At 46.9% G+C, this 70,636-nt stretch overlaps 1 protein-coding gene across 2 annotated transcripts; it reads left to right on the top strand.

Moving 5' to 3' along the window:
- The first annotated feature begins 13,539 nt into the window (after window positions 1-13,539).
- On the top strand, window positions 13,540-48,270 carry GLRX3 (glutaredoxin 3). 2 transcript variants are annotated; one of them, XM_037011432.2, is made up of 11 exons: window positions 13,540-13,695; window positions 20,849-20,957; window positions 32,060-32,134; window positions 32,816-33,017; window positions 38,261-38,433; window positions 38,670-38,731; window positions 40,416-40,473; window positions 42,175-42,227; window positions 44,773-44,812; window positions 44,903-44,995; window positions 47,997-48,270. In XM_037011432.2, exons 1-11 carry the CDS (start codon window positions 13,619-13,621, stop codon window positions 48,045-48,047), a joined length of 993 nt encoding a protein of 330 aa, XP_036867327.1. In that variant the 5' UTR covers window positions 13,540-13,618; the 3' UTR covers window positions 48,048-48,270. The 2 variants fall into 2 exon arrangements, with proteins under 2 accessions (XP_036867327.1, XP_036867328.1); XM_037011433.2 differs by lacking the exons at window positions 40,416-40,473; window positions 42,175-42,227.
- The last annotated feature ends 22,366 nt before the right edge of the window (window positions 48,271-70,636 follow it).

Below are 70,636 nucleotides of genomic sequence, written 5' to 3'. Positions count from 1 at the left end.
CTGTCAGAGGTGGCCTGCGCTTGCCTTTCTTCGAGTGGGTCACTCTCTCTGTCCCACCAGATAAGTAGGGAAGGGCTGCTGAGAGCTCTGTTTTGAGCTTGCAAGTTTCCATTGCCTGAGTGATCCAGACAGAACTGGAGCCCTACGGTCAGTCATGCTCCTTAGCAACCTGCCTGAAAATCTTTCGCCTTTGGGGAGCTCTCAGAACGTGATCTCAGTCCACCCAGTGCTCTGCGGCGCGCCCAAGCGACCCCTGGGCGCCAGGTGACCCTGGCTTTAGGAGTTGGCAGGGGACATGACCAAGTTCAGCAGGAGTCCAGGAAGCTTCCCTTTCCTCCCTGTTTTCCCTTCCTCTCAGGAGAAACAGTCCTTCCAGTGGAAAGATGCAGAGAGACAAAACGCAATTAGGTCGGGCAGTGAGAAAGCTTTTATTTTAAAGATAGTTTATTTAAAGGTACTCTCTGCTTTATTCAAGTAAACCTGACTTTGTCTACCTTACCTGTGGCCTGCCCCTCCCTTGCAGCATATTCAAATAAAACTTTCTCTCTGCTTCACTACCGCGTCTCTGCCCTTAAATTCTTCTTTGCAGTGGGGACAAGAACCGAGGAGAACAAACTGAACCCCCAGCAATTCCACTTACATTAAGCCCTGGTGTTGCTGGGCAGCTGCATCCAAGAGGTCTCTCCCTGAGCACCAGGTGGAACGTCAACCTGGACGGGGGAGGGTTCTTGACTCTGAATGTGAAAGAATTCTCCAGCAGGTCGGAAGAGCGTAGGTAAAGGAGGAATTTATTAAAGTGAGAGTGGTAATGAATGGCAGTGGCTTTGCAGGCAGCTGAGGGCAAGAAGGTGCAGAGAAGGGGCAGGAGTTTGCCGACCTCCCAAGCCTAGGGAAGTCTCCTTCGCTAGCTCCTGCGGCCAGGGTCACCTGGCTTCCCTTGTCTGCTTGGATCTGCATGGCATGGGGACCAGCCCCTACCACGCCAGGATTGGGGAGTCATGGAGCACAGGATGGAGTGGAATTATATTCTGAAAACATTCCAAAGAAGGGAGATTTTCAGGCAGGCTCCGGCACCTTCACTTCTGTCAGGGTCACCGAGGCGACGGGAACCTGCAGGCCCAAATCTGTGCTCTCAGCAGCTCCACCTACTTATCAGAGACTTGGAAATAGAATGAAATAGCAAGGAAATGAAGATGCTTATAACTGGAAAGGCGCAGAGAGACAAAACGCAATTACCTTGAGCAGTGAGAAAGTTTTATTTAAGGATATGCACTTAAAGAGAGAAAAAGTGCAGGCGTCCTCAGAGAGGAGGTGCACTGAAAGGCTGGGGGTTCCCTCTTCTAAGGATTTTTTCAAGAATGTGACAAAGGGCCAGGGGTGTACTTGTCAGGTGGTCTCAAGATGCTTATCTCCAGTGAGAGACACCATGCCTCCTCTCCTCTGTTATCAGTCCTCCAGCTAATTCTGCAAAATAAACTTAACACAAGAAATTTATTGATCTGGTTCCTTCCCAGGATAGTGACTTTCCTCTGGGAACATATCAATCAGGACTGCCTGCCCTGTTCTCAAGATATACTGAGTTATTGTCTATTTGCTAAAGAATATGTTAGGAATCTTACTTCCTAACTCCCTGGCTTTTAAAATAGAATTTTAGCCTTAAGATGGAATCTCTCCTGTTCTTACTATACTGTTTATATCTTAGCTTGTTTGGAAAATTAATCATGATGCTTGTCTCAGGTCCCTACCCTATATCACTGGAATAGTCAAACTCCTAGAGACAGACAGAGAATGATGGGTGCTAGGGGGTGGGGGTGGGGAATGGGGAGTTAGTGTCTAATAGGCACAGCGTTCCAGTTTAGGAAGAAAGCCAGAGTTCTGGAGATGGATGGTGGTGATGACTGCACAAAAATAAGAATGTGCTTAATGTCACTGAGCTGCACATGTAAATATGGTTAAAATGGTCAGTTTTATATCATGTATATTTTACCACAGTAAGAAAAATAAAATAAATGCATTAAATATTAAAAGAAAAGTTGTTTCTCTGTGCACCATTTACTGTTACCTTGCGCTCTACATTCCGGGAAAGTGGCTCTCAGGAGGAAGGTGGCCTTAGATCCAATCACACCTTTCTGTTTCCAGCACCTGGGCAGCAGCTTTCTCCTCTCAGTCCCCACCCCTTTTTGGTGTATAAAATTGGGGTGCTAATAATGGTGTCTATCTCAATGGAGCGTTGTGAGTTTTAGTGGGAATTTTCAGTCTGTGGAGCACTGAGTGTGACATCCGGGACACAGGAAGCTCGTTGCTTATCACAGATGGCACCCCTCTCTCTTTCCCCAGCAGAGCACGGGCCCATTTAGGAGTCCAGCAAATTTCTGGAGAGGTTTTGGCTTCCTTACAGCTGCGCAGAACTTAATTAATGACGTGTGCTTGGGAAAGTGTTCATCACTGAGCCTCAGTTTTCCCATCTGTAAAAGGAATCAAACAACCTGCTCCTGTCACCTGCCTTGTGGGAAGTCAGCAGAAGTCACTGCAGATTGCCTTTTTGAACACACTCAGCTCTGTCCCTGGCATAGGGACATCTGTGTGTTTGTGGTGGCGAAGTGTATGGGGTGGAGTTGAGTAAGAGTGTTTACTCACCTCTCGCAAAGCCATTACTTCTCTTTTTCCAGTGACTTAAACTTCCCCCTTTCATTCTCCAATTGATGCCGGGGTTCTTGTTCATGAAGCCAAAGAATGAGCTTCACAAACACACAAGTAGGAGAGCAAGGTACGGGCTTTTATTTAGAAATAAAGTGAGAGAATAGAGCTCCTGGCTCAGGCCAGGAGGGGACAAGAGAGTCCGTAGTGGTGCATTGTCTAGGGGGTTTTATAGGCAGTTGAGTATTTTTCAAGAACATGTACAAAAGCTTAGGGGTGTGGACTTATTAAGTGGTCCCTGAATATTTAGAATTAACTTAACACAAGCAACTTCCTGTTCTGATGATTTCTCCCTGAGATACCAGCATCTTGGTCTCGGAGAATATTAAACAAGGCCACTTGCCCAGCCCTCAAGGTGGGCTGAGGTATTATTTGCTAAAGAGTAAGTTAAGAATTTCTAACTTCTTAACTTCTTGGGTATTAAAATGCAATCTTATCTTTAAGATGGAATCGTTCTTGCCTTTTACTATGTTGTTTATGCCTGGGCTTACTTGCTAAATTAGTTGCCTAGTTTGCAAAATCACCTCATCAGATCTGAAGGAGGAAAGACAGCACAGAGGCCTGGGCCTTTTGGTGTGCTAAAGTGAATCTTACACATGATTATAAATGATTAGCATAATAAAAACATGTGCTACTCTTCTTTATCTGGGGAATATTAACTGATCTCATCAAAGAATGACTCTAGAGCTTAATGTTTAGCACAGAGTTTTGGTAGGGGAGTTTCCTTGCATGTAGTTACATTGCTCTGACTGCAAATATCCCGCCTTACTTTTTTTCTTTGAAGTTCACAGTTTCTTTAGCTATTCTAATAACAATAGCAGCTATCCTCTTTCCCTGGAGGCGCTTCCTCCTACCCACAATGGCTTGCTCCTCATTCTTCCGATGTTGACTGACCAGACCCAGCTCCGGGAAGCTAAGATCACAGCAGATCTCAAGCAGCCGATCTCCGTCCTCCTGGGCTCCTCACTGGCGTAGTGCTCACGTTTGTCGCCTGATGTTTGCATCCCCCACCAGAGTGTTTGTCCAGGGACAGAGCCAGGCCTGCACCCGGCACTCAGGAAAGAACTGTCACTTGGGCACTGGAGCCACATAGGGAACTTTGCATCCTTGACGTCACTTAATCCTCACAGCAGCGCTGCAGGGCTGTCTCCCTGTTCATAAAAGAAATGGCCTCGGAGATGTCCCCAGGGTGCTCCAGGGCCCAGGAAGGGTGAAGCGGCAGACCTTTGTTTCCCATGGGGAGCCTCTTCACCAAGCTGCAGGTCTACCTGGAAACCACTTGAGTTCCATCTGCTCCTGCATTTGCCCCAAAGACCCGAGTTTCACTGGGCAAGTGTCCCTGCGCCTGCTGGAGAGAGCAGCCCGGGAGTGGCCTTCTCTAGGTGACCCTCTGCTGTGCATAGGGTGAGCAGTCCTTAATCCCTACGCCTGTCTCTGCGTTGGTTCTGCAGTGTTGGCTCCTCCCTGAGAACCTGGCAGGTCTCTGCCAACCACCAGCCTGGGCCAGGCCTGTGATTTTGCCGCCCTGGGCCCTCTGCCTGCCAGGCCTCTCTCTTCCTGCCTTTCTCTTTCTCCTCATGGCCTCTTGCTTGAGGACCAGCCAGTGGCCATCTCTCCCACGGACCTTCCCTTTACAGCTCAGGTTCGCCCCTCTGACCGCCTTGGCCCTCCAAAGAGCCTGTCCCCTGTGTGTCTTGTGGCCCAGATTTCTCATCTGCATCCATTTGCACTTGCCAAGGGTCTCGAGTAATCTGTGACAGGGGCCCCTAACTTAGCTGTTTTCTGCACAGATCTGGCACATACATGATGAACGTTCTTTATTGGTGGGTTAACAAGGACAATTTGCTGCCTAGGAAGCTTTGTAGTATAATGCTTTCCTTTGAGGCTGTGATAAGAAGCTATCTTACAGGTGAGCCCACTTCTGACACACCGAATAGGCATCCAGTGTCAGACCTGGAAGGGCAAGAGCCTCTTGTACCAGTGAGGGGCCCGAGGCACACCCACTCGTTCGGTCATTCACTGTTCACAGCCGTCATGCTGGGCGCCCGTGGAGTGAAAGGCTCCGAGGAGGTACACATGGTCTGTCATCCGTGAACTCAGTGGTGACCCTCCACTCACTGGAAGCTCCGGGAGTGTGTTTATCTCTGTGTTCCTTCCACCCAGCACAGGGTTGCCCCGAGTGGGTCCTCGGCGCGAGGCCACTGACTGCGCATGCAGGCCTCTGCTCCAGTGGCCACTGGGAGACCTTCAGAAGAGGTGCCCCTGCCCTAGTGGCTCCCCTGGGCTGCTGTCTCTAAGGCCCACCACCATCTGTGGGATGTTAAGCGGAGAAGCCCTACGGCCTCTTGGCTTCATCTTTAACCTCAGTCTTTAGCTCTGCAGCTCACAGGAGCTTGCATGGCCCTCTCCTGTGGACAGGTTTCTCTAGCCCAAGAGGATTAGAATCTGAAGGATGCCCCTCACATGTTTGTGTTGCTGAGGGTCATGATTTTGTTCCAAAGCCATCTTAGCTCAGGCTACATTTCCTTTTATGGCACTCTGGTTATAAGATTTTTCCAAATGCAATACTTATAATGATCCAGGATTACTTAATTGAGGCAAAAATAATAATAACCCACCATTTTCAACTTTTAAAATAATACCTCTACATGGAGACCTTTGTGATCTAAGCCAGCTCCTGAAATGATTTCCTGACATTGTAAATGTGCTCTTCAGGGATGGCCAAAAATAGGTAATTCTTTAATACTGAAAGAGTTGTGGCCAGTGCAAATTAGAGATTTATATGATACTGTACAATGTATGTGTCCCATTCCATCTCATAATGTAACTGTAAACATGTGCTACATACAGAAGGCAAGGCTTTTATAGTCTTTCATTTTGTATTTTCTTCATAGGTGCTGCAGATAAATAAAAATATTAATAAACCACAGAGTGCCTTCTAAAATCAACAGCTTTATGTTTGAACAGAAAGTATTAATTGTATCTCATTTTAACCTATCCCTGCTCCATCGATCCCTTGGTAATGTTTGTCGAATGCCAGACACCAGGGCACTTTCTATGCTACCCTGGGCTTCCACAATAGATTGAAATTTTAGCATGATGTTTTATATTTCATCCTAAAATTTTTTTTATTTGCAAGTGTGTCAAGTCCCTTTGGTTATCTTTGGTAATCCATTTTTGGCATTTGTTTTCATATAAATTAGAGGGTGTTTTTGCCTCTGAGCTCTCACAACAGAGTCAGGAAAACCCCCAGCATGTTGGAATATGACTGATGCCACATTAGAGTGTGTGTTGAAGGTAATAAGGATTATAAATGACTCACTAGGTATAGGAAATAAGGGGAGAAGGCTTATTGGGGAAAAGAAAAAAGCTGGCTCTCTTTATGAACACATGAAGAAGGCGCAGTGAAAGATAGATTGCTCTTCACCTTCTTTTTATTTCTAAGGGTGTTTTTATTAACCCCTTTTTATCAATCAAAATAAATTGATTGCCAGTGAATATAATATTTTCTGACTATTTGAAATTGGAAAACCAAAGCAAAGGCCCAAACTCACATACAACATCTTCTGGAAAATAAGAGACACCCACTCCAAAGGATGGCTAAACAGTGTTGAGGGCTTTTACTGTCTCTCAGAAGCAGCACATTTCATGTAAGGGAATGATTAAGCCTTGGTATTTGTTTGGAATTCAACTTTATCACGCCATGTTAGTGACCAGGTATTGCAGAACACTGTGGTGTGATATTTTGTGTACCATCCTAAAAGGACACGTTTCTGTAGGGTAAATACCGTTACAGCCAATCACAACTGGTCCTGGTTAGGAATGGTACAGCCACCTGATTCAAGGGGAGAGAAACCTGGGCCGTGGGACCCTCTGTGAGGTACATGCTGCCGAGAGGTCCAGCCGCGTCCGGCAGGAAAGCAGAGAGAGTGTGCAGACACAAGAAGGTAAGGCCTCCATCCACGTGGGACTCAGAGAGCATCACTCCTGGTCCTTGCCGGTCTGGGAAGGACGCCTGAGAGTTTAGGGCAATCAGAAAAAACGGAGCAGTTTAGAAGCAGGGCCATGTCCAGCTTCCCACACAGAAGTCCGGAGGTGTCAGGGCAGCAGGTCCCCACCGAAGGCGGCCCAGGCAGGTCCTGGAGCACTCTGCCGTCTCCTGCTCAGTCTTCCAGAGTGGCTGCAGCTGCACCCTGGCCTGGGGGCCCCGCAGAGCAGCTGTGTCTTGGCCGGGCAGTCTCCTTCCCTCAGGCGGTGGCATAAAAGACCTGTGCATTTAGAATATCTGCATCTGTCTCTTACCCCAGGAAGGAGACTTTTACTGCATCTCCCATTATTCTTTTCTTAGTCAGTTCAACAGATGTGATCTGAAAAAGGAATGTAAGTCACAGTTGGAAAGCCTGAAGATAGTGTTGGCGTCGACATTTTTGAGTGATTTCTTCTGATTAAAATATATCATATTTCATATGAATGAATAAATAGATATTAGCACTAACTTAGGCCAGTAATGGAGTCGTCACCAAGTTGTGCTTTACTCTGATAGAAAAACTCAACCCTAGAGGTTTAAACTTTAACTACTTTATCATGAGAACATGAAATACTGTTCTTATTTATTTTATAGACACACTATAGAGCAATAGGGTCTATGCATCATTTAAAAATCAGTGGTGTGTTTTTCTTCTCTTTTTGGTCAGTTTGGTTCTGGAGGAATGACTAAAATCAGCTATTGCTTTACAGAAAAATCAACCCAGCCATCAGAATCCGAGGCAGGAAGCCAGTTTGGAACTGTGAACCATGTCAGAATTTGAAGTGAGTTCAAATCTGTTCCCCTCACCCAGGTCATTTTATTATGTCACTGCCTTCCTGAAATCGCCCCTGTGCTGCATTGGGAGCAGCTGCTGACACACAGGCACGGGGCTCCTGCACTGGCCTGAGGAGGAGCTCCGCCAGCATCTGCTCTCCTGCCGTGATCTGCCCACCAGACTCCATCGGGGGCTGTGCGGCGGTCCCGGGCCACACCGCCTGGCTGAACGGCTTTGCAGAGGTGCAAGAACACAGATTCCAGAAGTTGGAAAAAAAAATGCTAGTTCCTTTGTCCTGCACCTGGGAGAAAATGTGACTGTTATCTCTTAGGGGACAGAGAATGGGAAAGAAGCCAGTGTTGGTGTGGCAGATTTTTGAGGAATTTTGGCAAGCATAAGACTGTTGTGGTCATTGATCTCACCAAAGTTAAACGGGTGAGCTTTCCAGGTTGGAATGGCATCTGCCAGTTGTCAGAGAATTGGTGACTGACTACTCACTGTGTATCACCGAGCTGTGTCTTTAAGGGACATGTGTGTTCCAGACCTCTGTACCCTGAACCCCTTCCACAGGTAGGAATGGCCAGCACCGCTCATGGTGCCCACTGAGCACTGCAGACATCCGCTCTGGGAGGTGGCATGTCTGTGCCATGTGAGGGGGCCGAGTCATCAGGACTGAGGGCACATGGGCCCAGTGGAGACAGCACGGTGAGCCCAGTGTCTGGAACGGCCTTCGCTGAGACGTGAGCTCCAGGAGCCGCACCGTCTGGAGGAGATTGCCTGGTTAGGGCTGCTGAGGAATTAGCTCTCTTAGGAACCACCTCTTAGGAACCACCTCTGATTCACAAGTGACACTGAGGCAAGCTCACCTGCGTCCTTGGTTTTGCAAATTTGACAAAAGAATTCCAAATAGGAGCAGAAAATTAATGCCAAATGGACTCGGAGAATAAATACACAGACATACATGCACACAGACAGCACTGTTTCCCTGAACAACCTCCAGACAACATTCAGAGGCACATGACCCCACACAGGGATTACGTACACTCACGGTCCTCAGCATATCCTCTAGCCTGCATCCGGGGGATCCTGCAGGGCACTGGACCTCTGGGGAGACAAGGAGGCCCCAGAAAGTGTGTGCGCAAGTGACCACACGCAGAACCAGCCGCCGCCAGCCCCATCGCCCCTCCCACCCCTGAGCTAGCATGCTTTCATATGTACACTGCAGACTTGGTAATTTTATAGGATCTCAAGTACACAGCCATTGTACTGAGAAGGATGGAAAAAAAGTGTTAAAAGTGGGCAGGTCAGGGATAAGGCAGATATTTGGTGGATCAGCAGAGTTCTACAAACATAGCATCAGTTCATGTAAATTCTGAATTGTGGCCTCTCTAGGCTGAATAAAGAAACCATTCAACAAAGGATGCTCCTTCCCCCGCCTGAAGAGGTGGCTAATGCCACCTACAGCCTGGAAACTGGCTCTACAACAGGCTCCTGCCACCCTGTCTGGTCCTGGGTGGAAGAGAGGTGATTAGAATTTATTCAGGGCATAAAATTGGCAGGGAAAACAAGCAGTCAACTTCAAGTTAATTTTGTTTCCCTGATAAATTGTAAACAACTAAAAAATGTATTTAAAAATTATTTGACTGAAGAGTTTCTGGAGATTGCTGCAATTGGATTAAGATTTGCGAACTACATTTCTTATAAATATATTTCTTCTAGAAGAAGATGTGTTCACATCTTTTTTCCCCCTGAATGTAGCACCCCCCAAAACATTCAAACCCACAGTAGATTAGGTTAGTGGGTACATGCTTATCCACATAGTCTTATCTTCTTAGGGGAAACCGGATTACTGTGAAACTATCTGATAACATTCACTTCTGAAAAGAAATGGAATGTATTTTTATTGGTGAAGCCAAGATGAAGTATGTCTTGAAATCTGTTTTACAAATAAACTTGCACATAAATTGTCCATTCACTGCTTCGAAATCTTTTTTCACATTTGAGGAGCTGTCAGAGGTCCCTAATAAACATGAGTCTTATTTAGTTTACTGGATATGTAATTCTTCTTTTCTTTGAAAATAATTATTTTTCAAGCAAGTGCAGCAAAAATACAACCAATAAAAATCTGGCTATGACAGCATAAACAACCTTTATAGCCAGCATATACATAGAGTTCCTCCAGTAAAACCAGATCCTGGTAAGAAAGGGAATGCAGAAAATTGGCCAACTTGTGCTGAGATCAAGTTCCAGCTCCTGAGGCTTGCCAGGGAGACCCCCACAGCGCCTCCACTTCCCTATCCTGGACTCCTCTGGCCATCTGGATGCCAGTGGAACACCCCAATTGCCAGTTGCTAAGGTGGCCCTTCGGCTAGAGGACGAGAAGGGCTGGTGGCCAGGCTGGACCCAGTGTCCAGTTTATCTCAACTTGCTTTGTGAAACACCCTTCCCAAAGCCCATTCTGGGGGCCACCAAGCTGATGGACAGTGGGGTGAAGTTCTCAGGACGGCTCCTGAGGGCAAGATGCAGACCCTCCACCTCTTGGTTCCCTCATTCTGTGTTCAGGCCTGTGGTCCCTTGGCAAGGGCGGTGCCAGGGTGGGTGGCAGGGATGGAGCATGGGGATGGTGGTCAACTTAGCAGAACCCAGTCCAGGGAGTCTGCTCTGGGTTTGGGTCACCCTGGTCCCGACCCATTAGGGAGGCTTGTTGTTGGGGCCCTTCCCAGCTGTGAGCCCAGTGGTGGTCACTGTGCTGGTGGTGTCAACCCACAGGCCAGCAGCGCGTGGACAGAGCAGGAACCAGCAGCGGCGCTCTGGGAGCCCCTGAGCCCGGCCAGGTGTGGACTCCTCCTGGGGCTCTCTGTGCTAGCAGGTTCTCAGCAGATGTGGGTGCTCATTTATGCTTTTTATAGTAGCTTGAGAAGATGTTATCGCAGCTTGAGAACAGAAATTAAACTATGTATCCTTCAGGTGCAAATCTACTGTACTTACAGTTTTACTGTTTCTCTGCAGGGGGGCTCCATTAATCTTGTAACAGTGAAATTCCTGAGGAAATTAATTCCCTCCAGTTGGGGTTATTCTCAACTGGTCTTTGGGGGCGGAGTAATTGGAATTTAAGAGTCTCTTACAAGGGAAGGAAACGTTGGCCATTCTACTTGAATAACAACACTTTTTAATGCCAGGCTTTGCCCATTAAAAGGCCCTTATTCTCTCTTTCGGTGTCCCCTGTGTCTCAGCTCCTTGAGGAGGTTTGCAAAGATTCCGCCAGGTGGGGACTCGATTCCCAGTCCTCACCTAGACTGACCCCTCCTCCCATAGGGCATTTGTGCCTACCTGATACTCAACATGAACCCTGTGGGCAGTGACACTTGGCCCCAGAAGGAATGATATGTCATCACAAGTGCATGGCTAAAACACTTCCTCACCTGTTCAGGAGCAGAAACTGTTAGCTGTCATTACCCAGAAAAATGATTACACCTTGATCTCTCACACACATACCCCTCTTTAAAATGGGGTCAAAGGCATAGGTGGAGCTCCTTTGCTGCCAGGAGACCCCACAGACCTGTCTGGAGCTTCTGCTCTCCCAGGTGCAGACTTCAGCCTGCAGGACCCAGAACCTCAGCTTCCTGGTCCCCACACTCCAGGCCCTGGAGTCCAGGAAGCACCCTTGGGAAAACTTAATTTTCTCATCCTTCTCTTGGCTGTCCTGCGGGGGGGGGGCTGTTTCTGGTTCCTGACCAAGTGGGATCCCAGGAGAGGTTCCTGCCCAGAGGGCATTCAAGGCAAAGTGTCACTGGGTTCCCTGGGGAGGGCACAATGGCAGTGCCTGGGATGAGCCCACATAGGGTCAAAGGCCCAAATCAGCCATGTATCTTGCTTCCTTGTGTATTCAAAGTTCTGAGTGCCAGTGGGGCTTAGGAGGAAGCCAGGCGTAATGGAGCAAACCAGTTTAATATCATGAGGATGAATTCTTCCTTCTGGGCCCAAACATGCTCACTCCAGAGTATCAAGGGCACGTGTGAGGTGGTGCAGTGGTGGGGCCTGAGCACTTGAGGCGGTTAAAGGTGGCCCGGCCTTGGTGGGAGTCTTGGCCTGCCCCTTCCCTGCTGAGGGTCTGGGCAGTTTCCTTGGCTATAAAGTGGGGGTAGGCAATGTTTTTATACTGACAGCTGGAGGGAGCACAGTAAGGTAAGTACAGACAGGTGTGTGAGGGCTTTGGCCGGCTAGGAGCACTGAATCCCCGTATGTGTTCTTGTGTACCTGCACTCAGATGTGACAGCTCCCCACATTCGGCATGGGCTCCGGGCTAAGTGGGGTGCCTTTGCTGCTGAAGTCAGAGCATTTTGAAGCTGAGGTCACCTGCTGGCCATTAGGCCTGTTGATGTCAGTAGTGATGCCTACAGAAAGTCAGGTGGCAGACTGGACGTATTACCCAGTTTTCTTAGCTTTTTTTCTACGTAGGGAGTGTGCTCTTTAGTGGGCATATTCTGTTTTCAGCAAATTCCGCTTAAAGGCAGAATCAGGGTTTTTAATACAGGCACATTAGAGGGGTGATTACCACTTTTGGGAAAAAGATTCACTATAGCACATTTCCCTAGTGCATTACAAATTCATTATTTTCTAAATTACAAAGTCAGTTCATGTTCTTTAAAAAAAATGCAAATAACACACAGAAGTGTGTGATGTAGAATGAGAAGGTCCTCCATTTAAAACTCTCCCATTTCACTCTCTGGGGGCAATTTCCCAACACTTTGGGGCACTTCCATCTGAACAACTTTTTTGATGCTACATTCAGCTACATATAATTATAGGTTTTATTTACTTGTAATTCTGTTAAAAGGGTTATCTGAGCACACATACTGTTCTCTCTTCTATTGTATTTTTTCATGTAATCTCTAGATTTTATTTACTTAAAAAAAAACTAACCTTTTTATTTAAAAACAGTGGTCAAGTCACACACAGCCATAAGAACTAATACAGAGAGAACCTTTGTACACTTTCTCTCAAATATGACATCTAAAAAACTGTAGTGCAGTATCACAGCCAGCATGTCGCTGTTCATACAACCCACCCATCCTTTTCAGATTTCTTCAGTTTTACTTGTGCTCAGGGTGTATTTTGTCCCATGCAATTTTTTCACATGTTTATGCTTATGTATCTACCACCAGAGTCAAGACACAAAATAGTTCATCGCAACCTTTTTACATTTTAAATAGAGCAATTACCATTTTTGGTAACACCTGTTTCTCAGGGTCAGGTACACCTGTAAGGTGGCTCCTATAGGCCTTCCAATCACTAGAGTAGGGCTGCCCAAGAGAAAATATAAAGTGAGACACAAGTGAAAGTCCTTGCCAGAACTGAGAAATTTCTAGTAACTGCATTAAAAAGGAGGGATAAATTTAATTTTAATAATATATTCCACAAAACCAAACATATCCAAAATATTGGTCATTTTGACATGCAATCAATGTAAAATCATAATGAGATACACTACATTTTTTTGTACTGTCTTTGAAACTCCATGAGCCCACTTCTCCACCAGCTGCATCTAGTGGACATGTATTAGGCACCTTCTATGTGCTTGCTTCTAATGCAGGACTGGCTTAGAGACACAATTCCTCCCTTGAGAACTGGTGGAGGAGAAGGTACAGTCTGATTCCCTTAGATAGGTATGTGGTGCAAACGCGCACAGGCGCTCAGAGGGGAAGGGGCCATGGGTCAACGCTCAAAGCTGACTGCCCGAGGACCGCCCAGGAGAGCTACGTGCCCAGATGGGATCGAAAGGGTTCAGCGACCCAGGAGCTACAGCAGGATGAGCGCTTTGCAGGGAACATCCAAACGGAGAAGGGTCCCCCTCCAAAGCAGCTGGTGCCCGGCGCTGGGGCAGGGGATGCTCCAGGCTTGAGGTTGAGTTTTCATTGGCAGTTGGAGATGCTAGCGGCCTAGAGCAGACCACCCATGCCGGGGTTGGACGAAGCTGCAGAAGGCGGGGCCGCACTCTGCTCAGGGTAAGAGGCGGGGTCCCTAGAAACGCAGCAGGCCGGGGCGTGGCGTGGGCGGGGCTTCCGCGCAGCCCGGAGGCCACGCCCCCCGCTCGATTGCTCCTGTCTGGCGTCGGCAGCATGGCGGCGGGGGCGGCCGAGGTGGCGGAGGTCGGTTCCGCCGGGCAGTTTGAGGAGCTGCTGCGCCTCGGAGCCAAGTAAGCGGGGCAGCGGGCGCGGCGGAGGGGACGCGGCGGAAGGCGGCTCCGGCGCGGCCCACTGGCGCCCGGCTCGGCGGACCTGGGCGGAGCGGCGGGCGCGGCCGCGCGCGGAAGGGAGCGGTTGCGGCCCGACGCGGCCCCAGCCGGGCTGCCGCCCCCGTGCTGGCCTGCAGCCCGCCCGGCCGACCCCCGCCGCGGCCCCCATCCCCGGCGCGCCGAGGCCCGGGGCCCGCCCTGCCTCCGGCCTGGCGCGGAGATCGCGTCCCGCCGCGCCGGCAGGCGAGGAGGAAGGCCCGGCGGCGTGGCCGCCCTCTCGGGGGAGCGGCCGGTGCGCCGCCCGCCGGGCCTTCGGGCTCGCGCGCGTGCTCCTCGGCCTGGGGACGGGCGCGCCGCGGCCAGGCGGGTGGGGTGAGCCCCGTCGGACTGCCCCGCCGAGCCCGCCGGCCTCCGCCCCGCACGGCCCCGGACCGGCCGCGGTCAGCCGTGCCGCCGGGTCGGCCCTGGGTGCTGTCGGCGCAGAACCGCGCCTGCGCGGGGCCGCCAGCCGTAAACGGTCCGTGGCCCAAACTCGGGGGGGAATTTTGCTGCCGAATTTGCATTGGAGGCCGGTGGTACTCCGGTTGGCAGCAGGCGATTTTATGGAAAACGGAGGAGGGGGAGACTGACTAACTCTCTTATTTTTGGGTCGCCGAGGAGGTGGTAGAGGTAAAAGTGTTCACCAAAACAGCTCTTCTGGCCATTTCAGGTTTATTTGAAAAATTGTTGAAAAACAAAACACCACAGGGGAAATGACGGTTACGCACTGATACTGGGATTCCGGTCCAAGCAGCGCTGTTAGGGAGGGCACCAGAGGTGACCCCACACGAGCACGGCTTGTGTGGACGCGCCCTTAGTAAAGTGCCTTGACCTTACTGTCACCTGGAAGACTGGCCGTTCGTGTGTGGCACGTTTTTGGTTTTATGTTTCTTTTTTAAACATTAAAATTCTTAAGGTTTCACATCCATGTATTATTTGGATGTATTCTTGCCACTGGCCTGCAAAACAGTGATCCAGAAAACAGCGATTTGTTTATGAGGGCACATGAGAAATGACGTGTAACATGCTGGGAAGGAACAGATCTCTGCCCATTTTTGTGAAAATGGAAGCATTTAAGAATATTAAATAGTACTCATTCACGTAATTACTAAAAAATCTACTTTCCAAGTATCACTTCACCATTTTAAAGTTTGAAGAACTGTTTTCTTAAGTCATCTAACCATGTTTGTATGTCAGTGAAGCCTCAGCTGGTCTATAGAATGACTCAGGTTGTGATGGTGTTTAGTAAGTGGTAGCTGGTGTTATCTGTGGATAAATAACTGTAGGAGCAGAACACCTGTAATAAAAGAAACAACCATTGAGCTTTATTTTACTGATAAAGAACTGAGGGTCATTACAGTGTCTAGTCACATTAGTCAGGATTCGAACCTGGTCTTTAAAGGTTTTCCTCAAGCAACGTACCGGGCCTATGGGGCTGTTCCATGAAGATGGAGAGGATGACAGCGTTTGTATTTGTTTCAGCGATGTTAGGCATTGTGTACTTAATTGGAAAGTGGAAGTTAATCTCATCTAAATATGAGAATATTGTGGATAATTAAAAATAGCTATTAACGCTAGTGTCATATTTAATGTTTTCACAGTGCTTTTATAATTTTGTTTGATCTTCTCTACATCCCATGGTGTTACGTTATTGCTGTTTTACAAATGTGGAAGTTAAGATTCCACGTTGAAATGCAGATTTAAACTGCTCATCAAGACCATGTTAGTAATCATGGAATTTAAGTTATGTGTGTGTGCATCTTTCATTTTTACATTCTTCTGCTCATACTATTATAAACTTTGATAACTTATTTTAATTGTTAAAAAAATGTAGCATGAACATTTTCCCATGTTTGAGCACATGATTTTAATGGCTTTGTAATATTTTGTTAAAAGACCACTAAAAAAAGGTAAATTGTTGAACAATAGATTTTTCCAGTTATTTGCTATGTAAAATAATAGGGAAGTGTTCAAACACATAAATCTTTGTTTCTTTAATTATTTCCTTAAGATAGGTAATTGAAAGAGTGTAAGAAATTTATGAAAGGTTCCAATTTAAATTTTACCAGCAGGATAGGAAAGTGCTTCTCTCACTCCATCCTTTTTTATCATTGAGTATGAAAATTTTAAAAATCCTTTTCCAATTATTGAAAAGTGGTACCACAATTTTTAAAGAATTGAGGTATTATTTACATACCATAATAAAGTGCACAGATCTTAATAGTTGGGTGTGATGGATTTTGACAGTTGTGCGCACAAGTAACCATCTTTCAGAACAAGAAGAGAGAGCCCAGAATGTTCTTTAGCAGCTTTCCAGTAACCCCTCCCACCGATCTGCTTTCTCTCCCTGTTTTGCCTGTGCTTGGACTCTCTATAAATGGGGTCACCCAGCTCTGGTCCTCTATGTCTGGCTTGTTTCGCCAGCTTGTTTTTGAGATTCATCTGTGTTGTTGCATGTTTATGTAGCTGGGTCCTTTTTATCGCTGAGTGATATTTCATTGTGTGGCTACACAACAGTTCTCCAGTTTGTGGACACCTGGGTTAATCCAGTCTGTGGTGATTTTGTTTGAGGCTGCTGTGAACATGCCTGCGCCAGTCCTTTGGGAGCCTGTTTTCCTTCTTGTCAGCCTCTCGGCCTCAGAACCTCTCCTGCTTCCCTTGCAGAGGCTCACATGGAAGGTTTGGAGGGGCAGGTGGATCACTTTGGCCTGCACTCTGCTGGCCAGAACTTGGTTCCAGGGCCCCAGACAGCTCCGAGGAGGACCGAGGAGGGCGGTCTAGCTGTACGTCCAGGAGAAGGACGCAGTGCTTGGTGAAACATGCCGAGTCTCTGCGTAGGTGCTGAGGCCCACCTCTTCACACACTGACTTCCAAGTTGTGCTGCACACGTGACCCCTTGTTGGGGCCCCACAGTGTGTCCCTCCCAGCCTTGGCGGGTCTTCCTTTAGAGCCTCCTGCTTTCCTCTTCTTTCCCCCTGGGCAGCTCGCTCTCCTCCTCAGGCCTGTCGATGCCCTGGCCTCCGCGTGTGTCAGTAAATGACCCTGCCTCCTATCTGGGAGAACAAGACTACTTCAGGCAGCATCTCCTGAGCTCCCCTTCCAGTGTCCCCTCCTAACCTAACACCTGTTTATTTGCTTCTCTACCCGTTCCGGTTCTTTTGTTCCTGACCCAGAGGAAACTGTCCCAAGGTGAATTTTCTGTCCAGTGGATTTCTCCTCTTCAGCTTCCTCTGAGCCTTGCTCCCTGAAGTGCTTCTTGTAAGCCCAGTTGCACTCTCCCCTCACAAAGTAAACACGTAAAGATTTTCTTGAACCAAGAAAAAAGCAAACCCTTTGAAGCTGCCTTTCCCTCTGCGTAGCACTCTGTTTACGGCCGTTTCTTTCTTTCTTTCTTTCTTTTTTTTTTTTGAGAGGGCATCTCTCATATTTTTTGATCAAATGGTTGTTAACAACAATAAAATTCTGTATAGGGGACTCATGCACAATCATTAATCAACCCCAAGCCTAATTCTCAACAGTCTCCAATCTTCTGAAGCATAACGAACAAGTTCTTACATGGTGAACAAATTCTTACACAGTGAATAAGTTCTTACATGGTGAACAGTGCAAGGGCAGTCATCACAGAAACTTACGGTTTTGATCACGCATTATGAACTATAAACAATCAGGTCAAATATGAATATTCGTTTGATTTTTATACTTGATTTATATGTGAATCCCACATTTCTCCCTTATTACTATTATTATTATTATTATTATTATTTTTAAAAAAATGCTGAAGTGGTAGGTAGATGCAAGATAAAGGTAGAAAACATAGTTTAGTGTTGTAAGAGGGCAAATGTAGATGATCAGGTGTGTGCCTGTAGACTAAGTGCTAATCCAAGCTAGACAAGGGCAACAAAACATCCACGGATGCAGAAGATTTCTCTCAAAACGGGGGGTGAGGTTCTAAGCCTCACCTCTGTTGATCCCCAATTTCTCACCTGATGGCCCCCCTGCGACTGTGCCTGTCTTAGGTTGTTCCTCCCTTGAGGAATCTTACCCGTCTCTGGCTAACCAGTCATCTTCCGGGGCCATACAGGGAAATGTAAAGTTGGTAAGTGAGAGAGAAGCAATATTGTTTGAAAAGGTTAGCTTTTTACTTTGCAGATTTATGCCCTGTGGCTTCTGTGCCCAGCACTTGTCTTGAGGTATCTTTACCACCTGGAGGAATTATGATACTCGGTAATTTCGATATGAGGCACGAATTCTACTTAAGGGTTGTAATTAGGAAGGAAGAAGAAAAGCTATAGAGGTAGCAGGAGGAAGAAAACATGGGAAGATTGATTATTTCTTTGACATATCTTCTTGGAGAGTAACATAAGCATGTATAGGTTTTAAACTACTAATTAAATTGCACACACACATTAACATAATAGGAATACAGTTACATAACCAAAGCAGACCTACAATTACCAGCCATCTCCAGTGAAACCAAGAAAACCAGTTAGGCACCCTAGGCATTTGTGAAAACTTATCAATGATATGATGGATATTGTCTGACTGAATTTGAATAGTTTGAGAAAAATCAGACAAATTAAAACAACACATTCCTGGGAACTGTTCACATCCCATATGTTCTTTTAACAGTAGATAGTCTATAGTTGCAAGATTTTGGAGCGCTGCAACTTGCACTTCTCCTAATTCTTGGTTGAGTTCCGACAGTATAGATCCAGTCAAATTTGTTGTTTTACTGTGTGCACAGGCCAGCTTAGATATCTCCTTCTTCATTCCAATGGCAAGTCCAGGAACCGGTGGGATGAATGCAGCTACAACTGCAACAGTGCCTGGATCTTTGTTGAAGTTTTTTGATGATCATCTTCTGGAATGACTCTTCCAGAGGATGTTGGTGTTGGAAGTTCTTCTTCATATCGTATCTTAATTCGTTTTCTGGGTAGCCAAATTAGGCTTTGATCCTCTGTATAAACACAAACAAACCCTTTGCCCACACTTTGATATGCCCCTTATACCATTGTGAAGAACTTATTGGAGATCACCACACAGGACTGCTTTTTTTTTTTTTTTTTAAAGAGAAGGGAATATTATCAGAAAAATGTATTTCCATAGCTGATCATCTGACACCCTTTAAGTGATCAAAATTAAGCATATTTAAAGCATGCATTAATCATTGATTTAGTTAGTTTTATCCTATCAGGGAGTAATCCTCCTTTTCTTTCTTTTTTTTTTTATCATTAATCTAGAATTAGATGAAAAATATTATCTTTACTAGGCTCTCCCCTATACCAGGTCCCCCCCAAAAAACCCCTTTACAGTCACTGTCCATCAGCCTAGCAAAATGTTGTAGAATCACTGCTTGTCTTCTCTGTGTTGCACAGCCCTCCCCTTCCCCCCCCCCACCCATTATGCATCACGGCCATTTCTTAAGAGTAGATTCTCGCCATCTTCACTCTGCCCTCCCTGTGCTGCCACCTGTCCTGTGCTTCCCCTGCTAAGTACTCTCTCCCTTGCTGGTTGCCCTTCCTGCTGCTGCATTTGATGGTGTCACTCCTTCCTTCCTGACGCTCTCTCCTGATTTCTGTGAGGCCCCTCATCCTGTGTGCAGCCCCTTTCCCTCCTTACTGTCTCACTGTCTCTGATGAGTCCCCGAGGCTCTGCCCTCAGTCTCCTCTCCTGCTTGCTTGGTGAGTGAGAAGCTGGTGCTCTCCTCTTTTCTCCCCCCATCCCCTCTTCGGCCTTCTGTCTGCCTCCCTCCCTCCCTCCCTGTCCTGTCTGTTTCTTGACTCCCAAATCTGTGGACTTCTTCCCTGAGCCGCAGACCTTCGCTAACAGCCCGTGGACTGACTTCGTGCTTAGGCCGGCAGTGTTGGTACGGTTCCTCGTGGGCATCAGTCACCGAGCCAGCAGGGTTGAGTCAGCTGAGGCCAGGCCTCCAGCGCCGCCTCTGACGCCCCCAGGGCCTCCCGGGGAACTCTGGGCGGCAGTTGGCCACTTTCCTTCTGACTCCTTTCCTTGTCCTGCTCAGTCGTCCTTGGTGCGTCTCATGCAGTGTAGTTTTTAATGTGCTTTCTTCCTGACTTTGCAGGTTTTTTTTGCCTGGGGGAGTATATTTGAACTTATGATCGGGTGGGTCTTTCAGTTGGGTATGAGGTAGAGCTTTGCCAAGATGATTTTATGTGAAAGTAGTTGATGAATATATACCGAGATGCCTAAGAATTTAGTCAACAGTTTTTTAATCCAGTATTCTGTCTGTTCATTCTATCAATTTTTAGAAAACCTTTTGTAACCTGATATAAAAACGTCTGTCTCTGTAAGCAGCAGCTCCTTGCCCTTTGTTTTCTGGTTGCATGCCTTCCTTTTCAACTTTTATGCCTATCCTTGAAGTTAGGGTTATGTCCCTTTGTGGCAGCACATGTTTAAAAAGAAAATACTAATACAATAATAATGTATCTAGTCATTTTTCACAAATACTGTGCCTCAACTACAAAACTCCAGTTTCCCCCTTTCTTAATGGTCCAAAACTATAGTTTGATTTACATGACTTTTTAGTTGAGACAGATGAGTATTCAGAACCACTTATGTGAGCTAAGTTTTAAGAAATATGAACATGTGTTGTATAAAACACATACCAGATAAACATGTTAGTGTGTTTAATACAGCACAGATGTAGCAGTAAAAAACAATTCAGGCAGTTCTTACGAAGGCTTTTTTTTTTTTGGTAATAGAGTTTAATCTACAGTTGAATCTTGAACAACATGGGTTTAAACTCTGTGGGTTCACTTATATGTGGATTTTTTTCAATGTATTGGAAAATATTTTTGAGATTTGTGACAATTTGAAAAAACATTTTTTCTCTAGCTTATTTTATTATGCTAATGCAGTGTATAATACTTATGTAAAATGTGTTAACCCTAAGGCTTCAGTCAATTACTACTAGTAGTTAACTTTTTAAAGAGTCAAAAGTTATAATATGTATGGATATCATCATTCCCAATCCCCGTGTTCCAAGGTCAACTGTATATCATGGTTATTTCTAAAGATACTATAATTTTAAAAACTGCGTTTTCTTGACTTCCAGGTCCCTCATTGTGGTCCATTTCTGGGCACCCTGGGCTCCTCAATGCACTCAGATGAATGGCGTGATGGCAGAGTTAGCTAAAGAGCACCCCCAGGTGTCCTTTGTGAAGGTACTCTCTTCTCAGTGTCCTGTCTTTTATGAGTTCGACTTTGATTTATGTGTTATATTAACACAGGGAGGAGTGGTGTGTTGATAATCATGGTTAGCATCTGTGTTTTGCAGTAGATTGTTCTTGGTCTTAAAATAGTTTTGCATTTCTCAAGTACTGTGTAGTGTAAAAATCACAGTCCTTTCCCTGACACCTGCTGTGGTGGGAGGACAGGCCAGTAGACAGCAGGAGGGGCCGTGGAGGGGAGCATCTGAGAGCAGAAGCTGGCCAGACCACCCTCTGTGGACCTGTGGCGTCAGCGTGAACATGCTGACTAGATGCAGGGCGGTGAGGAGTGGGGAGTGATGCGGACAGGGGTGATGAAGGGCGCGCAAAGGCCCTGGAAGCCAGGGGCAGGCGGGGGTTGCTGTCGGGATTGGGGATTGGGTCAAAGCAGAGCTGCAGGGGAGCAGCAGGTTCTGCTGTCCTGTCCTGACGAGGGGAAGGGAGGCCAGGAGGCACCCCGGCGGCCTTGTGTTTGCTGGGGCGCTGCCTGCCCCCCATTCCTGGTCTCCTGTGGGTGGGCAGGTATGAGGAAAGTGGAGTGGTGGCGGTGGACTGCTTACTGCCTCACTCGGTTTAGCACATTCAGGGGTGTCACAGGACTTAGTACTGGGTTAGGCAGCAGGGCCAAGACAGGAGTTGAAAATTTTAGAAATGACTTGTGGGGGAGGGAAGCACACCTTGTTTTCAAAAGCCTGAATCCTTAGGATTTCAAGCAAAAAACAAAAGCCTTATTTTTTTTAAACCAGAATTTGTGAGTTCATAAGACGTATTGGCAAGTATACCCATTTTGGGAGTTAAAAATGGCATTAGCTGTATTTGTCTGTAGCCACTTTTTATGTAAAATGCAAACACGGAATTCTGACAGGCTAATTCATTTGTATAGTAGGTGATACAATTTTCAGACAGTTGCTGTGTAGATAAGGCTTTGAGTAGCTGTGCACTTAATGGCTAACAAATCAGAACCATGTAAAAAGGCGTACATTGAGGGTGCTCACCCCACTCCTTCCCAGTCAGCCCTGGTGTCCCAGCCCATAAGTAATCGCTAGTATTAATTTTGTATGAATCCCTCCAGTGTTTCTTTATGCAGATAGAGCAAGTATGCATATAATAGTTAGCTTTTTAAAATTTAAGGACTTATTTAAAATTCCAATGAAATGTGTAATGTAACCTTAGAATGTAACCCTAAAATGTCCAATATAAATAATAGAAGGAGACATTAAAACTGCATGTTTGGTCATTGATAAAAGATAATGATTACAAGTGGAATGAATGATTAAACATTTCAGTCATAAGATTAATCAAGATGATGGTAATTGTTGTAAGTCTGCTTTTGTGTGTATAATGTTACTGGTTTAGGTAGCACATTGTTCTTCGTTGTCATCTGAATGATTTATTTAAAGTGACTCTACAGTTACTTCTCACATTGGTACCAGACTTGGCAGTGAGATTCTAAGTTGTTCAGGTGCTTAAGTGTCTCAGTCAGCCAAGGGCTGGGAAGTCCTTACCTTCAGGGGATACCTGAGCCCCACTGCACCTGCTGTGCCCCGGGAGGTGACAGCACTGGATGGGGAGTTCTTCTGGGAGTTCCTTCTGGAAATTCACTCTGGAGTAGCTTCTCTTTGGGTAGACTCGATCAAGGGCTACACTAATTGGCGTGGAGTTGTAAGGTAAGTGATTTAAAAGGCGACAGTAGCTGAACAATAGTGAGCAGATGAGAATAAACAGTTGGGAGATCAGTAGGCATTCAGTAGGAAGATGAGCATGCGGCGTGCATCGTTAATGAGAGGGTTTATTTTGGATTGTCTGCCATAGTTTGTGGCATTGCTGACAGGAGAAGCATAGAGATGAATCTATTCCATGACTTAGATTTACAAAATCGTTATGCAGGTAATCTTAAACATGACAATCTTAGTACTTTGATTGTAAAGTTTTGTAACCATTAACAATTTCTTAATTTTGTAGAAGATGTTAAAATAATGCCTGAGGAAAGTTAGCATATGGTTTTGGTCCTGGTAGTTTATGCTCATCAGAATAGATTGCTGAGCTGCAAGCATTTCACATTTATTGCACCCGAGTGCCCCCCTCGCCTGTACTGGTGGTGGGGTGCTGGAATGCGCCCGTGCTTCCCTCACCTGCCCCGGCGGCACTGCTCAGTGGGTCCCGAGGCTCTGGGTTCCACCTTTGAGGGCTTAGTCATTTCTTTTGCTAAAAGTCTTTTGGAAAACGTGGATTTACTCAAAATAAAATTAAATAGCTAATTAAAATGTCAGGTGCCTTTGCTTTTCAAATTATGTAAAGTCAGTCTGCTAGCACTTCATTTTTCACTAAACTGAGAATACACATTTATCATTTGATCAGTTGTTTGGTAGATAGAATCTTTCAAGACCTAACCTGGTAGAGGGGTGACAGGGAACAATAGTGCAAGGCTTCACGGATGCTGAAAAGATTTGGTAACACTCGTTGAATTTGGGGTTCAGATTAAATACGTTTTATATAGGAGAGGCAAGTTATTTTTAAAAATTTTACATTTGGTTTAACTTTTTATTTTAAAAATAAAAATTGTGTGTATTTATTTGACTTTTTAAAATTAAGGTATTATTGATATACACTCTTACGAAGGTTTCACATGAAAAAACAATGTGGTTACTATATTCACCCATGTTATCGTGTCCCCCCATACCGCATTGCAGTCACTGCCCATCAGTATAGTAAGATGCCACAGTCACTATTTGCCTTTTCTGTGCTATACTGTCTTCCCCATGATACCCCCACACCATGTGTGCCAGTCATAATACCCCTGAATCCCCTTCTCCCTCCCTCCCCACCCACCCTTCCCCGCACTTCCGCTTGGTAACCCCTAGTCCCTTCTTGGAGTCTGTGAGTCTGTTGCTGTTTTGTTCCGTCAGTTTTGCTTCATTGTTAATACTCCACAAATGAGGGAAATAATTTGGCACTTGTCTTTCTCCGCCTGGCTTATTTCACTGAGCATAATATCCTCCACCTTCATCTGTGTTGTTGCAAGTGGTAGGATTTGTTTCTTTCTTATGGCTGAGTAGTATTCCACTGTGTATATGTACCACATCTTCTTTATCCAGTCACCTAATGATGGACACTTAGGTTGCTTCCGTATCTTGGCTATTGTAAATAGTGCTGCAATAAACATAGGGGTGCATATGTCTTTTTGAATCTGAGAAATTATATTCTTTGGGTGAATTCCTAGGAGTGGAATTCCCAGGTCAAATGGTATTTCTATTTTTAGTTTTTTGAGGAACTTCCATACTGCTTTCCATAGTGGTTGAACTAATTTACCTTCCCACCAGTAGTGTAGGAGGGTTCCCCTTTCTCCACATCCTTGCCAGCATTTGTTGTTCTTCGTCTTTTTGATACTGGCCATCCTAATTGGTGTGAGGTGATATCTTGTGGTTTTTATTTGCATTTCCCTGATAATTAGCGAAGTGGAGCATCTTTTCATGTGCCTGTTGGCCATCTGAATTTCTTCTTTGGAGGATTGTCTGTTCATATCCTCCACCCATTTTTTAATCAGGTTATTTGCTTTTTGGGTGTTGAGGCGTGTGAGTTCTTTATATATTTTGGATGTTAAGCCCTTGTCGGATATGTCGTTTACAAATATATTCTCCCATACTGTAGGGTGCCTTTTTGTTCTGTTGATGATGTCCTTTGCTGTACGGAAGCTTTTTAGTTTGGTGTAGTCCCATGTGTTCATTTTTGCTTTTGTTTTGCTTGCTCAAGGAGATGGGTTCAGAAAAGAGTTGCTCATGTTTATATTCAGGAGATTTTTGCCTATGTTGTCTTCTAAGAGTTTTATGGTTTCATGACTTACATTCAAGTCTTTGATCCATTTTGAGTTTTGTGTATGGGGTTAGACAATGATCCAGTTTCATTCTCTTACATGTAGCTGTCCAGTTTTGCCAACACCAGTTGTTGAAGAGGCTGTCATTTCCCCATTGTATGTCCATGGCTCCTTTATTGTATATTAATTGACCACATAGGCTTGGGTTTATATCAGTGCTCTGTAGTCTGTTCCGTTGGTCTATGGGTCTGTTCTGTGCCAGTACCAAATTGTCTTGATTACTGTGGCTTTGTAGTAGAACTTGAAGTTGGGGAGTGTAATCCCCTCAGCTTTATTCTTCCTTCTCAGGGTTGCTTTGGCTATTCACGGTCTTTTGTGGTTCCATGTGAATTCTAGAACTATTTTCTCTAGTTCATTGAAGAATGCTGTTGGTATTTTGATAGGATTGCATTGAATCTGTAGATTGCTTTAGGCAGGGTGGCCATTTTGACAATATTAATTCTTCCTACCCAAGAGCATGGGATGAGTTTCCATTTGTTAGTGTCCTCTTTAATTTCTCTCATGAGTGTCTTGTAGTTGTCAGAGTATAGGTCTTTCACTTCCTTGGTTAGGTTTATTCCTAGGTATTTTATTCTTTTAGATGCAATTGTGAATGGAATTGCTTCCCTGATTTCTCTTTCTGCTAGTTCATCATTATGTATAAGAATGCAACAGATGTCTGTATATTAATTTTGATTCCTGCAACTTTGCTGAATTCAGATATTAGATCTAGTAGTTTTGGAGTGGATTATTTAGGGTTTTTTATATGCAATATCATGTCATCTGCAAACAGTGACAGTTTAACTTCTTCTTTACCAATCTGGATGCCTTTTATTTCTTTGTGTTGTCTGATTGCCATGGTGAGGACCTCCAGAACTATGTTGAATAAAAGTGGGGAGAGTGGGCATCCTTGTCTTGTTCTGGATATTAAAGGAAAGGCTTTCAGTTTCTCACTGTTAAGTATGATGTTGGCTGTGGGTTTGTCATATATGGCCTTTATTATGTTGAGGTACTTGCCCTCTATACCCATTTTGTTGAGAATTTTTATCATGAATGGATGTTGAATTTTGTCAAATGCGTTCTCAGCGTCTATGGAGATGATCTTGTGGTTTTTGTCCTTTTTGTTGATGTGGTGGATGATGATGGATTTTCTAATACTGTACCATCCTTGCATCCTAGATTCGTGGATCTGTAATTTTCTTTTTTGGTGGGGTCTTTGCCTGGTTTTGCTATTAGGGTGATGCTCTGTATGTCTGATAAAACTTCATAGTAAATCCATCTGGCCCGGGAGTTTTGTTCTTAGGTAGTTATTTGATTACCGATTCAATTTCTTTGCTGGTAATTGGTCTGTTTAGATTTTCTGTTTCTTCCTTGGTCAGTCTTGGAAGGTTGTATTTTTCTAGGAAGTTGTCCATTTTTTCCTCCTTTAATTCTGTTAGTAGTTGTTTCACATATATTGGTGCTCCTGTAGTGGGTGCATCTATGTTTATATTGGTTATATCCTCTTGTTGGACTGAGCCCTTTATCATTATATAATGTCCTTCTTTATCTCTTGTGTCTTTCTTTGTTTTGAAGTCTACTTTGTCTGTTGTTTGCATGACCCACTTGATCATGATGGATGAACTTTTTGATGTATTTTTGAATTCGGTTTGTTAATATTTTGTTGAGTTTTTTTGCATCTATGTTTATCAGGGATATTGGTCTGTAATTTTCTTTTTTTGGTGGGGTCTTTGCCTGGTTTTGGTATTAGGGTGATGCTGGCTTCATAGAATGAGTCTGGGAGTATTCCCTCTTCTATTTTTTGGAAAACTTTAAGGAGAATGGGTATTATGTCTTCTCTGTATGATAAAACTCCGTGGTAAATCCATCTGGCCCGGGAGTTTTGCTCTTGGGTAGTTATTTGATTACCGATTCAATTTCTTTGCTGGTAATTGCTCTGTTTAGATTTTCTGTTTCTTCCTTGGTCAGTCTTGGAAGGTTGTATTTTTCTAGGAAGTTGTCCATTTCTTCTGGGTTTTCCAGCTTGTTAGCATATAGTTTTTTGTAGTATTCTCTAATAATTCTTTGTATTTCTGTGGGGTCCGTTGTGTTTTTTCCTTTCTCATTTCAGATTCTGTTGATATGTGTAGATTCTCTTTTTCTTTTTATAAGTCTGGCTAGGGGCTTACCTATTTTGTTTATTTTCTCAAAGAACCAGCTCTTGGTTTCATTGACTTTTTTCTATTGTTTTATTCTTCTCAATTTTATTTATTTCTTCTCTGATCTTTATTATGTCCCTCCTTCTGCTGACTTTAGGCCTCATTTGTTCTTTTTCCAATTTTGATAATTGTGTCTTTAGACTATTCATTTGGAATTGTTCTTCCTTCTTTAAATATGCCTGGATTTCTATATACTTTCCTCTTAAAACTGCTTTTGCTGCGTCCCACAGAAGTTGGGGCTTTGTGTTGTTGTTGTCATTTGTTTCCATATATTGCTTGATCTCTATTTTGGTTTGGTCTTTGATCCATTGATTAATTAGCATATTGTTAAGCCTCCATGTGTTTGTGGGCCTTTTTACTTTCTTTGTACAATTTATTTCTAGTTTTATACCTTTGTGGTCTGACAAGTTGGTTGGTAGAATTTCAATCTTTTTGAATTTACTGAGTCTCTTTTTGTGGCCTAGTATGTGGTCTGTTTTGGAGAATGTTCCATGTGCCCTTGAGAAGAATGTGTATCCTGTTGCTTTTGGGTGTAGAGTTCTATAGATGTCTATTAGGTCCATCTGTTCTAGTGTGTTGTTCAGTGCCTCTGTGTCCTTATTTTCTGTCTGGTTGATCTGTTCTTTGGAGTGAGTGGTGTGTTGAAGTCTACTAAAATAAATGCATTGCATTCTGTTTCCCCCTTTAGTTCTGTTAGTATTTGTTTCACATATGCTAGTGCTCCTGTGTTGGGTGCATATATATGTATAATGTTACATCCTCTTGTTGGACTGAGCCCTTTATCATTATGTAATGTCCTTCTTTATCTCTTGTGACTTTCTTTGTTTTGAAGTCTATTTTGTCTGATACTAGTACTGCAGCATCTGCTTTTGTCTCCCTATTGTTTGCATGAAATATCTTTTTCCATCCCTTGACTTTTAGTCTGTGCATGTCTTTGGGTTTGAGGTGAGTCTCTTGTAAGCAGCATATAGATGGGTCTTGCTTTTTTCTTTTTTTATCCATTCTATTACTCTGTGTCTTTTGATTGGTGCATTCAGTCCATTTACATTTAGGGTGTTTATTGAAAGATATGTACTTATTGCCATTTCAGGCTTTAGGTTCGTGTTTACCAAAGGTTCAAGGTTAGCTTCTTCACTACCTTACTGTCTAACTTGAGGTATTATTGAGGTATTATAAACACGGTCTGATGATTCTTTATTTCTCTCCGTTCTTATTCTTCCTCCTCCATTCTTTGTATGTTAGGTGTTTTTTTTTTTTTTTTTTGTGCTCTTTTGTGTTTCCTTTGACTGCTTTTGTGGGTAGTTGATTTTATTTTTTGCCTTTAGTTAGCATTTGATTGTTCTGCTTTCTTTGCTGTGATTTTATTTTCTCTGGTGACATCTGTTTAGTCTTAGGAGTGCTCCCATCTAGAGCAGTCCCTCTAAAATACCCTGTAGAGGTGGTTTGTGGAAGGCAAATTCCCTCAACTTTTGCTTGTCTGGGAATTGTTTAATCCCTCCTTTATATTTAAATGATATCGTGCTGGATACAGTATCCTTGGTTCAAGGCCCTTCTGTTTCATTGCATTAAATACATCATGCCATTCTCTTCTGGCCTATAATAGGTTTCTGTTGAGAAGTCTGATGATAACCAACCTGATGGGTTTTCCTTTGTAGGTGACCTTTTTTCTCTCTCTGGTTGCCTTTAATACTCTGTCCTTGTCTTTGATCTTTGCCATTTTAATTATTATGTGTCTTGGTGTTGTCCTCCTTGGGTCTCTTGTGTTGGGAGTTCTGTCTGCTTCTGTGGTCAGAGAGGCTATTTCCTCCCCCAGTTTGGGGAAGTTTTCAGCAATTATTTCTTCAAAGACACTTTCTATCCCTTTTTCTCTCTCTTCTTCTTCTGGTATCCCTGTAATGCAGATATTGTTCCGTTTTGATGGGTCACACAGTTCTCTTAATATTCTTTCATTCCTGAAGATACTTTTCTCTCTCTCTGCATCAGCTTCTCTGTGTTCCTGTTCTCTGATTTCTATTCCATTAATGGCCTCTTGCTGTGTCATCCATTCTGCTTTTAAGTCCTTCCAGAGATTGTTTTATTTCTGTATTCTCCCTCCATATTTTTCTGCAAGTCCATCAGCATGGTTATGATCTTTACTTTGAATTCTTTTTCAGGAAGATTGGTTAACTCTGTCTCCCAGATTCCCTCTCAGGGGAGGATGTCTGGGTTAGTCTGGTCTGTATCAAATTCTTCTGCCTTTTCATGGTGATAGAGGTAGTTGTAGGCAGTTGGCACGTGTGTCAGCTGGGAGAACCAAGTCCCTTTCCACTTGCTCCTGGCCTTCCTTTCCTGGGAGAACGGTGACCCCTAGTGGCTTGTTTTGGGCAGCTGTGCACAGACAGGGTCTCTGATTCTTGCCCGGCCATGGTTCTTGCCTGGCTGTGGACTAGGCTCTGCAGTTGCTGTGGGTGTGGCCGCGCTCAGGTTGCTGCTCTGCTCTGGTGGGGCCGTGCGGGAGGGGGGACGGGCGGGAGGCTCTTGATTGCTGTGAGGGGCCTCCAAGCTGCACTGCCGCCCAGGGGTTAGGGCGCCCAGAGTTCCCTGGGATTCCCAGCTGCTGGGCTGAGTGTCCCGGGATGCTTCCGTCCAGCTGTGGGGTCCCTGTCCCTTTAAGACTTTCAAAAAGCACTCTCTTTTCTTTTGTCCCAGGGGTGCCAGCTGCGGGGACCCGCTCACAGGTCTTACTGTCCCATTTCCCTAGTATCCAGCACCCCACGCACTGTGTATCTGCGCTCCCGGTGCGGATGGCTGGGGCTGGGTGTTCAGCAGGCCTGGGCTCCCTCTCCCTCCCCGCTCCGACTCCTCTCCTCCCACCGGGAGCTGGGGTGAGGGGTGCTCGGGTCCCGCCGGGCTGGGGCTTGTATCTTACCCCCTTTGCGAGGCGCTGGATTCTTGCAGGTGTGGATGTGGTCTGGGTGTTGTCCTGCATCTTCTGGTCTCTCTTTTAGGAATAGTTGTATTTGTTGTGTTTTCAAAAATATATGTTTTTGGGAGGAGATTTCTGCTGTCCTTCTCACGCCGCCATCTTGGCTCCTCTAAGTACAGTTTTTAAATATTTATCTATTTTCTATTTTAATTATTATAACTGTTGTGTTGTTTCACATCCAGCTAACGTATTTTCAAAGAGGTTTAGTGCTACAGAGGCTTCAGGGCTTCAGATGCCCGTGATGTTCTGGGAAGTGGCTCTGCCTTGAATGGTTTCCCAGCCCCAGCTCTGGAGTGTTCACCTGCTACCACTGCCTTTGTCCCAGCGGGACCTCAGCTTTTCGGGGTCGGGGTGAGGGGGTGGATGTGGCCTTCCTGCTTCAGCAGGAATTTCATGAGTCATTGCATCCCAGAAGAGTTACCACTAAAGGACACGACTGGAAACCAGCAGGAACAGAAGAGAGTGGCTTTTAAAAAATGTAGCATTTGGTTTCTATGAGTCTAAAACAGAACTGCCTGCTTTGTTCTGCTTTAAAACCGTATCATCTTGTTTCTTCATAGTATTGCCCCCTTTAAAACTTTATATTACTTTTCTGTTAGAATCCAGTAGTACCAAAGATAGGGACTTCAACTGACGCTATCCTGACACCCAGTGTGAGGTGGAGACTCATTACCTGTGAGTCAGAAGAAACAAGATAACAGACTGCCTTTATCATCGTCTCCTCTGCTTGGCATGGGTGTGGAGCTGAGTGGACAAGAACAGCACAAAAGTTGCTAAAACTTTAGGAAGTCTGTTCTAAATAGATGCCTGTGGACGCTTTGTCTTCTCTCTTTTTTCAGTTTCTTGGACAGTTGATTTAAAATGTTTATAATTTTCACATACATTTTAAAAAATGAAAATAAATAAAAAAATTCAAAAGGGTGTTCTAAAGAAAAAAAAATTAAGGCAGTAAAAGAATACCCAGAATATATGAGATGGAAGATACAGACCAGAGGCGCACGACCCACGGCTCTGCCTCCTGCTTATTGCCACGGTTCGTTTGGGGGTGTGTGTGCGCGTACTGGACTGGGTGGAGCTCTAGGTAAAAGTAGTATTTCAAGCCCAGTGGAAATGTTTCATTCATGGATAAATATAATGTGTATATATTGAAAAACTTTGTTTTAATTTACCAATTAATTTGATTTCCTACAGGTATAATTTGAATATGGATTTTTATTGGTTTTAAAAAGTTTATATTAAATTGTCAGTCCTGCGAGGGAAAGATATATCTTGGTTTTTCTGCAAGTATACATTTATAAAGTCCTACATAAACAGCTTATGGTAATTGTGTTCTTTTATTTAGAAATTGTGTTATTAAATGTGTTTTAAATTCATGTATCAGATACCACATCATATCTTGTTGAGGGGTCTGAAAGAAATTATCAGCAGAAGGCAGTCATCTTATTTAAAATGCATCTAAATGTATGAACAGACCCACAAGCAAGTAGCCTGGCCAGGGATCTGCTTAATGTCCAGCAGCCTTGCAGGAGTTAAAGTAAAATGTATCAGACATCAGTAGCTTATTGAAGAAATACTTGTTTTTGCTTCCTAGTCTGCAGAAGGCTGCAGCTGTCAGTCATGATGTACTGCCCTGTGGAATTAGTCAATAGCGCAAACAGCAAGATTGCTGTGGGCAGAAAATAAGCACTGTAATCATGACATAACTGGGGTCAGTGATTTATGGATTTCAATATAGTAGTAGCTGCATATGATTGAAAATTTACTAGGTCACTAGTGCACCAAAAATTTTATTCACAGCCTCCAGGCATCTTTTGAAATGTGCAACAAAATAAAAACCTCTGAACCTGTTTTGACACTGCAGACTCACTAGGTGACATGCCAGCCCAGTGAGTCTCATTTAAATGTAAATGTGTCATAAACTTTTGTACCATACTCTTTAAAAACGTCAACTACTTGAAGGGATAATGCATGTGAGACTGATTTACATTGCAAGGTAGTAAAAAAGGACCTTTAGTAATCAAGCTTAAATTCTTTTATTTTAAAGTTGGAAGCTGAAGCTGTTCCTGAAGTCTCTGAAAAATATGAAATTAGTTCTGTTCCCACCTTTCTGTTTTTCAAGGTAAGGCTGAAGAGGGCACAGGCGATCACCCATCTGTAGTGGGCGGTGGACCATCTGTCTTAGTTCCTTTACCCTGTTCCAGGCATCTGGCTGTACCCAGCTGTGTCTGTTTCTGTAGTCTCATTGTTTGCACTGATGCTGAAGCATGGCCTGGGGGTCTTGGAAAAGTGACATAGTCTGTGGTGGTCCAGCAACCAGAATTGGAGCTTCTTGAGAAAAGTCCAGATACCTGACAATAGACCCAAACTGTTCCTGAGCTGAGGCAGAAGTTGGTTGGTTAGGGCATGTGCCTGGACACAGTGAAATAGCTGGCTGGTTCTGGTTTGATTAATGGCTCCTTTAAGAAGGGAGTGCAAAATCTGTGCTTCTGGGCACCCCTGGGCATGACCACACAGTGATACTAATAGATTCATCCCAGCAAGGGTGGGGAAATCCTTTGTTTTAGCTTAGACTGATCTGACTTCACTTTTGGGAAGTAGTGATCCTTTTTAGCGTGTTCCCAGAAAGGAAAACAATGATGTGTTTCTAAAATTGAGATGCATTCTGGCAATTGGTAATTAGATTTTTAAAAACTTCTCTAGTAGTGTTGACCCCTTTAAAAATTGTTTAGAACTTGGAGCTCAAAATACAGAAGTTGATGAAAGAATGCCACATATATTTTAAATGACTTTTTCACTTCAGAATTCTCAGAAAATTGACCGATTAGATGGTGCGCATGCCCCAGAGTTGACCAAAAAGGTTCAGCGACATGCATCTAGCAGCTCCTTCGCACCCAGTGGTACTGAGCATCCCAAAGAAGATCTCAACCTGCGCTTGAAGAAGTTAACTCACGCTGCCCCGTGTATGCTGTTCATGAAGGGAACACCTCAGGAGCCGCGCTGCGGTAAGAAGCTGCTCTGAAGGTGACGGACATGGGGATTTAGCAGGATGGGCACAGAGCGATGGATGCGCTCTTTTCGAGCTACCCCGGGCCTCTTTTACTTGGGTTCAGATAGCTTTAGAAAATTGGAAAGGTTGTAATTCCCCATGGTCTGTTTAATTTTAGGTGATGAGAACTGACTTGCACTTATAGACTGAGAATGTTGGAACCAAAAGGCATCTTAGAAATCATTTAATTCAAGATCTTCTTTTTATCCATAAGTACCCAAAGATTCAAGGGTGACTTACTTGGTCACCTGGTAGCAGCATTTGGATTAGGTTCCAGCTACCATATTGCTGCCCCCATTTTATGGGTTTTTTTTTGCTGTTCAGTTAATTTTTCTGTTAACAGCTATCCTCTCTTTTTTTTGGCAGCCTTCTTTTATTCACCTAGTCCAGATTCAGCAGCTTAGCCACTGACAGGGCGTTCGTTGGTGGTCCAGTGTCTGCCCTGTGTACCGCCTTCCTGTCTTCTCTGCGTCTGGTGGTTGTGATTCACCCGTTGCTGCCATTGCCAGTTGATGGCTCCTGGTGGTTTAAGGAGTCTTAATGCTATGGCTTATATAGTCACACCTATTTTCTGTACACATATATGCTTGTAATTTTGTCCTTAAATAAGTTTTATACTTATTTGGCCCCTCTGGTATTGGATTGATGATGTTTTCTTTTTAAGATGCCTAGTACAACATTATAATGTTGCATAATTGAACATTTAATGCCTTTTGATGATGCTGTGGAGAATCTAAGTGTATTTGTTTCAGTTGCACAGGGGGGAGTTTATTAAGACAGGTGGCATAAAATTGGGTGTGCTGTTGATATGACTACTGCATGTCCAGTGTGACAAGCTTTCAATACAAATTTAATTGTAAATTCTTCCCTGTAGTTAGCAAATTACATAATAAATTATGAAAAAATCTAGTTTTAAAAATAAAGTTTCATGATGATTTCTATCTTAAAAAGATAAAGAAATGGTTCCTTTATCTCTCAGTTCTACTTGAAACATTTTCTTGCCAGTGTTTATATGTCAGATAATGCCTGCTGTTTATGTTATTTGTTACGAGAATTTCCTGGAGGGAAGGATGTGAAAGAAACACCTTCCCCTGAATTGTGAGGGAGCCCTATGGGCTGAGAACAGACCAGGACAAGCCCCTTTGGGGGTCCGTGAATTTTATGAAGGGGTTACTTACAGAGTGGTGGACGGCATGTGGGCGGCTGTCCCCTGAAGTCACTGCCCACTGCCCGTTAGGTTCGTTTTTCATCAGGGAACAGGGAAGGGGGCTTCGTGCAGGGCAGCAGGTAAACTCGGAGCTTCTGCCTCCTCTCCTGTGTGTCCAGGCACTGGGTAAACGTTCTGTGGTCCTGTGTCTCCAGCCTGCAGGCTGAGGCTGGGGAGCAGTGCCTACCCTCTGGGACAGCCTGTCCTGCCGTCTGCCTGTTAAAGCGGCTACTTTAGTCAAGTGTCTTTACTCCAGTGAGGGTCTGGACGACTGTCCACACCGTGGGGCCGGAAAGCTGCCTCAGTGCAAGTGCGGTGTAGTGCAGTGAAAGGGAGCGGAGTGGAGTGTGGCGGCGCACTGCGGAGGACCGCGGTGCAGTCTCACGGCCCACAGGAGACGGCAGCAGGCAGTCTGCCCTGTGCTTGTTTCCGATGCAGGTTGCATCTGGTTCACTTTGTCCCAGCAGGTGTGAAAATCATTTCTGGTGCTTTATTTGGTGACTTAAAAACAAGGACTCAAAACATCCATCCAGTGGGTTTTATTCAGTACCAAGTTGGAAGTGCTGTGGAACTGGCTGTAAAATGTGGATGAACCTGTGTGACGGGCTGTACATAGTAACCCTACAGTAGCAAGATCAGTAAAATACTCCTCTTTGGGACTGGACAATAGCGATCTCTTAATCTTCTCTGAGTGACGACCTGGTGCAGTTGGCCTGTGATTGAGCTGAAGCTTGAGGAGGGTGTAGTGAGTCACCGGAGGGGAAGTGGGGTCCCGGAAAGCAGTGTAGACTCGATGCCCGCCACGCCGGGCCAGCTCAGTCCCAGCTCCGCCCCCGTGCCACACGCCTCGGAAGCTTAAGGTACAAGCCAGTTACCCTCCCAGAGCCTCAGTTCTTCCCTGGTGGTGTCAGGGGTTGGAGGCAATCTTGGAGATTGTTATCAAATCAGATGTATGATTATTCAAATAAATTAGAATTACACTTAGACATAATTTTTCTGCTTACCTTTCATTCTTTAGACTGAATTTATGAGGTATTTTTAACCATTTTTATATAAGCTGTGTGGCATTTAGAAGACTATACAAATAACACGTTAGAATAGAAAAGTAGCTTTAAAATAAAACTATATTTTTAATAGGATTTCTGATCCCTGATATTTTGGTTTCTGTCACAACATGTCTTTCTACCTCATACAGTAAATAGCTCCTTTTAGATTGTTGGAATTCTTTGATAAAATATCTACTCAAGGATTGACTGGAGGTATTCTCATTGGGACTGCCCAGCCGTTTTTTGCGTTGACTGTGCTCGGGCTGTTTGGCTTCCTGTGTGCACAGCCACACAGACCGTCTTCGCCGTCTTTAAACTTTCTCCTCGTAGGAACATACATGACTTCCACCTTCTTCCTTTCTGAGCCTGTTTAGGGGACAAGTGTTTTCACTCTCCTGCTGGCGCATTAGAGATGAGGTGCAGGCAAAGCCTCCCTTATGAAATCCATGGCCACGGTGCCCCTGAGCTTGAGTGACTGGTATGTACATGCTCAGCACAGGGTCCTCTTTGAAAACAGTATTGCCAGGGGCAGCCATTGTGCCCACGGGGTTCCCGTTGTGGAGTAGAGCTACATTTGATTTTCGAGTAACTGGTCCCCACCTTGCTTTTAGTTAATCAGAAAAACATGAATGAGTAACATTTAAATTTCATATCAAGGAACCTTGAAAAACCATTTCAGGGTGTGCCCTGGAGCTTGGACTCGTCCCAGCCCTTGCACATTTCACATCTCTTTCATCTTACCCTTTGCTTTCGGACTCTGCCAGCAGACTCGGGTGGCCCCTTATGAGCCTGATGTGTTGATCGGGCCTCTGTCATCCAAGAATCAGGCTATCCTCAGTCTGTCCTCAGGAGGACAGGAAAAGAAGGGCTGCCCTGTTCAAGGAAGAGTTTCAAGAACACTGACATGTACATCTTTTTAAATAGAATGTAAAACCCTTGAATATGCAGGTTAATTGAGTTATTTGGGAATTCCTGTATCCCTTTCGGTTAGCAAAGCTTGTAGCAGAGTGTAAGGTATTTGAACCACTGTACTGAAATTTCTCCTGTGGTGAGAGTCATCTACCTGGGTTAAATCAGACACAGAAACATTGTGGGTTCACAAGTGTTCTTTAGGGTTTTGTTGTTAGACATAGTGATGAAATCTGGCAGATTGGCTTATTCACATTTTCTGTCATGGGAAGAAATGACTGTGGATAGAAATTGTGTTTCTTTGGCACTTAAACATGGCTTTTCTACTTTTAAATATTTTTATTACATTCATGTATTTTTCTTACAAAAAAGAAGTGTGAATACTTTGTTAAGAATAAAGCCGCCTCACTATTTTATCCTTAAGCATGACATTTCCAGTCTGCCACTTTAACCCTTAAAAATGAAACACTACCAATCAATCTTTCTAGTCTGCATGTAATTGCCTAAAGCTAAAATAAAGCTTTTTCCTCAGCCTGTTACAGTAGAAATGAGTTAATATATTGGTGACAGAATAACCGTCAGCAATCAGCCCTTAGCTGTTTACTAATGAACTCCCCTATGAATGAGAAAATTTCAGAATCAGTGTTTTACTTCAGGCTGTACATGAACTTAACACTTCAGTTGTAGGAAAGGCGACTTACATGCTGTACAAATAAATGCCGGTGCTTCATCTCAATGAACTGCAGTTCTGGGAAGTGTTCCGAGCTCAGTAATAGATCCGTGTTTTAATAGTACACGTGCTTTTGCATGACATCAGATGAAGCCTTTTCCTGCAGTTAATCTTTTACTGAATTTTAGGACTCAGTTTTATTTAGAAATAATTGCAGATGCTGTTAAATCTTACAGGAATATTGAATCTGAAGAACAGGTTGTTTCCCAGTGAATTACAACTGTGTTTGAAAAGAAGAATGATGGAGTGTGAAGGAGCAGAGTGCTGCAAAGTATTGGAAAACAATCGGGAAGGATTAGCTTATGGAAAGAAAAATACCCTCTTTCCAGACAAGAGTGATAGATTTATTTATAAAAGACTGATATTCACACTCACATTCTTTAGTACTAATGTCATAATAAGAAAATGATGTCAAAAAAGTATAGGGCTAAAATGTGTCACAAAAGTGTAATAAAATCATGGAACATAAGATTGTCACTACAGTGCAGTAAAAAAAAAAATCACATTACATACTTTGGGGAATGTAAATAGTTTTAAAAAAGAGACTGTCAAGTTACACCACCAGATGAGAAACAACACTCAACCTATTAACAGTTCATATACAACAGAGAAGATGGCTCTGGATTCAATGTGCTATATCCATTTTAGCCTAAAAGAGAACACATTCCTTCCCTGTTTTTAATGGATTCTATTTAGAAATGGTAAAGATTGAGAACTACTGAAGTGGATACACAGGAAGTAGTAAAAAGGGGAACAGAAACCAAACATAATTGGGTTCCCAGGAGGGTCAAGTAGTAGTTAAACATTCCTGTCGTAGAGTGTTTTCTTCTACCTGGCATTGGTTCTCATGGAGGCAAAGACCAGCAGCGCTGGGAGGGGCTGTCCCAGGTGTCCGGCCGCCGATGGATGGGGGAGTACCGGGAGAGGAGGTGGCTGTCCAGGGCTGACTGTGTATGCCTTTGGTGGATGGAGCAGGTGTTGGGGTGTTTTGGCCAGCATTCTTTCTCCTATAACAGAAAATAAACCTAATATTGAAGAGGAACTTGGATAAATACACAAATGTTTTTCTTACTCCGTAAGTGTGTTAAAAGATAAGCCCTACCTGAGCATGTGGTGCTGTTCAAGGTCAGGTAAAGGGTTCTTGGAATTAGTTTTCTTGTTCCATAATATGCAACCATGCTAACAGATTGCTGGTGAAAGAGAGGCGGACATCTATGTTCAGTAGATAATAAGTAGTCTGGATTAATTTAAAGTCATGTGTGTGTTTGAGAGAAGCTAAGCTCTGTATTTTCTTTTCCTTTACGCAGGTTTCAGCAAGCAGATGGTGGAAATTCTTAATAAACATAATATTCAGTTTAGCAGTTTTGATATCTTCTCAGATGAAGAAGTTCGTCAGGGCCTCAAAACCTATTCCAATTGGCCCACCTATCCCCAGCTCTACGTTTCTGGAGAGCTCATAGGAGGACTCGACATAATTAAGGTTAGCATTGAGAAGTCTGTCCTTTGTAAAAAATTTGCATTTACAGCATACTTTTATAAGTGCTGTAATAAATCTTAAGTATAAATTTCTAAAGAATCTCTATATTTGCAAATAGGCACTTGGAATAATACAGAATATTTCTGATGGGATGGCTGACTAATGTTCTGTGTCATGGTATGACCGAGGAGATTCATGTGGCCATGAATGTTTTCTTAGACCTAATGTGTGTATTTCAGGAACTAGAAGCATCTGAAGAACTAGATACAATTTGCCCCAAAGCTCCCAAATTAGAGGAAAGGTAAGTGTTTTTAAACCTGTAAGTAGTTTACCATTTATAATTTAAAAAATATTTTTAAATTATCAAGTGTTTGCATTCTCTGTTTATAGAATCCAGGTTTTTTTTTTTTATGCCAAGGTCATAATTTGACTTTGGCCTGTTTAGGAGACTTAAAGGGACCTTTATTGTAACACATATGAATTAAAATAGCATTTAAAAAGGAATTTACTTTGAAATATGTCAGCATATCAGTCATTCATAGTTGGGGCTTGAGTTTGTAAGGTAAAGGTTCCTTTTGTGATTTTCTTGCCATTGAACATTTTGAGAATTTCTAAAAAGTGTTTAATAGTATCTCATTTATCTGTCCTTGATTAATAAAGTAATCCTCTTAAATAAATAGATATGTCATACTGCTTTTTAAGTGCCACGTTGTCTCAGATGATTTGTACCCTTTCCTGCCTTTTTGATGAGAAGGTGGTGCTCTGGCCCCTTGGTGACCCTGCCCTCCTGGGTGCATTCTGAGCTGTGTGACCTGGGCAGCTTGTGGAGGCTGTGTGGCCTCAGAAGGCTGTGGTGCTTCCTCGTGCTTGTGCTGGCCTTCTGTCTGTCTGTCTGTCTGTCTGTCTGTCTGTTCTTCCTGTTGAATGTGCCTCCTGTTGTGTGTGTCCCCGTGTCAGTCATACTGCTTCTCTCTTTCCCTAATGTGCTGCATGTCTGTCGCCTATGGTTTCAGACACCAGAAGATAACTGGCTAGAATTAATAGAGAGAGTAAAATTCACTGTATTTTGAGTAATCACTTAAAGGGCTCCTGGTAAGCAAAGTGCAGGAGCCCCAGTTCCTGGGCTCCATGGCTTCTCTGTTTTGGCCCCCTGGATCCAGGTTGTTGGGGTACTAGGTGAGTGATGAGCAACATGTTCCTGATTTCTGGTGGTTTGTCTGGGAATTAGCTAATCGTACTCTGTTGAGAGTGTACATGACACAGCTTGGAGCATGACTTGTATGTTTCACTTGTGTTAACTTCATTCCGTGGAGCTGTCAATCTGTGAATGTTCCAGGCCACGGTGACATGGCCACCTTGGGGCTCAAAGGTTCCAGTAGCAGCAGGTCACTGTGCTGATGCCCATGGTTCCTGAGGTTTGTGACTGAGCTGTGGGCTCTGTGTGGATGGTTCCCATTCCTGCCAGCAAGTTAGAGCAGGTTCGGAAGATTGTAAAATGTGAAACACCGAGTAAAGATGGGAGCATCTGATTTTAGCAGCCGGTGCTTGTTGAGTCCCAGCACTTCACACTTCCCCTCCAGGTATGGCCTTGGGGATACAGGCTTCAAGCCGTGCGTGGCCTCATGACGCAAAAGGGAAAATACATGGTCTAGTTTTGGACATTTTGAATGGGCTCATATATAGAGCCCAAATGGGCCAATTCCTTCCTGGATTGGTAGTTATTGTTTTTAGTACTGTGAGTTGACAGGCTTCAGTTGCAACTTGAAGGAACACTGGTTGCCTTAAAAAGCCATGTTGTGTTTTACAGTGGCTTAGGGAGAGAATGAAATAAAGGAAGGTATCTATGCATTTGCTTGTTTAATACCACTCAGAGCTGAGAACTGTCATCCTGCTCCCCCAAATAGGCATGTTTCTCATGAGGCAGAGCAAAAGTGGTGTTTAATAATTGAGCTGAGCCATCTTATATATCAATTTTCTCTCTTTAGGCTCAAAGTACTGACAAATAAAGCTTCTGTGATGCTCTTTATGAAAGGAAGCAAACAGGTAAAGGACTCAAAAATGGGCTTATTTGCAGTTTCTTTTGATGCTAACATCTGCGACAAGGGGACACTTACATCTTTTCTCCTAGCTCTAGCTGATGAAGCTGTAGTGGTATCAGGAAGTTATCCCTGCCTTAATTGGTGCTTGTGGAGATCAAACAGGGTAATCTCCATTTTGCCTGACTTTATCATCAGCGTCTCAGTGGGTGCCTTTCTTTCTGCTGCCAAACTTTGCTAGCTGAGTGGGCGGCACCGTTAACGCTTCGCTGTCCCGTCACCACCTGAGTTTGCTGACTTCCGTAGCCTGTGCCTCTGGTCCCTGCACCCCGGGTGCAGGGGAGCTCACGCTTCTTGGATTTGCAGCTCCCCCTCATCCCTTCCAGGGCAGCAGTGGAGAGGCAAGCCCAGTGTGCTCTGATGAAAGCGGGAAACAGTTTGCAGTTCTCCCCCGTGGTGGGCGGCGGTGGCGGCTTTTCTGATGACAGTGCATATTGATGTGCATCATTCTGACTATCAGGTTTAAGAGTTTGAACTAAACTAACTATCCTTTGCCATTGGACTAGAGTGGTGATCTCCAAAACCCAGCCTCTGTTATCTGACTTTATTCTCAAGCAGTTGTTGAGGTGAGAAAGGCTGGGCAGTCTGGCTGGTCCCGGGGATGAGGAGACCAAAGCAGAGGGGAGGGCGGCAGGGCAAAGGTGCTGCGGTCAGGTTCCGCCTGCCCCTGGGCCACCAGAGCACGGGCGCTCGTGCTGAGCTGCATTCAGGACTGTCACTTCCCGCCTTTTGTGGGGGGCCTTATAATGCCTCTCAGGGACATTTTGGGAATGAGGTTGCAGTAACTGGTGTGAAATAACTAAGGTAATGAAACCAGTTAGTTAGCATAACTAATGTTACTGATACAATGAAAATAATAACTAGGGAAAGGTAAAAAGGGCTTTTCATGTTGGAATCACTAGATTAGGACTGAGGTTCTGTGACTGGCTCACTATTTACTGAAACAAAATAGAGGAAGTTAATAATTCCCAGGAGGGAAAAAGTCATCTTTTTAGTTCTTGGTGATTGTTTAAAACAGATTTTTATTCTTAATTTTTTTTTCTGGAAGCCCAGGAAGTATCCGTACATCTGGGGAACAGAATTGTTAGTGCTACTGAGAAGTTGAGGTGGTGCGAAGTGTTGTCTATGGGATTGCCAGGATTTGGGTTCTCATACCATGAGGGAAAGTGTAGCTTCTCCAACCTCAGAAAAGTTTGGCACTCTGATGTAAAGGTAAATGTACCAGTGGGGGTACAAGTCCAGTTGGGAACAGGAAGGTGGTGGTCCAGTTCATTGCGAAAAGGTTGAATGCGTTGAGATCGCCAGTCCGAGTGAAGTAGAGAAGCAACCAGAGTCTTGAACTGGTGAACTGGTGCCCACAGAGACTCTAAGATACCAGAACAAACTGGCCCCAGCAGCTGCACACTGAAGTCGGTCTGGGCCGAGTGTCTGGATAATGTCTGGACGGTCAGTGCTTGGCGGGGCGGAGGGTGGCAGTGGCCTCCCGACAGCTCACCTGCCCTGACGCTCTGATGGGCAGAGGCACCGGGTGCGGGAGGCTCCTCTTCGCCGCCGCGCTGTTTACAGGCGCTGGGCCTGCTGACCGAGCAGTAGATGGAACTGTGCAGAAAATGTCACCTACCTTAAACTTCTCTTTTTCTAAATTCAGGAAGCAAAATGTGGATTCAGCAAGCAAATTCTGGAAATACTAAATAGTACTGGGTATGTAATCTTGTTTTCAAAGCAGTGTATTTAAGAAATTTTAACATCTGAGTTTTGCCACTGATGCTTCTCAGTTGTTAAGTCTCTAACTAGTCATGTATTTTATCTATTTACCAATTTTTGCTGCGCTGTTTTGTGAGTGTTTTAACTTTGACCACAACAGAAGCTAATGGCCAGTTCAGCCTGTTGGTGACATAAGGGAGCTTCCACGGCCGTGGCTTCCGGCTTTTCAGTCCCAGAGGAGCATTGCTGACAGCTCCACCACACAGGGACCTTATGGTGAAAGGGTGTCCAAGTTTTTAGTATTTGCTAGGAAATACTCTGGTTTCTCAGCAGTGCGCAGAGCACGCGGTGTGGCCCTTTTTTCGGAGCTGAGAAGTCGGCAGGGTTGGGGGCTGGCAGGGCTAAGTTGCAGGGCTCACGCTGTAATCTGCACAGTGATGAAGCTGCCAGGTAAGGAAATCCTGGTCGATTTTTGTGCTTAAGCACAAACTGCTTTTCTGGAGAAACTTAGCATGTGTTCTACAGGGTTTGTCAGATGTTTCTGCTTACTTCTCCTCATTTCTTATTTCACAGTTGCTTCTCTTTAATATAAGCATTCTTCATACTTATGTTAGCTTTAGGTAGATTAGCTGATTCGCCGAAGTTCCAGGGATAGTAACCTTTGCAATATTTAGACATTGTCGGGCAGGGTTGAAAGTAGTCAGTTGAGCAGCACAGGTTAAATGCGACTTCAGGGGCATGAAAAGGAAAAGGGCTGACCTCTTTAAATGACTGTGATGCCGCACAGAGGCCCGTCTTGTGGGGGTGTGGGCCTGCGGCCTCCAGCCCGCTCCTTCCTCATGGTGCCCACGGGCGTAGGAGAGTCTGGCTGAGTGTGGTGGTCGTTTTTATGGCTCCTTTGCTCCATCTTCCTCCTGCCACAGCCCAACGGGAGCGCCCCAGCCACCTGTCCCTGGTGGCTGCGGTCCCCTCTGGGCAGGCCTCTGTGAGGTCTGGAGGCCGGGCCGGACAGCACCTGGCACATCTCGGCTCGTGCTCTGTGGAAATTTTCCCTAGCTTTCCGCGCTCTGTCTCGAATCCTGTTTGGATTTGGAAGTACCAGTTATCCCATCTTCTCTGGAGGATAATGCCTGCCCAGCTCCGGACCTGCTAACCCTGGTCAGCTCTGCAGCGGGCAAGGCCACGGGTGCTCTGAGGCTTTTTTGCTGCCTTTTCATGGTCTTACTCCTGAGTTACCAGCACATGGGGAGCGCCTGCCCTTCCCTGTTCCTCTACTTTTCACTTTTCCTGTACTAGCCAGAGTGCACATGCTTTGCAGGGCTGAGTCCCGGGAATGCAGAGGTGCGAAAGACCCCATTACAGAGAGACCCTCAGGACATGTGTTGTGTCTCACCACTCTGTGTGCTGCACGTTCTTGGGCCTGACAGGCTTAGGTCCCTGACAGTTGTGCTCCAACTCGTGTTCATCCTGTTCAGGTCAGGAGATCACCTCCTTTGGTTCAACTTGAAGGGAGACTTAGAGTGGATCTTTTTTTTAAGTCTTTTTTTGCTCTGTTCAAACATTCCTCTTTCAGTACTTGCTGCCGTGTTGTATTTTTTTGACTGTTCTTGCACCGTGGACCTGTTCTTAGGAACTTGTTTGTGAAGTAAACAAGATTTCCCTGTGAGAGTGGTTTCAGTTTTACAGAAACTGAAATTTGTTTTTTATGTGTGGCATTTTTCCTTGGGCAGTTTTGGACTGCACGTACCCACAGCCTCCCGTGGGGGCTCAGTTGCACGTCCACGCTGGTTCGGCCCCCACGAGTGTCGGTGTGGTTGCGTTTCCATGCAGTGACTTCATTCACTTACACAAGTGGTGGTCAGTACATGGCAAGGAGCACAACATTTTCACTGGTTTTGTGTATTGAAAACAGCATTTGTGTTCTGAAATAGGTTCATTTCCTCGTGGAAGCACACCCCCTGAGGCGGCATTCGCGGGCAGCATGGTTATCCTGCTGGTGGGCCCCAGCCTCTGTCTGTGGCCCCTTCCCGCTGCCTAAGTAGCTTCCCACAGGCTCAGGAGCCGAAGCCTAGGGTGGGGGCTTGAAGTGGGGTGACAGTATCATTGGCAACAGGCCCATGTGAACGGTGACCGTGAGCCTGATTGCGTGGGCAGCACGAGCTGGCCGCCTCCTCTCGTGGGTAAGCGTCGCTGGACGCAGCCCTGCTGCTCATGTCCGCCTGGCTGCTCCTTCTGTGCCGCACTGCAGGGTTGAGCAGTTGTCGCAGAGATTCATTGGCCCGCAGAGCCTAAATGTTTCCTGTCTCACCTTTTAAGGAAACGACTGCTGAACCCCCATTTATCTCAATACTGTACAGAAAAATGTAGATGAATTTGTATTTTAGAATGACTTACTCTGTGTGGTACTTAAGATGTAGTCATATCCATTTTCTACAGTAAATTTTGTTAGCAAAATAGTTTACTCTTCTTGACTTTTTAAAAGCACCAGTTAGGTTTTACAATTTTTGTTTAAAATTGTTAAAATGTCTTCTCCTTTTTGTAGTGTTGAATATGAGACATTTGATATATTGGAGGACGAAGAAGTAAGTTCTTGTTTTATGTTTTGTCCTTCGCCTTAGTTTTAACCTCTAAGGTCTGATGGGATGGTTTCAGGGCCCCTGTCGTTTCCGTAGGTTCGGCAAGGATTGAAAACCTACTCAAATTGGCCAACATACCCTCAGCTGTACGTGAGAGGGGAGCTTGTCGGAGGCCTGGATATTGTTAAGGTAAGGTCAGCGTCTGTCTGGTGCCCTAAAGAACTGAGCATTTTGGCATTTTGAAAATTGTGACTTGAGACTGGACAGACTTGGGGGTTTGCTGATCCTGCCTTTTCTGGTCTCTGTCCGCTCACTTCTAGGCCAGTGTCACCACTTCTAATTCCAGAGTACTGTGCTGTCCCTGTCAGGGCTGCAGCAGACCGCCTTCCCCTCACCCTAGAGGGCCTCTCCTGCTTCTCTGGGTCCCCTTCAGCTCCAGAGGGGCTGGACTGCCAGCTAAAGACAAAACCGTCGCTTGGCATTCGGAGATGCCAAGCTGGTAACGGCTGAGCTCAAATTTGACTTTTACTCCCATATGCTCACTCCGGTAGAATGTCCCTCCGTGCAGCTTGTCTTCGCCCTGTCCCCTCTGCTCTGAGTCTCCTTGTATGTCCCTTGTTTACATCTGTTTTCTATGTCTTTCAAGGCCCCTCTTGAATTCACAAGTCTGTGAATCATTTACAGATTCTTCCAGAAATGTTTTGCTCCTGCAGCTCTCCTGTCCTTTTATGTTTATGTTACTATAGTTACAGTTTTCTCTGTCACTTTGTTTTGCCTTAGCCGCGTGCCTCTGGCGATGGGGTGAAGAGCACCAGTCCCTGGGCAGAAGCCCCAGTCCCCTTGCCAGCCCGGCCCTGCTGGCTCTGCAACAGAGACCTGAGGTCACTGATCTCAGTTTCCTGAAAGAAAAACGCAGAATTCCATCCAGCCAGCTCCCAGTGCCCCTTTGGTTCTCAGATGCTAGAAAGTGGTCAGCTCTGTCGGATCGCAAGCACATGTGGAGAGGACGTTGTTTCTTGTATGCCTTTGATGACTAGTTCACTCCTCTGCTTTAACAGGACTCAACTGAATTTTAGACGGGCATGCTTGCGCCTGATAGCACCCGTGTGCCCCGTGGCTGTCTTCGCTGCTAGCCCGCAGCCACGGGGAGCCGCAGCTGTGAGCGCTCTGGGCACTGCCCTGCTGGAGGAGAGCGGCGGGTACTGGAGAGGGTCTGCAGGGCAATGCGATCTCAGGGTAGGCGGGCCGGCAGGGTCACTCTGGAAACCCTTCTCTTGCGTTGCTTGTTGGGGGATTTTGAGGTCCAATGTCTGGCTTTGTAGGTGGAGAGCAAGTGGTAAGCAGCACTGCCCCTAGTTACGTTGTCAAGTGAAGTTGAAGCCCTGCTTGGGTCACGTGGACGAGCCCTGCCAGCACCAGGTGGCTCAGTGCCACGTGCTCAGCACCGTGGACAGGATGCTGGCACATGCAGGCCCGAGCGCCTCTGGCTGCTGATGTCCTTCAGCCAAGCAGGTTTTGTCTCCTACAGCATCCGGGTTTGACATCACACTTCTTACACAAGCCAGTGAGGCATTTTTCGTAGTAATCAGTGCCATTCCCGAAGGAAAACAAAAGGTTTAACAATAGTTTTGAATAGCCCTGAAACAACAAAAATAGATCTGCATTTGTTATTTTATATATATTTTTCATTTTTGTAAGACACAAACAGTCTTCAGACCCCAAATACCCCTGAGCCTGATCTTGTCTGGATGTTTTATAGCCGGTACCTTAGCCGCTGCTAACTCTTGGGAAGGTACAGTCAGTAAATCTCATGTGATTCTAAGGCTGAGCTGTGTGGGCAACTTCCTTCTCAGTATGTAACAGGGTGTTGTATGACTCACACATTTGGAAACGTGTGATATTGGTACCTGTTCTCCTGAGCAGGTAATGGTTGTAGCTCTGTCGCCTTTTGGGCCTGGTTCCCTAGACGCAGCCCCTGTTGTCTGTGCCGCCAGAACGGCAGGTGTGTTCCAGGCGGGCTCACTCTGGCCAGCCGCTGTTGGAAGGAACATCACGTGCTTTTGTCTGGCGGGTGGATGAGTAACTGAGAGGCCCAGCAACTCAGTGACTCAGTCAATCTCATGTCCTGAGAGGAATAGCTGCTAATTGATACGTACTCAGAGAGTAAGAATATTTAGAGCAGGTTGCCATTCAAACTGCGGCTCACACAGATGAGAAGCCCACAGCAAGCCTGGGCGCTGCCTTAGGGCGCCACCTCAGTCCCGCCTGCCCTCTGCCCTGCAGCCCGGGAGGGAAGCCTTGTTCTCCATAGACAGATGAGGAGACAGCCCCAGAGGCGTCTGCTCTGCGAGCCCTCTGCTGTGGTGGCCAGTCAGCCCACGAGCCCCGCTCCCCCCAGGGCGGCCGGCCTTTCTCCGAGCAGCTGGCCTGCTGAGCCCTGTGCTCGGGACGTCCTGCTGCTCCTTTGCTGCAGCAGGAGGCTGCCAGTTAGAGGGGTGGGTGGGTTCCCAGGACACACTGGGGCGGTGGGCGTTGAAGGACAGTCACGCCTTTGTGGGTTTAACCAGACAGGAGGCCTGTGCCTTTTAGTGGCGCTATTGATTGATGTTCATGCTGCTTAGTAATAACCTGAAATTTTACATCAGATTAAATGTTTATCTTAAACTGGAAAATCTCATTTATTGTTTTTAGTCACATTTTAACCTTGTATTCCCAATTTTAAATCTGAAAAATAGGTACAAAAAACACGTGAATTACTGTGTCCTAGTGGATCCTGGCCTGACATTTCCGTGCCAGTGCTGGGACTGAGGTGCGGGGAAGCCTGCCGGCTGCCCAGGGGGCAGCAGGCGCCCGTCCGCGGCGTTCGCGCGGGCGTGCACACGGCCTGGTGGTGTCCTTGGCGCCGTTCTGCCACGTCAGAGTTCCTGCCCTGCTGCTTTTGCTCTGTCCCCACAGCTGTGCTCACTGGTGCTGAGCGATCTGTTGGTTTTAGAATCCCTTTTACCTTTGATTTTGTGACCCGACAGCGAGCTTTTTATGGCATAATATTCAGCTTGGGTGTGTCGGTGGATAGGCGTTTGATCCAGGGGGTGTTTCTTTGGTTCTCTAGAGATGCAGCCTGCGACTGGAACAGGTTCTCCTTTTCTTATATATACATGTACATGTTACTGTTTTCTACTTTCATTTCTAGGAACTGAAAGAAAACGGTGAATTGCTGCCTATACTGAAAGGAGAAAATTAATGAACGTTGAACTAGGTGCCCAGCTATTGCAAGAGATACTCACCTACAGTGGAGAAGTTCATGGCTCAGTCCTCCCGAGGGGGCTGGGAGGGCAGGTGCTTCTACCGGTTATGCTTTGTGTCTTTCACAAGGTTGTGCTAAATATGTGTATGTTTTGTTTTTTTCACCAAAAATTGATGACGAACATCTTTAAATTCAATTAAAAACAGTTGTGTAAAAAAAAGTATCTTTGTAGTGATGTTAAACATAAAGTTACCAAAATTAACCTGCTTTAAACCCCTTTTTCATAATCTGTGGGCATCTTGTAGCAGTTAAGAAACACAGTCTTCAGAAAATGGAGAACTCTGATGGAGTCTAACCCACAGTAATATTTAGAACAGCTCATAGACCAGGCCACTGGCGCCCCTCACTGGCCAAAGATCTCTTTACAGCTTGGAAACAGTCCCCTGCCACTGTTTTCTGATGGTGTCACTGAGTTGGCACTGGGAGATTGCAGGGGTGATGTAGGGTGTCTGCGGGCACGCTCATGGCAGGAAGCACCAGTTATTACAGGAAGCTCTTAAGAGGAAAGTGATTTCTCGCGGAGTGTGTTACAGTAAGCACACTTTATATACAGGCAGAAGAGTGGACAGCTGTGGCCGAGAGCTGGAGAGTGTTGTCAGCTCGGGTTAAAGTGCCACAACTTATTTTAATTACTATATTGAAAGTATTGATTTAGCCCCTAAATCGGTTGAGGGCATCCTGAGATCCATGAAAATTTCAGCAGTGTTTTTGATCATGAATCTAACATGTTTAAATAGTAGGTGCTCCGGCAGGCCTCTGTCGGGCATGCCTTCTTCGGGACAGCTGAATCCACCTCCGTGGTTCTTAGACTTTTTCAGGACCCACGGCACGTGCTGTGTGCACGAATTCTTGCTGGCTTGTTGATCGAGGCAGTGAGGCCCCACGGGTGTCTGGTGGCCGTAAGGAAAGGGGCTCGGAAGTCAGCAGTTCAGCAAGAGCAGCAGGAGGAAATGGACGCCCTCCTTACCTGCCGGCCTTTCTCCCCCTGGGCGTCAGGCTTTTCCCTGCTCTGACTGCATCTAGCCGGGGGCTGGCATCCAGTGGGCGCTGGTTACACAGTGGGGTTTGCACGAAGCCATAAAGGTGGACGTGGCCTTCTTGCTTCCTGTTGCGGGAGGACACCCACTGCGCTGGATTTCCCTGTCATCAGATGGGGCTGTTGGGCATTGGTCTGTGAACTTTGGTTTTCTGATTAAAACAACTCATTATAGAAGTAAAACTTTAAAATGCAAGTGGAAGTGGAATTCTGACTGAAAGTTTATTAGGCCATTGGCTTTAGTGAAGGTCGCTGGGAGGAGGAATGGCTACTTCCCCTGTATATTTGATCCCAAACTTAATTATAGCAAACTGTTCTCATGATTTTGCTCTGTCCACAAGGGCCACCTGTCCTACTATATTTTCTTCTAAGTCACCTTTTAACTTCACCTTCTCCTAAGCAAGAGTAAATCTTTGTTATCACAGATTTCAGGAGCCAGTTTCCACCTAAGGCTCATTCAGGTAAACACAGGGCACCTTTCCCACCAGTGCCCGCCTCCCACTGAGTCTCTCTCATCCAGCCAAAGGCCGTTCTCCAGGGATGTAAATACTGAGTGCATTGTGGGGGGACCTGCCCTTTGGGTGACGCGAAGCTTCCACAGCGTCCTTGCCTGGGCCTCACAGGTTGAGTTAGGGTCAGAGTTCAGACCTTTTGGGGAGTGACCTGTTGAGTGTGACTTCACCTTTCTCAAGTTCTGTCAGTTGTTGTGCCACTGACTCCAGGGGTGTCGGAATGACAGTGGAGCATATTCCTATTTTTTTTTTTTTTTTGAGATAATTATTTTTTATTGAGGGGTAGTTGACACTGTGTGTAGTTGACACACAGTAGTACATTAGTTTCAGGTGTACAACACAGTGATTCAACATTTATATACATGATAATTCTAGCTACCAGCTATCACCATACAAAGTTGTTAACAATATTTTGACTATATTCCTTATGCTATACATTACATCCTGGTTACTTATTTATTTTACAATTGGAAGTCTGTACTTTTTTTTTTTTTTTTTTTGAGAGGGCATCTCTCATATTTGTTGATCAAATGGTTGTTAACAACAATAAAATTCTGTATAGGGGAGTCAGTGCTCAATGCACAATCATTAATCTACCCCAAGCCTAATTTTCGTCAGTCTCCAATCTTCTGAAGCATAACGAACAAGTTCTTACATGGTGAACAAATTCTTACATAGTGAATAAGTTCTTACATGGTGAACAGTGCAAGGGCAGTCATCACAGAAACTTTCAGTTTTGATCACGCATTATGAACTATAAACAATCAGTTCAAATATGAATATTTGTTTGATTTTTATACTTGATTTATATGTGGATACCACATTTCTCTCTTTATTATTATTATTTTTAATAAAATGCTGCAGTGGTAGGTAGATGCAAGATAAAGGTAGAAAACATAGTTTAGTGCTGTAAGAGGGCAAATGTAGATGATCAGGTGTGTGCCTGTAGACTATGTGCTAATCCGAGCTAGACAAGGGCAATAAAACATCCACGGATGCAGAAGATTTCTCTCAAAACGGGGGGTGAGGTTCTAAGCCTCACCTCTGTTGCTCCCCAATTTCTCACCTGATGGCCCCCCTGCGACTGTGCCTGTCTTAGGTTGTTCCTCCCTTGAGAAATCTTACCCGTCTCTGGCTAACCAGTCATCTTCCGGGGCCATACAGGGAAATGTAAAGTTGGTAAGTGAGGGAGAAGCCATATTGTTTGAAAAGGTTAGCTTTTTCCTTCTTTGCAGATTTATGCCCTGTGGCTTCTATGCCCAGCATTTGTCTTGAGGTGTCTTTACCACTTGGAAGAATTATGATACTTGGTAATTTCGATATGAGGCACAAATTCTATTTAAGGGTTGTAATTAGAAAGGAAGAAGAAAAGCTATAGAAGTAGCAGGTGGAAGAAAACATGGGAAGATTGATTATTTATTTGACATATCTTCTTGTAGAGTAACTTCAGCATGTATAGGTTTTAACCTACTAATTAAATTGCGCACACACATTAACATAATAGGAGTACAGTTACATAACCAAAGCAGATCTATAATTACCAGCCATCTCCAGTGAAACCAAGAAAACCAGTTAGGCACCTTAGGCATTTGTGAAGACATCTATGATATGGTGGATATTGTCTTACTGTACTTGAACAGTCTGAGAGAAATCAGACAAATTAAAACAACCCATTCCTGGGGACTGTTCACATCCCATATGTTCTTTTAACAGTAGATAGTCTATAGTTGCAAGATTTTGGAGCGCTGCAACTTGCACTTCTCCTAATTCTTGGTTGAGTTCCGACAGTATAGATCCAGTCAAATTTGTTGTTTTACTGTATGCACAGGCCAGCTTAGATATCTCCTTCTTCATTCCAATGGCAAGTCCAGGAACCGGTGGGATGAGTGCAGCTACAGCTGCAGCATCGCCTGGATCTTTGTTGAGGTTTTTTGATGATCATCTTCTGGTATGACTCTTCCAGAGAGTGCTGATGTTGGAAGTTCTTCTTCATATCATATCTTAGTTCATTGTCTGGGTAGCCAAATTAGGCTTTGATCCTCTGTATAAACACAAACAGACCCTTTGCCCACACTTTGATATGCCCTTTATACCATTGTGTAGAACTCATTGGAGGTCACCACACAGGAATTTTTTTTTTTTTTTAAGAGAAAGGAGTATTATCAGAAAAATGTACCTCCATAGCTGATCATCTGACACCCTTTAAGTGATCAAAATTAAGGATATTTAAAGCATGCATTAATCGTTGGTTTACAGTTTTATCCTATCAGGGAGTAATCCCCCTTTTCTTTCTTTTTTTTTTGTTATCATTAATCTACACTTACATGACGAATATTATGTTTACTAGGCTCTCCCCTATACCAGGTCCCCCCTATAAACCCCTTTACAGTCACTGTCCATCAGCATAGCAGAATGTTATAGAATCACTACTTGTCTTCTCTGTGTTGTACAGCCCTCCCCTTTCTCCCTCCCCCTCCATGCATGCTAATCTTAATACCCGCCTTCATCTCTCTCCCCTTTATCCCTCCCTACCCACCCATCCTCCCCAGTCCCTTTCCCTTTGGTACCTGTTAGTCCATTTTTGGGTTCTGTGATTCCGCTGCTGTTTTGTTCCTTCAGTTTTTCCTTTGTTCTTATACTCCACAGATGAGTGAAATCATTTGGTATTTCTCTTTCTCCGCTTGGCTTATTTCACTGAGCATAATACCCTCCAGCTCCATCCATGTTGCTGCAAATGGTAGGATTTTCCCTCTTCTTATGGCTGAGTAGTTTTCCATTGTGTATATGTACCACATCTTCTTTATCCATTCATCTACCGATGGACATTTAGGTTGCTTCCAATTCTTGGCTATTGTAAATAGTGCTGCGATAAACATAGGGGTGCATCTGTCTTTCTCAAACTTGATTGCTGCATTCTTAGGGTAAATTCCTAGGAGTGGAATTCCTGGATCAAATGGTAGGTCTGTTTTGAGCATTTTGATGAACCTCCATACTGCTTTCCACAATGGTTGAACTAATTTACATTCCGCAGTGTAGGAGGGTTCCCCTTTCTCCACAGCCTCTCCAACATTTGTTGTTGTTTGTCTTTTGGATGGTAGCCATCCTTACTGGTGTGAGGTGATACCTCACTGTAGTTTTAATTTGCATTTCTCTGATAATTAGTGATGTGGAGCATCTTTTCATGTGTCTGTTGGCCATCTGTATTTCTTTTTTGGAGAACTGTCTGTTCAGTTCCTCTGCCATTTTTCAATTTGGGTTATTTGTTTTTTTGTTGAGGTGTGTGAGCTCTTTATATATTTTGGACGTCAAGCCTTTATCGGATCTGTCATTTTCAAATATGTTCTCCCATACTGTAGGGTTCCTTTTTGTTCTATTGATGGTGTCTTTTGCTGTACAGAAGCTTTTCAGCTTAATATAGTCCCACTTGTTCATTTTTGCAGTTGTTTTCCTTGCCCGGGGAGATATGTTCAAGAAGAGGTCACTCATGTTTATGTCTAAGAGGATTTTGCCCATGTTTTTTTCCAAGAGTTTAATGGTTTCATGGCTTACATTCAGGTCTTTGATCCATTTGAGTTTACTTTTGTATATGGGGTTAGACAATGGTCCAGTTTCATTCTCCTACATGTAGTTGTCCAGTTTTGCCAGCACCATCTGTTGAAGAGACTGTCATTTCGCCATTGTATGTCCATGGCTCCTTTATCAAATATTAATTGACCATATATGTTTTGGTTAATGTCTGGAGTCTCTAGTCTGTTCCACTGGTCTGTGGCTTTGTTCTTGTGCCAGTACCAAATTGTCTTGATTACTATGGTTTTGTAGTAGAGCTTGAAGTTGGGGAGTGAGATCCCCCCTACTTTATTCTTCTTTTTCAGGATTGCTTTGGCTATTCGGCGTCTTTGGTGTTTCCATATGAATTTTTGAATTATTTGTTCCCGTTCATTGAAGAATGTTGCTGGTAGTTTCATAGGGATTGCATCAAATCTGTATATTGCTTTGGGCAGAATGGCCATTTTGACGATATTAATTCTTCCTAGCCATGAGCATGGGATGAGTTTCCATTTATTAGTGTCCCCTTTAATTTCTCTTTAGAGTGACTTGTAGTTTTCAGGGTATAGGTCATTCACTTCTTTGGTTAGGTTTATTCCTAGGTATTTTATTCTTTTTGGTGCAATTGTGAATGGAGTTTTTCTGATTTCTCTTTCTGTTGGTTCATTGTTAGTGTATAGGAAAGCCACAGATTTCTGTGTGTTAATTTTGTATCCTGCAACTTTGCTATATTCCCATATCAGTTCTAGTAGTTTTGGGGTGGAGTCTTTAGGGTTTTTTATGTACAATATCATGTCATCTGCAAATAGTGACAGTTTAACTTCTTCTTTACCAATCTGGATTCCTTGTATTTCTTTGTTTTGTCTGATTGCCGTGGCTAGGACCTCCAGCACTTTGTTAAATAACAATGGGGAGAGTGGGCATCCCTGTCTAGTTCCCGATCTCAGAGGAAATGCTTTCAGCTTCTCGCTGTTCAGTATAATGTTGGCTGTGGGTTTATCATAAATGGCCTTTATTATGTTGAGGTACTTGCCCTCTATTCCCATTTTGCTGAGAGTTTTTATCATGAATGGATGTTGAACTTTGTCAAATGCTTTTTCAGCATCTATGGAGATGATCATGTGGTTTTTGTCTTTTTGTTGATGTGGTGGATGATGTTGATGGACTTTCGAATGTTGTACCATCCTTGCATCCCTGGGATGAATCCCACTTGGTCATGGTGTATGATCCTTTTGATGTATTTTTGAATTCGGTTTGCTAATATTTTGTTGAGTATTTTTGCATCTACGTTCATCAGGGATATTGGTCTGTAGTTTTCTTTTTTGGTGGGGTCTTTGCCTGGTTTTGGTATTAGGGTGATGTTGGCTTCATAGAATGAGTTTGGGAGTATCCCCTCCTCTTCTATTTTTTGGAAAACTTTAAGGAAAATGGGTATTATGTCTTCCCTGTATGTCTGATAAAATTCCGAGGTGATTCCATCTGGCCCGGGGGTTTTGTTCTTTGGTAGTTTTTGATTACCGCTTCAATTTCGTTGCTGGTAATTGGTCTGTTTAGATTTTCTGTTTCTTTCTGCATCAGTCTTGGAAGGTTGTATTTTTCTAGGAAGTTGTCCATTTCTCCTAGGTTTCCCAGCTTGTTAGCATATAGGTTTTCATAGTATTCTCTAATAATTCTTTGTATTTTTGTGGGGTCCGTCGTGATTTTTCCTTTCTCGTTTCTGATTCTGTTGATTTGTGTTGACTCTCTTTTCCTGTTATTAAGTCTGGCTAGAGGCTTATCTATTTTGTTTATTTTCTCGAAGAACCAGCTCTTGGTTTCATTGATTTTTGCTATTGTTTTATTCTTCTCAATTTTATTTATTTCTTCTCTGATCTTTATTATGTCCCTCCTTCTGCTGACCTTAGGCCTCAATTGTTCTTCTTTTTCCAATTTTGATAATTGTGACATTAGATCATTCATTTGGGATTGTTCTTCCTTTTTTAAATATGCCTGGATTGCTACATACTTTCCTCTTAAGACTGCTTTTGCTGTATCCCACAGTAGTTGGGGCTTTGTGTTGTTGTTGTCATTTGTTTCCATATATTGCTGGATCTCCATTTTTATTTGGTCATTGATCCATTGATTATTTAGGAGCATGTTGTTAAGCTTCCATGTGTTTGTGAGCCTTTTTGCTTTCTTTGTACAGTTTATTTCTAGTTTTATGCCTTTGTGGTCTGAAAAGTTGGTTTGTAGGATTTCAATCTTTTTGAATTTACTGAGGCTCTTTTTGTGGGCTAGTATGTGGTCTATTCTGGAGAATGTTTCATGTGCACTTGAGAAGAATGTGTATCCTCTTGCTTTTGGATGTAGAGTTCTGTAGATGTCTATTAGGTCCATCTGTTCTAGTGTGTTGTTCAGTGCCTGTGTGTCCTTACTTATTTTCTGTCTGGTGGATCTGTCCTTTGGTGTGAGTGGTGTGTTGAAGTCTCCTAAAATGAATGCATTGCATTCTGTTTCCTCCTTTAGTTCTGTTAATATTTGTTTCAGGTATGTTGGTGCTCCTGTATTGGGTGCATATATATTTAGAATGGTTATATCCTCTTGTTGGACTGAGCCCTTTATCATTATGTAATGTCCTTCTTTATCTTTTGTTACTTTCTTTATTTTGAAGTCTGTTTTGTCTGATACCAGAATTGTAGCACGTGCTTTCTTCTCTGTGTTGTTTGCATGAAATATCTTTTTCCATCTCTTGACTTTAAGTCTGTGCATGTCTTTGGGTTTGAGGTGAGTCTCTTGTAAGCAGCATATGGATGGATCTTGCTTTTTTATCCATTCTATTACTCTGTGTCTTTTGATTGGTACATTCAGTTCATTTACATTTAGGGTGATTATTGAAAGGTATGTACTTACTGCCATTGCAGGCTTAAAGTTTGTGGTTTCCAGAGGTTCAGGGTTACCTTCTTTACTATCTTACTGTCTAACTTAACTCGCTTGTTGAGCTATTATAAATGTGGTCTGATGATTCTTTATTTCTCTCCCTTCTTATTCCTCCTCCTCCATTCTTCATATGTTGGGTGTTTTGTTCTGGGCTCTTTTTAGGGGTGCTCCCATCTAGAGCAGTCCCTGTAGGATGCCCTGTAGAGGTGGTTTGTGGGAGGCAAATTCCCTCAACTTTTGCTTGTCTGGGAATTGTTTAATCCCTCCTTCATATTTAAATGATAATCGTGCTGGATACAGTAGTCTTGGTTCAAGGTCCTTCTTTTTCATTGCATTAAATATGTCATGCCATTCTCTTCTGGCCTATAGGGTTTCTATTGAGAAGTCTGATGATAGCCTGATTGGTTTTCCTTTGTAGGTAACCTTTTTTTTCTCTCTGGCTGCCTTTAATACTTTGTCCTTGTCTTTGATCTTTGCCATTTTAATTATTATGCGTCTTGGTGTTGCCCTCCTTGGATCCCTTGTCATGGGAGTTCTGTGTACCTCTGTGGTCTGAGAGGCCATTTCTTCCCCTAGTTTGGGGAAGTTTTCAGCAATTATTTCTTCAAAGACACTTCTATCCCTTTTTCTCTCTCTTCTTCTTCTGGTATCCCTGTAATGCGGATATTGTTCCATTTTGGTTGGTCACTCAGCTCTCTTAGAATTCTTTCATTCCTGGAGATCCTTTTATCTCTCTCTCTGCATCAGCTTCTCGGCGTTCCTGTTCTCTGTTTTCTACTCCATTAATGGTCTCTTGCATCTCGTCCATTCTGTTTTGAAGTCCTTTCAGAGCTTGTTTTATTTCTGTATTCTCCTTCCTTAGTTCTTGCATATTTCTCTGCAAGTCCATCAGCATGGTTATGACTTTTGTTTTGAATTCTTTTTCAGGAAGACTGGTTAAATCTATCTCCCCAGGTTCCTTCTCAGGGGAAGATGTAGCAGATGCTGAAGCTGTCTGGATTAGTCTTGTCTGGGTCATATTTTTTTGCCTTTTCATGTTGACAGGTGCTATTGACTGTCAGCTGGGAAAGCCAAACTTTCCACTAGCTCCTGGCCTTTCTTTACTGGGACAACTGCGGCCCCTAGTGGCTTGTGTTGGGTAATTGCATGTAGACTGGGTCTTTGTGTCTTGCCCGGCTGGTATGGAGGAAGCTCCCTTGCTGAGGGGTGGCCAGCCTTAGGCTGCTGCTCTGCTTTCGCAGGGCCCAGAGGGTAATGGAGGGGGGTGCAGTTTGGCTGTTTACCTCCGTGGGGGGTCTCAGAGCTGTCGCCCAGGGGGTTAGTGCGCCTGGTTTTCCCTGTAATTTCCAGCCACTGGGCTGTGACCTGTGTTGTGTCTGTCCAGCTGTTACGTCCCTGTCCCTTTAAGACTTTCAAAAAGCGCTCGCTTTTCTTTGTCACAGGGGCATCAGCTTTGGGACCCGCTCAGAGGTCTTGGTGCCCTGTTTCCCTAGTTTCCAGCCCTCCACGCATGCACTGTGTCTGCGCTCTGGTGCGGGTGGCTGGGGCTGGGTGTTCAGCAGTCCTGGGCTCCCTCCCTCTCCCGCTCCGACACCCCTCCTCCCGCCGGAAGCTGGGGTAAGGGGCGCTCAGGTCCCGCCGGGCCGGGGCTTGTATCCTACCCCTTTCACCAGGTGCTGGGCTCTCGCACGAGTGGATGTAGTCCAGCTGTTGTCCTGTGTCTTCTGGTCTCTCTTTTAGGATTAGTTGTATTTGTTGTATTTTCAAAAATATATATGTTTTTGGGAGGAGATTCCCATTGTCCTACTCATGCCGCCATGTTGGCTCCGCCTCCTCCACATATTCCTATTTTACAGGTGTTTCTGTCTTGACATTGGGAAGGTTAGAAGTCTTGTTCATGCAAACGAATTGGTAGCCATTCCTCATCTGATTGTATCAGGTATAATTTAGGAGTGAAGTAAGTGATTCTTGGGCCCAGCTGAATTTCGAGTTCATAGGCAGTCCCCAGCTGGATTTTCTGACAAATGTCAAGCTGCCCTTACAGTTAGGTTTTGTCAAAATTGATGTCCTCTCTCCCATTCACAACTAGACTCTTTTTCCCAGCACGTGAGGGACTGTCCAGCCCACAAGGAGGGAAGGATGCTCGTGTCATCTGGGTGTTGCCCCAGGTCTGAGCTTGTTGAGAGCTCATGGTGGGTGGGGACTTTGGGTAGGGGCTGTGTGAGGGTTCTAGTGGGTTTGGGCGTTTTGGAGGAGAAGGGTTGTGTCTGGGTGGAGGAGCGGAGATGCAGTGACAGGCTTTGGGGAGCAGGCCCTCTGCACCCCTCCTAGCTCTCTCTGCCTGGCACTTACCACGCCGCCTCCTGGGCTTGAGTCACCTGTGGGTCCACTGTGGCCCCTGAGGCTGCAGAGCTGCAGTTGAAGCTGTAGGGCGCTGAGGACACTGCACTGTGACCTGGCCTGTTAACCCTCAGACCGACACCTCCCCTGTCAGGACTGCCCTTCTGGAGGGGCCTCACAGGAACCAGAAAGGCCTCAAAGCAAGGGTGTGTGTGTTGAGCCTGGAGGTGCCTTTCTTTCCAGGGAAGGGTTCCTAGGGGTTTGGTACCCCCTTGGGGAAAAACCTGCAGACCTGGGCCTTGGTTTTTAAAACTCTGATTTTGTTTAGTAACCAAAAATGGAAAGAAAAAGTAAAACCAACAAGAGGAGTTGGGAATTCTGTGCAGTTGAGAACTGGGGGAGATAAAGACTTGCCCCAGGGCACAGTGTGGGTTGGGCAGAGACTCATGTCCTGGATGGCCCTCTGCCCCCACCTGAGGTCTGCCCCTTCCGTGCAGCCTCCCCACCATGGTGTGTGGGGTTCAGTGGCCTTTATGCTGGGGATATGTCAGGGTGGACCTGCCAGGCTCTCTCACTTTTGCTCTGATTGTGAACCTCCCCTGGGCTACCTTCCCTGCTGCGCCCAAGGACTCTGTGTGACTTGCTGCTTAATAAAGACAGGATTGTTGTTGGGAGGCCGAGAAGGTGTGTGTGCCGGACAAGCTGAAATAATGCATGTGTCCCTTGTGAAGGTGACGGGATGGGGTGGGGCCTGGCCGCTGGTGACAGCTGAGCCTTGCAAAGTGTTCTGCGCTTGGCTTCTGTCAGGAACTGCAGGCCCTGTCCGTCCTGACCATTAACTTGGCTCAAGAAAGAAAAAAAATGAGTTTTCATTGTCAGCCTTTGTAACAGTCCTACTGAGGAGTTTGAAATTGACCTTAATTTCTAAATTAATTTCTAAAAATAGTAAACATGCCCTTATACTTAGAAAATCTCATTCTAATAACTTTCTAGTCATGAAAAGAAGTTCAGTTGATTTTAGTTGCAGACATAGAGCTGCAGTATGTTTAAATCACTTGGCTCAGGGAAGCATTACCTGCCTTGGAAAGAATTTCCTAAATAAGAACCCTCCCCAACGGTCAGATTAGAAGGTAAAAGCTTACATTTCTTAACAAATTGAAACATGCTTTATGATTGATTTTCAATTGAAATCGGTTTTTTCAAAATTTGGTAATTGATACTTGTTACTAATGTCCAATCCTTTTTTTTTTCTAAGTAAAAGTAATTCAGTTCTTTGTAGGTGAGTTCAGTTTTTAATGTGTATCTCATTCTAGTAATGTGTAAACGCTGGAGTAATTTACTGATGCCTTGTTCACCAGAACCGGTGATTTCAAACACGGTTTCGTGATTGGGATCCCACTCTGGTCTCAAACTCCTGGGGCTTTTCCCATATAGCTTTCATATCTACGGTTGCTCAAGAGTTGGGCGACATGAGTGTGACTGGCTTCCGGCACAGTCATGATCTGGTGAGGAGGGTGGTCAGGGCCGCCTGTGTGCTGGGCGTGTGCTCAGGCTCCCCACACCTGCTCATCTCAGGCCCCACCATCCTCTGGGCTTTGCCAAGCTCTCGCCCTGGGGCTGGGGTTTGAACCGGGACACAGCCCAGCCTAATGCTGCTGCTGTCTTGGCTACAAGGTAGTGGTAGGCAGGAAAACAGATACGACATATGAGTGGGGTGGAAAGAGTAAGGCCAGTAAAGCCCAGGACCTCAGAGTTAACTAGTTAAAAGTAGAGAGCTCAGAAGGCCAGGAAGTTTGGCCTAGAAGTTTGAATACTCCCCAGATAAAGAAAAGTATCTCAGCATAGCCAGTGCTTCCATTGTGTCAATTAGCAAATACCATTGTAAGATTCACTTTAGCACCTGATAAAAGGCCCAGCTTATTGAGGAACAATTCTATATGAAAGCTAAGATTGCATTTTAATCAAACAGATGATGGCTCAACCCACACTGGAGGCAGGGCAGACAGTCTTGATTGATATGCTTTCAGACAGAAGCTGATACCCTGGAAAAGAATCAAAGCAGTAAGTTTCTTGTGTTAAGTTAAAAAAAAGAAAATGTCTTAACAAAGATGAACGTTCTGGGACAATTTGGCAGGTCCGCATTCCTGAAAATCCTCAACTGCCTATAAAACCCCAGACCCCAAAACTTTCAGTGCGCACCTCTCCAAGGTTGCCCATGCTTTCTATGTATGTAACTAATAAAACTCCTTCCCAACCCTTCAGTGCACTCCTCTCTCCGAGGTCACCCGCGCTTTCTAAGTGTGTAGCCTTAAAACTTCATCTCAGCCTTCCAGCGGGCCTCTTCTATGTGCCCCTTTCTCCAAGTGCACACTTTCTCTCTTTAAAACGTAAACCTTTCAGGGCACCTCTCCTCCCTGAGATTGTCCGCACTTTTTCTCTATTTAAGTAACTTGAAATAAAACTTTTGCTGTGCTTCACTACTGTGTCTCTGCCCTTCAGTTCTTTGTTGCAGTGGGGACAAGAACCGAGGAAAATACACAACGCCCCCTAACAGCGTGCTGCAGGAGGCCGTGCCAGTGCTTCCCCTGGCACCCCCCACCCCCTGCAGAAATGCGGCGTGTAAACATGAAGGTGAGGAGTATTGGGGCTTTTTAAAAGTTAGGTGCAGGACTTGGCACTGTGTCACTAAAAGCTCTCTCCTGTGCCACCCCACCTTCATCTAGAGGGTTATTTGCAGATAGTGAATTTTATTTCTTTGTAAAACATCCCATTTTATTAGGAGAAAGTTACAGGTTTCCTGTTTGAAGTAGGGGAGAACCTGCTCTTCTTTGGGGGCACCTGGGGATGCCTGCCATGTGGCCCAGGTAAGGGCTTCTCTGCGGGAGTGTGCGCTCCTCAGGGATGGCCAGGACCTTGAACCTGGGTGTGGATGTCCCTCCAGGAAGAAGGGGAACTTGGTATTTTTATAAGTTCAAACAGCTTTTGCTTTGTGTTTTAAAAATGGACCATGATATAAAGAAAAATGGAGGTTGGGTGCCCTCAGAAAGCCCCTCCCTCCCCATCCTCCTCCCATCTGCTTGGCCCTAGAGGAGGGCTCCAGGGTACGGCCCTGTGGGGCAGGCTGAAAGCCAGGTGTCCCTAGGCCAGCAGTGGACGGCTTGCTGTGTTCCGCACAACCCAGGGCACTTGTCCCAGAGTCCTCGGCGCCTGGTGGGCAGGGTCTGCGCTCCCCGCACTAGCCCCGCTGTCGGGCTTGGCTGAGGGGAAGCGGCCGAGGAGGTGGTCCGTGGCTCAGCCCTGGGTTTTCCGGGTCAGCTTCCATGTTGCGCATCCTGACCTCCGTTCCCGAACTGTGTGCTCCGTGAGGTCTCACAGACAGAGAGCACGTCCGGTTCGGGAAGAGAATGCGCCCAGGGCCCACCACGAGTTGTGACGGGCACATTGTTTCAACACCCGGCCTCCAATTCTGAGTGAGGGAGGCAGGGGTCCCTCCTGCCTTTGCTTCTGTCAGGTTTGGTGTAGGTGGCCTGCTAGTACAGGGGCGACGAGTCCGACAGGAGAGAGGCTCCTTGGCCATTCCTGTTTCTTCAATCCTTGCTGCCTTCTTTCCATGCGTGAGGCATGCCCTGGTCTGAACGGCAGCACGGCTGCCCGGGGCTGGGGGCTGCCTGCCCCTTGGTCATAGTGTAACACACCCACCTGTACTCACTTTGAGTCCCCCTGGCTCCCCAGGCACTGGGGGCCACTGGGATCTGTGCTCACCAGGTGTCTCCAATGCCACGTGCTAACAGGGTGGGAGGAACACAGGCGGACGCGGGCACTGCACGCATCCTGTGATCATGAGCTCGCTCTGCTGTCCCACTGCATTTCACTTAGGAAACATGAATCCAAAGGTAAGTTATTAAGAATTTAAGGATGCTGACAGCACATCCAATTACAGCCCTTCCGGGAGCACAGGCCTGTGGGCAGCCACCTGCTTCAGAGGGTGTGGTCTGGGGATGACGGGGTGGGGGGGTCAAGACCTGACCCCACTGGGCTTTCCTGGAGGTTCTATTAAAGAACCACTTAGTGTAACCACTGTTCCTGCAAATGAGTCTTTGAACTTGATCAGAGCTGTTCCCTAGAGACACACACGTTGCCCTTAGTGTGCCCTCTGGATCCAGCTGTTGGCGTTCCCGTGTGACTGGTGTGGCGTAGCACCAGTTAACACTCGTCTGGTCCTCCACTCCCCAGGTAGTCCTAAATACCCCACAGGGCAAATCCCTTGAGGTGAGTATGTCTCCGCGTTTCACTTGGGGCACGCACCGACTGCTCCCGACCGCACACTACCAGGTGGAGCTGGGATTCGGCTCTGGGGTCACCTGGCTCCAGAGTTCTCCCCAGGTGTGAGTAGTCACTGAGTAGCGCGGGGCTGGCCTGGGACGGCCGCAGTGCTAATGGGGCCCCCGGCGGGTGCAGGAGTGGGGGTTCAGGGACCTGCCTCCCCTCTTAGGAGAGAAACAGCTTCTGGAGCTGCGATCTGCCGAAGCCTGGGCGCTGCAGGGTGCACAGTGCGCATGGCTCAGAAACTGCCAAGGCCCCAGAACATCGGGATGTGTCACGGGGGCTACTTCTTCCGTGGGAAACAGGGTCGAAGATTTGGCAGAGTCGCTAACGGAGTGGTTGAACCGGAGTTCAAATCTGGGCACAGCGAGGGGCCGTGCTCATCGCAGGAGCTGCGCTCAGGGCTGCGGTGGGGGCACCAGGGCCTCGGAGGGTAAGTCCTGCCCACTGCCCAGGGCCAGGCCCCTCTGGCTCGCGCGGAACTCGTTGTCCTGGGCGCGTGCCCTGCCCCTGGGCCCTCAGAGCGGCGATGTCGCGCCTCGGGGGGCCCACGGAGCAGCCTCCTAAAGCCAGAACCCCGAGGTTCTACACGGAGCTCGGAGAATGCCAAGGGAACTTGAAATGTGCGCGGTCCTGGTCTCTTGCCTGACACTCCTGCCGACAGCCCCGGGCACGGAGAATGACCGCTTCTGGGAGAGCTGCTCCGGGTCAAGCCGCCTGTCCCCTCCTGCGCGCCTCGGGGTAGCGAGGCGGCCTCGCCCGACCGCCCAGGTGTGTACGCGGCCCCCCGCCGCCCACGCCTGGTGCCCGCCCACGGGGTTCCCGTCGGGGCGCGCGGGAGGAACTGCGCAGACCCGGCGCGCCAACTTTCCAGGCGGGCCGACCCCAGGGCAGCCCACTTCCGGGAGGCCGGCCCCGACGCCCCGCTTCTGCAGAGGTAGGTCTGTCCACCTCCCTTCTGGAAGGGAGGCCGGGGAGTGTCCCCGGGAGACGCCCAGCCGTTCGCCTGGCCCGCGGGCCTCGGGGTGGGCGGGACGCCGCGTGTCCGCGTGAGGGCGCCGCGCGCCGCGCTCGGAGCCGCCCTAAGCCGCCTGCAGGGGCGGCCGCCGGGCGCCAGGGGGCGCTCGAGGACCGAGGAGCGCTCGGGAGCCGGGCCCCGGAGCGCGCGTCGTGCCGTGAGCGCGCGCAACGCCTTACGTGCCGTGCCATGTGCGCGCTCAGGGCCGTGTCGTGCGCGCCTTGGTGTGCGCGCCGTGTGTGTGTGCGCGCGCGCGCGCTCCTGTAGGGGAGGACGGTCCCTGCGCCGCCTTTGCAGACCCCGGAGCGGGGAGCTCAGAGGGAGGCGCGCCCCGTGCCCTTGTGCAGGTGCACCTGTCGCTTACGTAGCTAGGCCGGGCGGTCCCGGTATTAAGGCCCCTTCCTTGGCAAGACCGTCGACCTCATTTTCCGGCCCAGGACACGGAGGGGGCCGTGTTGCTGTGGAGCTGGAGCTGCCCGGCTGGCAGCCCGGCCCTCCGGGAGAGGCCCAGGGGCGCCCGTGCGCGGTGGGCTCCCTGTGGGGGTCCCGGCCTTGTGCCGGGACCTGGGCTTGTCCTGCAGGTGAGCCACCTGCCCCTTGAGGTGGTGGTGGGGCGCCCAGCCAGGATCCTTGTCCTGCCTCTGTGCTCTTATCAGTGCCCACCTGCTTTATTCCGACAGCTCCAGGGGGCCAAGCGTGTGATCACTCCCGTGCCAGGGTCCCTGAGCCCGGGCCGGCCGTGCACAGAGGCGACACAAACCGCAGAGTGCAGACACGGCCTCTGGCCTCTTTGGGGTCAGCGCCCCTGTGAGTTTCATGTCGTGCCCCAGTAAACCTTCAGGGTCACCAGTGTGGGACCTTGGGGATGGTGGGACAATTGGGATTTGGCTTATTAAAATTCATTTTTATTTTTTAAATTAATTGTAGGTTCACAGAAAAAACTTGGCAGGTGTTCCCGGGGTTCCCACATACCTCCACACCCAGTTACTCCTGTTAAAGCCTCTTCGGCTGGCATGGTTCATATCTTATAATTAGTGAACCAGTATTGATACGTTATTAGCTGAAGTCCATACTTTTTCAGATTTCCTTAGCGTTTACCTAATGTCCTGCCCCTGTCCCAGATGCCATCCGAGATCTCATGTGACATCAGGCCTGTCCCCTTAGGCCCATCTCTGCTGTGGTGGCTGCTTGGACACTCCTTGTTCGGGGTGCCCTTGGCAGCGTGAAGAGTGGGGTGCAGGATTTGTAGGGCGCCTCTCTTTGGGGATTTGTCTGAGGTTTTTGTCGTGATTGGAGGGGGCGGTAGAACTCTGGGAGGAAGAGCACAGAGCATGCGCCCACCTCGTGACGTCACGGCAGAGGTCCTCACGGTCCGTGCAGGCGCTGGTCTTGACCCCTGGGAGGTCGCGTGTGTCTCCATGCTCACCGCCCTGCTCCCTCCAGACTGTCCTCTTTGGAGGGAAATCACTGTGCACAGCCCCATATAAGGGGCGCCTTTGGGGAGCATATCTAAAAAAAAACTTGGAATTTTTCTGCCTGGAGATTTGGGGAGATTTCACTCTTCTCCCATCTACCTATCTCTTCAGTCACTTGTATCAAGTGTGGACTTATGGGTGTTTATTTTATACTTGGAGGAGAGAGCCTGGTTTTGAGACTGGAGAAGGCTGGCACGCGCATGTGGCTCTTGTTATTTGGGTTCCTTTTCTTGTCTGTATTTGGGATGTTTGAGATGCAGTGAAAAAAGTAGGGTTATGACCACCACTGGGGGCCTGGTGGACATGCATTGTTCCATGGCATCCTGCACAGGGAGGGCTGGGCCTGGACTGGGGGCCACTCTGGCTGTTCCAGCCCCACATCTGACCCACATCCCATCTGTGGTCGCGTCCAGGGCTCCTGGGGGTCGGGCCCGGCTCCTGGTGACATCCCAAACCTGCCGTTTTCGGTGTCCTTGCTCAGGAGGACAAGATGGAGAGCAAGTCCGGGACCCGCCGGGCCAAGGCCCTACTTTCCCCAATGGTCCCCTGGGCACGTGCCTTCCACTGGCCTGCAGTAAAGCACCTTTGGGGAAGAGGTGGCTTTGCACATCGCTGGCTGGAGGGCGTCTGTGGGGCCTCCACGTTTCCCACAGTGAACTTCACACAGGTCTGTGATTTGTGCTCAGGCGGGACTCCCACCCTAGGGTTTGGGCCACACTCATAGCCCGAGGGCGGCGTGTCTGGGGAGTGCCTCCTGAGCCCACCTGGCCTGCTTGGATGGCTGCCTGCTGGGGCTGAGAGATGTGGGCTCATTAGCTTGTCTGTCTTGGGGGACAGTATTAGCTTAGCAGCTAATAAAGGATTTTAATTAAAGAGGGAAAAATTGTTTTGGCAAACTGGTCTTGTTCTGAAACTCAAATGACCTGTCAGAGCTTTATCTTTGGTTCATTTCCATGTGAGTCTGCTGTTTTGGCGGGGGATTCAGTCTGGAAACTGGGGGGTTCCGTTTCCCTCTCCTTTCCTCTCTGAGAGTCCCGGGAGCCATCAGTCCTGCTTCTAAAGGCCCCAAAGCTGTCCCGGGGGCCTCAGACCCGGCTGTGCCCCTGGCCCCAGCCTCCTGCAGGGGCCCCCTGGCTGCCTCTCTGTGCTGGCTGGTGGCAGGGACCAGACTTCCTGAGCGAAGTGTAGGCTCACGTGCAATGGTGAGAAATAACACAGGAGTCCTGGCTCCCCCAAAGGACACGAGGCAGCCATGGCAACATGTGACACCAGTGTGACCCACTAGCCTGGGTCAGACCTTCTATCCTATGTGCCCTCATGTGTGTGCATGTGTGCTCGTGGGCCTGTTCAATTCTACGTGGCTTGATCCCATGTGTAAGCTCTTGTGCCCCCCTCCGCCATCAGGACAGAGAGCACCCCATCACCCGAGGCTCCCTCCTGCCGCCTGGTGGCCACAGTGGGGCCTTTTCAAGCCAGACCACATCCCTCCCCCGCCTCTCGTGAGCCAGCTCTCACTCTGCGTGGGGACACTGGGCCGGGGCCCTGTGCCTTCTCTCTGGCCCCTGCCTGTGCCCTCGGGTCCTTCCTCCTCACTCTGGCCTCCTGAGGTTGGGCCCCAGTGGTGACCAGGGTCCTGGGCAACGTGGGGCCCTGGAGGTGCCTCTACAAGGCAGCCAGCTGCTGGCACATGAGGCAGAGCCATGAGTTGTCTCTCAGGTGGAGTTTGGGTGTCCTGTGGCATGGCCACCAGCAGGGACGTGTGGCATGTGGCCATCGATGTGCCCGTGATGCAGTCCTTATGGAGCTGTGGTCCCTGCAGGGCTGTCGCCAGGGCCTGGTGCTGCTGTCACGGTCACAGTACAGTTGAGTTTGTGCTGAGGGCGCAGGGCAGAGAGAGGGAGGGGAGGGCAGCGTGGGGCTGCAGGAGGGTGAGGAGGCCTGGCCTCTGGATCCCCAGCACACAGGCTGGCACGGTGCAGCGGGTGAGGGCCCAAGGCGTGGAGAGGCAGGCATGGCCCCTGGGGTGCTAGGACCCCTCCCTTGGGGCTGCTTGGGGTGGGCACGGAGGTGTCCGTAGAAGGGTTACCTGGGGGACACAGGCCCTCCAGACCAGTATGACATGGGTGGGTGAGATGTGGGAGCAGGAAGGAATGGGGGTCCTGAGTCAGTCGGCCCCTAGGCTTCGTTTCTCCCCAGCTACCACCTCCCTCCTGAAAGCTGTGCTGCAGAGACGCTGCCCTGTGTTGGAGCTGCACCATGGCCAGTGCTTTTGGGCTGTGTGGGAGGCTCATTCACTTAAGTGTGGGGCTGGACCCGACCTGCAGAGCGACAGGGAGCCCAGCAGGCTCCTGGGGGGGGCGTGAGGGGAGCAAAACTGCTGGGCAAAGATCTGGTGGCAGGAGGGACAGTGTGGGGGTGCGAGGTGGAAATCCAGGTGCAGGTGGGAGGGACTCGTGGTGGCAGTGGGCCTGGGGAGAGAGCGCCCAAGGGCTGCAGCCTTGGTGACCTGCTGGGCAGGTGGCAGAAGAGATGAAGGAGCTGCTGGAGTGTGAGCCCGGGTCACAGGCTGCACCTGTGTCGGGCCCCGCAGGCCGCCTCCCTGCCGTTGTGGCCGGCTGGACTTGTCTGAGCGCCAGGTGTGCTCAGAGGCCTGTCTGCTGCCTGCAGGCCCCGCTGTGTCAAAGCTGCAACCGCGCAGGTGGCACTTACCTGATGTCCCAGCAGGATTCTGTTTCCAGAGTGGGGGAGCCAGGCCAACCCCAGCCTGTGCACCTGCTGATTCAATGACACTTGCTTCTTTCTGGGATTGTGCTCAGTACTAATTATGTTTCTTGTTAATAGGACAGCTTACTGTCACCCCTGTGTCAGCTGCGTGTGGCCACAGCACAGCAGCCTGTGCCCTCCCTGCCCCCTGCTCTGTGCCCCTGGCCCTGACTGCTCCCTGTAGTGTCTGCTGCCAGCTGGGCAGCCTTGAGGTCAGCTGGGGGCCGGCTGCTCGGCACGGCCTCAGCTCTATGGCCTGGCCATGCCCCCGTGGCCAGCCGGGGCCTGTTCCCTCGCCATGCCCGAGAGCGAGTGGGGGTGTGCGGTGCCGAGGTGGAGCTGGTGCCCTCGCCTCCAGGCTGCAGCTGCAGAGCCACCCTGGCTCCAGGGACAGAGGCTCTGCCCTTCAGTGGGCCTGCCGGGGTGCCTGCGAGGAGGGGGCAGGGCTGGGAGCCACTCTCCTGACCTGGGCAGCTAGGCTGCAGGAGGCTGACTGGTGCTGGAGTCATGGAGTCCAGGAAGGGAGGCCCGTGTGTGTGTGCGTGCGTCATGCCACATGTGCGTGTTCCCAGAGTGTGTGTGTGCATGCATGTGTGTTGTATCTTCCCACACTCATGCATGTGTGCACGCATGCGTGCCTGGGAAGGGGCAAGCCCCTTTGGCACATGTCATCTTTCAGTTCCTGGTGTGGGCTGGGCTCCTACTCAGACTGACAGGGCTGTCCCTCCCCAGGGCGAGGGGAAGTTCCCTGGCCCCCCGTGTTTCCTGTCTGCCCCAAATCGCCTGTGTCGGCTGAAACCAGACAGGTTCGATAGAGCTTTCTCTCCAGGTGCGGAGAGGTAGTTTGAGCCAGAGAATCTTTATTAGGACATAAAACTGAGAACGGATTTGTTTTAGTTCTATGGCCGAGACCCTCAACATAAACCTTGTTGGAAAAAGGGCTCCTGCACAAACACTGGCGATGGCGTGACCTGACTGCCTGGCGTCACTGTGCCAGGCAGGTGCCGCGGAGGAGCGCCCCGGGTGCGGGTGCCAGGGGCTTGAATGGCCCTCGTGGCCCAGGCACAGTGGGGCATCTTCTCCCAAAGCACCAGTCAGCACGGTGACCAAGGCCGGCTGCTCATTCACAGGTTTGCTGTCTACCTGTGCAAAAATTGATTTCAAATATAGCTCAAAGCAGAAATTGTAAAAATACACCCAGTTTTTGGCCAAAGGAGATTTGTGGTCTTTTCCGGTAGCTCTTGGACCTGTCTGAGAAATGCGTTCTGTTTTAGCTACACGCTGGAGGTGGGGAGTGTGTTTAACGGCATCCCTCCCGAATTAGGGCTCCGCGAGGTGAAACTGCGGTGAAAATCCCACGGCTCTTAGTGAGGCTTGAGGTGGGAACACCGAGAACCCAACGGGTGCGCTTCCTCTGAGGTACACCGCGCACTACGGAGCATCGGGCGGGCGGATAGACAGAAGCGCCCTTTCCAGACCAGGCCGCGTTCGCAGTGCTCTTTCCATAAACAGAAACACAAAAATCTCCCCCTCTAAAAACACTCTTTTGCTTTGACTTGTCGACTTCCAGAAGCCCCACTGACCGCGAGGTGACCCCCCCGGGACCAGGTTCCAGGCTGGGTCCTGGCTTGTGTGGCCTGGACCAGCCTGGCTGCCCCTTCTCAGCTCTGACCACTGGCAGTGCCCAGGGGGTGCCAAAGGCCCGGCCGCCTGTGCCTGAAGGCTGCATCTGAAGCAAGGGTGGCTTCATTCTTGAAGCTCACTTTGTAAAGAGCACAGCTTTTCAGTGTGGCCTTTCCTTGGAAAGGAGACTTGAGGGCTTTGTAAAAGTCCTCCGCAGGATTTACAATGGCCACTGGCAGGTAGAAGTCAGGGACATGGCTCTAATCAAGGTTTAGTTGCTTTGTGCCTGAGGGGCGTCAGGTTTCACAGTATTTGCACGTTGAGGCCTTTCTGACCTCAGTCCCGAGTCTGCTGCCCTGTGTCTCTGTCCCCCATTTTCCAGCAGCTGTCTGTCTTCAGGTATGTCTGTGTCCCTTGGCCCCCTGGGCTCGGCCCTCTGGAGGGCAGTGGGCCTGGTGGGGAAGGAGGGCAGGGTGTGGGAGAGGAGAGGATTGGCTGGGGAGTAGAGAGAACCCCGGGCCCTGCCTAGACTGTGGTGGGACCCCACGGAAGGGCCAGCACTGGGTGATGTGTGGACAGGACCAGCCTCACTGCCTGGTGGCCGCTGTGCTTGCTGAGCCCACGGGGCCTTGGAGGGCTGCTCTGGGCCTCTGCAGTGCAGTGGGGTCCGGGTGGCTCGCTGAACTATAATGTGCCAAGCAAACGGCAGGCCAGGCAGGCTGCTCTTGGCCACAAGGCAGAGTGGTGACAATTCTTACAGCCTCAGATGCGCAGGTAGACCTGCTCCCACCTCTGTGGGCCTGCCGCGTCCCCGGGGACTGGGCTGTCCTGTGCCCTGTGCCACTGTTGCCATTGTTCTGAGGTGATGGTGGAGCTGGAACTTCCTGTCTTCCCATAGCTGCGTCCAGGCAGGAGGAGGGCAGAGAGGCCCCTTTAACCCAGTGGCCGGCACTGGCGGGAAGAACAGAGCATGT

Source organism: Manis javanica, chromosome 7 (genome assembly GCF_040802235.1).
Source record: "Manis javanica isolate MJ-LG chromosome 7, MJ_LKY, whole genome shotgun sequence".
Lineage (NCBI taxonomy): Eukaryota > Metazoa > Chordata > Mammalia > Pholidota > Manidae > Manis > Manis javanica.
The sequence above is the reverse complement of the archived record's forward strand: the minus strand, read 5'-3'. Positions and strand labels throughout refer to the sequence as shown.

Coding starts and splice junctions, on each gene's coding strand:
- GLRX3 (XM_037011432.2), top strand. CDS start 13,619: ATGGCGGCGGGGGCGGCCGAGGTGGCGGAGGTCGGTTCCGCCGGGCAG. Junction 38,434..38,669: donor GAGGACTCGACATAATTAAG/GTTAGCATTGAG, acceptor TGTGTATTTCAG/GAACTAGAAGCATCTGAAGA. Junction 44,996..47,996: donor GAGGCCTGGATATTGTTAAG/GTAAGGTCAGCG, acceptor TTTCATTTCTAG/GAACTGAAAGAAAACGGTGA.